The sequence below is a fragment of the Triticum urartu genome, chromosome 7A (assembly GCF_056163025.1).
Source record: "Triticum urartu cultivar PI428250 chromosome 7A, HENAU_Tu73, whole genome shotgun sequence".
NCBI classification, from domain to species: Eukaryota; Viridiplantae; Streptophyta; class Magnoliopsida; order Poales; family Poaceae; genus Triticum; species Triticum urartu.
Genome location: NC_141879.1, coordinates 66,980,777 through 67,052,865, shown reverse-complemented (window position 1 = coordinate 67,052,865; position 72,089 = coordinate 66,980,777). Strand labels below are relative to the sequence as shown.

At 46.3% G+C, this 72,089-nt stretch overlaps 1 protein-coding gene and 2 pseudogenes across 1 annotated transcript; all 3 read right to left on the bottom strand.

Annotated features, from left to right (window-relative positions):
• Positions 1–33,339: 33,339 nt before the first annotated feature.
• Positions 33,340–34,791, bottom strand: LOC125527981 (anthocyanidin 5,3-O-glucosyltransferase pseudogene; annotated as a pseudogene).
• Positions 34,792–44,587: 9,796 nt separating this feature from the next.
• On the bottom strand, positions 44,588–45,438 carry LOC147957869 (E3 ubiquitin-protein ligase Os06g0535400-like). Its single transcript, XM_087537592.1, has one exon. It carries the CDS (start codon positions 45,365–45,367, stop codon positions 44,924–44,926), a length of 444 nt encoding a protein of 147 aa, XP_087393718.1. The 5' UTR covers positions 45,368–45,438; the 3' UTR covers positions 44,588–44,923.
• Positions 45,439–62,148: 16,710 nt separating this feature from the next.
• On the bottom strand, positions 62,149–63,600 carry LOC147957868 (anthocyanidin 5,3-O-glucosyltransferase pseudogene; annotated as a pseudogene).
• Between the last annotated feature and the right edge of the window lie 8,489 nt (positions 63,601–72,089).

The window sequence follows — 72,089 nt, the reverse complement described above, 5'->3', positions numbered from 1 at the left end:
GCCCTTCCAGTCCCTGGACGGTTTCTCTTCTCCATAAGTAAGACCACCGGACGAGCATTCCCTTGTACGTTCGTCTACAGCGCAGCAACCTCCAGCACCGCGGTGAGCTTCTTCTACCTAGTTGCTCACCGTGAGGGAGAAGTACCCTGGAAGGGACCGCATCCACACTGCCGACGGATCAGGTTTGCACATAGCTCATCGTGGTCATGCTCTCCTTCCTACTCCCTCTGCCAACCGGAGACGCGTCCCGCCTCTTCGGACATGCCACCACACCACCCCGCATGTATGAGGGCCCGGTGCGATGCTTCGGTGGCATTGCTACCCCCCAAGTGCCCCCGTCCCGCCTAACCCTGTAGCGTTTGACCATGCGATCTAGCCCTTTGACTTTGCACGGACGGGCTTTGACCAGTGGACCTCCCCACCCGGTTGTGTTAGGTCAGCCCATAGGAACACTCTGGAGCAACATCCGGGCCAGACCCACGGCAAGATCCCCTCCGTGTAGACCCGACGCGTTCGTTTCCCCCCTCCAGGTGCCGGCGGCGGCGCCGTCCGTGCGGGAGGGCACACCCCGGAGACGCGTGCTGCCTATTCGGACATGCCACCACACCACCCCGCATGTATGAGGGCCCGGTGCGACGCTCCGGTGGCATTACTACCCCCCACGGCCCCCGTCCTGCCGTGTAGACCTCACGGGCGTGGCTGCCGCCGTGTCCCGGAGGGGGGAAACGGCCACGTCGGGCCGACACGGAGGGTATCTTTGGGTGGTTTGGGCCGGAATGGTGTTGGGGGGTGCAGCACATGCCGTAACAAAAAAAATAAAAAATAAAAAAAATGCCGTAACAAAAAAATAAAAAAAATGCAAAGTATATATGCCGACAGCTAAGCCGTCGGCATAGCAGCGCACATGTCCACGGATTGATGACGTGGCAAAGGGGCGGGCCTATGCCAACGGCCAGGCCGTCGGCATATGCCTCTTATCCACTCGCCGGCTCTGTCCCTGGCAGGTGGGACCAAACCTATGCCGTCGGCATAGCCGTCGGCACAGGGTGCCACATGGCACGGCAATCTATGCCGACAGCTATGCCGTCGGCATAGGATGGCCTTATCCGTTGCGGTTAGTCCCCACCACTCATTCCCCGTCTCCCCTCTGCCCCATCCTAGACCCGCGCCGCCGCCCGATCCACTGCTCCGCCCGCCGCCGCCCTTCCCTTCCCTTGCTCCGGTCGCCGCCGCCGCCCTTCCCTCGCCCTGCGCTGCCGCCGCCCCACCCGCGCTCTGGGCTGCCGCCGCCCTTCGCTCGCCACTCCCTGTAGCCGCCCCACTTGCGCTCCGTCTCAGCCTCGTCGTCTCGGCCCGCGCCGCCGCCGCCCTTCCGTTGCCGAAGTGGGACACGTCGACTCCTCCCCGACCACCCCTCGGCCGCGCCCTCGTCGAGCTCGGTCCGACCGGACCTCCCCGAGCCCACTCCGCCCTCATCGTCGCTGGACCGTCGCTCTGGCCGGCGGCTAGGCTCCACCGGCCCTCCTCTGCCGCTGCTCCGGCCGGCCTAGCCCGAGCCCGAGCTCCCCTCCGTCTCCCCCTCCGTGCCTGCCCTCCCCCGAGCCGGCCCTTCCCCATGGTGAGCTCCTTCCCTCCCTCTCTGAAGCAATTTTTTTGTTAATTTAGTTAGATGATAGATGGATGGATGCATTATGTATGATGATAGATGGTTAGATGGATGGATGAATTATGTAGGATGATAGTTAGATGATAGATGATTTGATGATAGTTAGAAATGTGAGAAATGCAAGAAATGCAAAAAAATTGGATGATAAATCATGATGTTGATGACGATAGATTATGATGTTGATGATGATAGATGATGATGCTTTTTTATGCCTTGTTAATTTTTAGATGATGTCCATTTTTTTGCGGAAGAGATGATAGATGATGATGATTTTTTTATGCTTCGATGATTGTTACATGATGATAGATGATGATGATAATGATGATATTGTGATGTTCTTAATTTTTGTCACGGTGCAGGTTCTATGGTGTTCCATCTCGGTGGAGTGATCATCGTAAGAGGTGTTGGTCCCCGATTGTCCCTCTGTTATTCGACTACTTCCTCTACAGCCGAGGGTGAGCTACGAATCATGTGACTAGATTTCATTCTCAAGTCAACTGACGTAACCTAGGCGTCTCCCGTCCGAAAGGGTTGCATGGATAAATATGCATTCAATTGCATATTTATCACCGCAACTCTTTCGGATTGTCCAGTGTTTTCCACGGACTGTCCGAGGATGTGTAGATTGGGTATGTTCTCCATGTTCTACCCCGTTTCGAGACAGAATTTTAGCGGCGCCTCCCCATTGTTCTCCGGAGCACATTGTCTCGGCTATTTGCCGAGACGTGTATCTGGAGAACAGCGGGGAGGTGCTGCCGAAATTTTGTCTCGGAACGGGGTAGAATGGAGAACGTACTCAATCTACACATCCTCGAGTGGGATTAGGACCCATCTTTACCTATTAGAGATGTAGGTGGATTAAACGCGGTAGAAACTAAAAATTTGATGCCATTAATTTAAGTGAATCCTTAATTATGTTGTGCGGGTTGCAAAAAAGCAGAGGATGGCAGATAATCAGTGGATGTACAGTGGTTTTATCCGTCGGAATCGAGTAACATCAGAGTGGATCGCGAAAACCGATGTGTATTTGAAGGAGATATTCCGTCGTCCAATGAGAATTATCCCACCATGCCCCTGTGCGAGATGTGCCAGACGTCACCGTAGAAATCAGACGGACATGAGTGAGCACCTTCGCACGCACGGATATATGCCAAACTTTGACATGCCGGCGATAAACATAGCCGAGCAGGACCGTGGTAGAGAGGAGGTGATGCGACAACGCATCGATGGATATGAGGACGACGGGGTCAGGGACATGCTAGATGATGTCATTGTTGCAGAAACGGCAAATGCGACACCTTCAGAGAATGAACCGGAGGAGCCGGAGGCAACCGCAAAGGCCTTCTTGGAGGTCTTGGCCTCGTCGAAGAAACCTCTTTATGCGGGTGCGAAAATATCTCAGCTGGATGCCATCTCGCAACTGATTGCAGTGAAGGCTGAGTACGGCTGTAGCCAGAAATGCTTCGAAGCATTCCTGGGAGTATGGGCTAACAGCCTCCCTGAGGTTCATGAACTGCCGAAAAGCATGTACGATACAAAGAAAATCATGAAGGCACTCTCTATGGATTATGAGAAAATAGATGTTTGCCCGAAGAATTGCCTTTTGTTTAGGCACGAGTATGCGGATGACAAGTATTGTAGGAAGTGCGGTTCGTCTCGGTACATTGAGGTGGTCGGTGAGGATGGTGAGAAAAAGCAGCTAACCATCCCCGTTAAGGTTCTTCGGTATCTTGATTTTATAAAAAGACTGCAGCGCCTTTTCATCACGAAGGAGTCTGCCAAAATGATGAAGTGGCACAAGGAAGGTATAAGGTACAATCCAAAAAAAATTATACATCCATCGGGAGGGGAAGCATGAAAGTCATTCGATGAAGAATACACGAGGAAGCAGCCGAGGCTGGGAATGTCAGAATAGCCATATCAGGTGATGGGTTGAATCCATATGGTATGTCGTCCAATCCATACAGCTGCTGGCCTGTGTTTGTAATTCCGCTCAATCTTCCTCCCGGTGCCCTAATGCAACGGAAGACCATGTTCTTGTCGCTCATCATTCCGGGGCCTGACTACCCGGGGAAGCAATTGGGTGTGTTTATGCAGCCGCTTGTGGATGCTTTGCACCATTCTTGGTACTTTCCGAGGTTGACATACGACCGGGATCTGTAGAGAAATTTCTTGATGAAAGTTTGGTTGCACTATTGCATGCATGACTTTCCCGGCTATGCTCTATTCTGCGGATGGTGTACAAGTGGTAAGATGCCATGCCCAGTGTGCATGCAGACTCTGCGAATGATTTGGCTGAGTAAGGGTGGCAAGTATGTAGCCTTTGACCTGCATCGACAGTTCCTCCCTCCAGACCATCCAGACAGGGAAGACAAGAAGAACTTCACGAAAGGCCGGGTTGTTCATGAAGTAACCGAGATTCCAACATTTTCGGGGGCAGATGTTCTTGCTCAGCTAAAAGCTCTCAAGCCTAAAGTCAAAGGCAAAGGCAAAGCCAAAGCCAAAGGCTTCGAGGGATATGGTGAGACGCACAACTGGGCGCACATTGCCCCCTTCTCGCAGCTTCCCTATTTCAAGGACCTCAAACTTCCTTACAATATTGATGTGATGCACACCGAAAAGAATGTGGCAGAGTCCCTTTTCCACACGATCCTCAACATTCCTGATAAGACGAAGGATAACGTAAAAGCTAGAGCCGATCAACAGAGAATTTGTGATAGACCACGCTTGAACATGAAGCCTCCCACAGGCGGTCAAAAAAACTGGTTCAAGCCAGATGCTGACTTTGTCCTTAAACCGCCAGAAAAAAAGAAGTACTTATCTGGCTGAAACAAATTTTGAAGTTCGCCGATGGTTATGCATCGAATATAAGTAAGGGAGTCAATCTTTCAACGGGCAAAGTGACTGGCCTGAAGAGTCATGACTACCATGTATGGATTGAGCGGATAATGCCGGTGATGGTTCGAGGCTATGTCCCCGAGCATGTCTGGCGAGTGCTTGCCGAGCTTAGCCATTTCTTTCGCACGCTCTGTGCTAAAGAAGTAAGTAAAGAGGTGATTGAAAAATTGCATAACAAGGCACCGGAGTTGATAGTCAAGCTAGAGAAGATCTTTCCGCCAGGCTTCTTTACTCCGATGACACATCTCATTCTGCACCTCGCGAACGAGGTATTGTTGGGGGGCCCTGTGCAAAATCGCTGGCAGGACGGCCCTGAGAGGCAGAACAAGCTTCTCCGACGGAAATGTGCAAACAAAGCTAAGATTGAAGCTTCCATAGCTGAGGCAGTTATCCTAGAGGAGGTGTCAGACCTCAGGACATCATACTATCCAGACCACGTTCCCCATCTGCATAACAAGGTGCCTCGATACAATATAGAAGAGCCCAAGTATCAACCCAGACTCGATCTATTCAACGCGCAAGGTGGAAGGGCTGGGGCCTCGAAATCTTATAACATGCCACGACAAGAGTGGGAGGACCTCATGTTCTATATCTTGCACAACATCAAGGAAGTTGAGGAAGTGTGGATGAGGTAATACCACTACACCATTCCTTTATGTCTTCCACATCATCATGTTTCATGTTCACTTAGTCCCGGTCTAACACCGCTTATCCTTTTTTAGTGATTTCGTTCAAGAGGAATGGACGGGAGTGAATCCTCCTACTGAGGCGGAGGCACTTACTCTTCTCCGTCATGGAAACCCTGGACGTAAAAATTTTGTTGCTTGGTTCATGGACAAAGTAATTTTCCACACTCCCCTATTAAATACCTACTTCAACATTTATTAGTTAACCGAACTAATGCATGCAACAATTTCCATTATACTTGTAGGGAAAAGATACGAACATATCTATGGATGATGAATTGAGATGGGTTTCCATGGGTTTTGACCCTGCCGTCATGACATGTAAAAAGTATGATGTGAATGGGTATCACTTCCATACAGAGGAGCACCAAAACAGCCGCCCCGATCCCAAAACTATAAATACTGGAGTGTACACCCCCGGTCAAAATTCAGTAGACTACTACGGAAGGGTACAAAATATATACGAGGTTAAATTCCGCCAGGGGCGTGAGACCCTAAGTCTGCCTGTGTTCAAATGCCGATGGTTCGATCCGCGGGAGGGGGTAAAACATACGTCTTCCATTGGTTTGGTCGAAGTTAAACCATCAACTGTCTATGCCGGAGCCGATCTCTTCATTGCGGCTACCCAAGCTACACAAGTATATTATCTGCCTTACCCATGCCAGAAAGTGTATCTAAAGGGTTGGGAAGTTGTTGTCAAGGTGTCGCCACATGGTAAGCTACTAGACCCGAATGAAGACGATTACTGCAACATTAACCCCATGACATACGAGGGAGTGTTCTATCAAGAGCAACCTGATGATGATGATGATGATGATGTGGTTAGAAACGATGACGCTAGACCATTGGGTGATGATGATGTGGACCCAAACGTCGACGATGCACGGAATGATGGTGAGACCATTGTCAATGAAAATGACATACTTATGCTAGAAAAGTTAAACGAAGACGCTGACGACGAGGAAGAGCCTCCACCTCCGTCGGACAACGAAGATGATATGATTGATAGTGATGATGAGACGGACCGAGAAAGAGGTTACAACAGTGATGATTCATATGGGTTCTAGCAGATGTACGTTTCAAGTATTTTTTTCTATAGTTTAGGAATATGCCTTTTTATGCATTTTTATTAATGTGTTTATTATCATGCCTTTTCCTTCTTTTCATTAATTTACTAATTGCTTTTTCTCTTTTCAATGCAGGTTCGTGGAACATGGGCAAGGGGAAGGCCGACGGCGTGGGTTTCCTATGCAAGGTCGTCGGCCTGCCTAGTCGGAGTGGTCGAGCACGTAATCCTCCCCCTCGGCTACTTGACGATGACTCCTCATAGGGAGGTCGAGGGAGAGGTGCCCGTAGAGGAGGAGGGGGCGGGGGGAGAGCCTCTAGAGGACGAGGTGCTGGGGGGAGAGCCACTATAGGGGGTCGCGGCCAGAAACAGCGCACCCTCACCGACTTAGGGGTATTGTCTTCGAGGCCCTCCTCTAGTGAGGTACCCTCCTCTAGTGAGGTACACTCTAGGGAGGAGGAGGAGGAGGAGGTGGAGGAGGAGGCAGGCAAGGAGGAGGAGGTTGGGGAGGAGGTTGGGGAGGGGGAGGCAGGCGAGGAGGAGGGTGGTGGTGGGAAGGGGGTTGACACGAAGCGGTGGCTGCGTGGCAACGCAAAGCTACCAAAGCAGGTTCCTGCTACTGAGGAGAAGAAGTGGCTCATTGAGCCCACGGGAAAAGAGTAAGTGGTTCATTATGTTGCTTGTCACATGCTTATTCCGGTTGTTATTTATTTTTCTTGTCACATGCTAATAGTTCATTCTTTTGCAGAAACTGGATATATTCTAAAGGGGTCCGTATTCCCAATGGCCTCATCACCGTCTTGCTGAAGTTATATTGGCCGGGGTTGTACTGTCCTGATCCAGTCAGGCAGCCGGACCGTCGGGTTTTGGCCACGAGCTGGGACCACTGGGAAGCGGCCCGCCACGCGGACCATGAGACCCATGCCAAGGCCGTGATCACTACTTTCTGGGTGAGTTCTCTTCAGAAGCACAAGTCCATTCTAGTTTCATGAATGATTTAACTCATGGCTTCTCCCATTCTTGTTTCATGCATGATTGTAGAAATTCTATCGAGTTCTTCCGGAGCACAGGGCTAGAGCGGACCAGATCGTGCTGCGCCAATGCAAGAAGAAGGCCCGCCAGATGCAGTACGAGGTGCGCTATGTGGCCATCTCCACATACTACCACGACTATCTTGGTGTGAAGATGACCAAGGAAGAAGCGCGGAGGATGGGCATTACCTTGGAGAGGCCCGAGTTCTTGGCGGTAAGTATAAAAGATTTTTCATTATGCTTTCATTACCTTGTGGTACATTATGCTTTATGCTTCCATAACACCAATTTGGACACACCTACATGCCATTATGCTTTTATTATGTAGGTGTGTCCAAATTGGTGTTATGGAAAAGACGAGTCCTGGGCGGCATTGGTGGATCTTTGGTGTGATGAGGCTGGAGCCTGGGCGGCTATGAGAACCCAAAATAAGGCTAACCGAGGGACGGAGGGAGTACATGCTCAGGGAAACCGAAACCACTATCTCCACAAGGCAGTTAATGTATGACTAACCCCATTAAACATTCTTCTTCTTCTATTTACCATCACTTTCTTATGTATGACTAACCTCTGTTTGGTGGTGCAGGAGGAGAAACTGAAGCGGCCGCTCTCACACATGCAGGCGTGGGAGATCGCCCATACGCGGAAGGACCCCAAGCATGGCGAGCCCAAGTACTACGGCAAGAAAACCGCAGGGAGGAAGAAGGCCTACTCCGAAGCATATCTGGAGTTACATCCTGACACACCTGACCCCATTGCGGCGCCTCTGGACGACATGGCGGTGGTGAGGATGGGGCCCAAGGAGCACGGTCGGGACGCGGTTCTCGATGCTGTGATCACTCCTAGTATCTCCTACACACAGCTTCGTCGGATCGACCCGAGCCTGAGCTAGCGCACGAGCCAGCCAGTGACTAGTACACAGTCCCTCTTTCAGGAGCAACAATCTGTAAGTATTTTCCCTCTTATCTTCATTTCTCACTTCATTTTCCGCATTTAGTAGTTTTATGAGTTCCATCATGTCATACCGTAGGCCTACATGGAGTACACACGCCAGGAGACCATGGCGTGGCATCAGAGGCTTTATGAACACCAAGTGCAGAGGGATAGCCAGATGCAGCAGGCTTTTCAGGATATGGCGGCCGGGAGGTGTCCTCAGTTCCCTACAGCACAATGCCCTCTAGCACAACCAGTGCTGATGAGCTTTGAGGAGTTTGTGGCACAGAACGCTGGCCCCTCGCCGGTTAGTTCATCCCCAATCTATTCACCCAAAGCATGTCATGCCTTTCAACACAGTCATAGATCCCGTGCATATGTCTTTTCAACATGCAGGGAACAGGTGGATCTACCATTGGCGGTGGTCTTCGCAGCACTCCGGAGACACGGAGCCCGACCACTCCGATCCACGGAGGCGGAGGAGGAGGTGGAGGCGGAGGCGGTAGCGCTGCCGCTAGCACTGACGACCTGGACTTTGGCCGTCTTGGCGGTGACGACCTCCGCGGTGCTCGATGATCCTTGTGTGGTGATGATGCTTGAGATGACTTGTGTGTGGTGATGATCATTTAGATGACTTGTGTGCTTCTTTATATGCTTATGCTTATGTTGGTTGTGATGATGTTCATTTAGAGACTTGTGTGTGATGATGCTTATGCATATATTGTTGTGATGGTGCCGGATGATATCCCGTTGTTTTCTATATGTCTATCCCATCATATATATCTGCTGATATGTGCTGCTATTTGAATTGAATTGATCTGAAAACAAACAAAAAAAAGAAAAAAAGCAAAAGCAAACTATGCCGACGCGTGAGCTCCCAGTTGCTGACACGTGGGCACCTATGCCGACGGCCTGGCCGTCGGCTTAGTTTAAAACTGTGCCGACGGCCAGGCCGTCGGCATAGGTGCCCACGTGTCAGCAACTGGGATCTCTGTTTGAAGGACTATGCCGATGGACTGGCCGTCGGCTTAATTTCAAACTATGCGGACGGCTGGGCCGTCGGCATAGCCCTGGCCCACGAGCAGCGGCTGGTCGGCACGTGGCACATCTATGCCGACGGTCTAGCCGTCGGCACAGTTTTCGACTAAGCCGACGGCTAGGCCGTCGGCATAGGCGTGCCACGTGGAGACAAGTCGTTGGGCAGACTTGACGGCGGCTGCCGTTAGGCGATAACGTTGCCGACGGCCGTGGCCGTCGGTATAGATGTACGGACACCGTCGGGATAGGTCTTATGCCGACGGCCTTTCTATGCCGACGACGTTCCTGGCTACGCCGACGGATATTTTGCCGACGGCCCTATGCCGACGGGGGCCGTCGGCATAGGCTTGTCCCGACGGCCATTCAGGGCTATGCCGACGGCCCTGGCCGTCGGCATAGGGTGCGATTCCGGTAGTGCGGGGAGGCAATGGGAATAAGCGAGCGTACGTGCGACAGTTTACTTATAGTGCTTCGGGCTTGGATGGTAGGAGAGGAGATCGATCGGGAAACACGTTCTCGTGCCGGAGTAGGACAGGATTACCACGACTACGTACGCCCGACTTCATTTCTATATCGATGTCGATCCGGCAGGAAGGGAAGCAATGAGTTCGTCTCTGATCGGCATGTTGGGCAGTTGGAGTCCGTTATGGCGGGATTTTCCAACGAAATTTCTACTGAACTTCGGATTTCATATTACCACGGGTACGCCCGACTTCATTTCTACTGAACTTCGATTTCGGATTTTCCAACGAAATTGACCGTGCAACTCTGTTTTTTAGAAACACCATACACAGCCAGACGCTCATCCACCCATCCCTATGAATGCACATCTTACCTCTATGAGCGCCTCCGAGTGACCGAACCTGGCACATCATTTTGATATTGACGAACTCGCCATAGATGCCTTTGTAGTCGACAGGAACATCTCTTTCCACTGAACGCACAGTGCTAAAAGGCCTGAAATAAAAAGAAAAAAATGTGAGCACCAGCGTTAAGTCTAGGACTTGAATCATAGTGGGCTGGAGATACCACTGTTATTCTAACCATCTAACCACTGGTTGGTTTGCAACTCTGGTATAAGACTAGTGACACGTCTGATCATATTTTGCAACATAGCGTATGTAGATACTATTTTCGTTCACTTAAAACCTAGCTAAGCGCCATCCCCCAACCTCGCCACCATTGCTGCCGGCTGGTGTGGCGGCGCCTGGACCCATGTCCCTCTTGTTATGGTGGCGCTGCTTATCCGCGTTTGCAACGGCCTCTTAGGACATCTCTCACTGATCCCAATAACCAGTTAAAGGAGGATAAAGTCATTTTTTTCTTCTCTAACCAAGAACTAACATAACCCAAAAAACGTTGGGCCGGGGGGAGGGGGGGATTTACACCACCTCGACCGCGACTCACAAATATACTCGGCCGACCGCACACGGAGTGAAAAATTCTCCACCCACTTCGCCTTACCTCCCACCGTACCCGCCTCCCAATCCCCGCCGGCGCGTCACCGCCCTCATCCACATCCACTTTGACGCCGGCCCGCAGCCGATAATGGCCGGATCCAGCTGCCACCCATCCCCAGCGTAGATCCACCGCCACAAATGGCCCCGAGCTCGTGGCCATGGCGGTGCATCTTCCTCCCACGCCGGCGTACTTCCTACCGCGTCGTCGTTGCTATTTCCGCCTGCCAATGGTGGTTCTTCCTCTCGCATCGGCGGCTTGCCCAACCTCCTACCGCCACCACCACTACCGAGGCAATACATTGGCGTGCAGTAGAGCCGGCGGGGAACATAGGCGGCGGAGATAACTGATCGCTACATGCAGCAGAAGATATGGATAGGGTCAAAAGCCAGTCCTTTGCATGATCCACCATAGTTAGGTCTTTGGGGCTGAGCATCCCCTTCTTCCTCGTGCTCCCTTGTAGTCTTACCTCTTTGTATGTGACTAGCTACATGCAATTTGCGTATTCACGAAAAAATCATTCTATGTGACTATGTCACATCTTTTCACTCTAGTATGTCTCATTCACCCACTGCCTCAGGCAACCCTGCCGCGCAGCGCAGTGCGTCTAGATTGGGCCACCATGACAACCACCCAAGAGAGGTTTAACCACGTGAGGTTGGCAATTTTAGGGTGTTTTTTGCAATATATTACTACTCGACAATGCTTAGTTACAATACTATAGCAAATGAAGCATGATGGAACACTTGCATTGCATCCTCATTTCAGCACTCATCACACACCAAAAGGCGCCCCATGAAGGCAACACATCTTGATCACCCACTAGTAGAAAACAGGGCTTTCGTTCGGGCCAGATAAGCCCATTAGTCCCGGTTCAGTCTTGAACGGGGACTAATGTGAGCATTGGTCCCGATTCGTGCTTCTAAAGGCATTAGTCCCGGTTCAAATGAGCCTTTTAGTCCCGGTTTGAGACACGAATCGGGACTAAAGGGCATTGCACCCTTTAGTCCCGGTTCGTATCTCAAACCGGGACTAAAGGGTGCCCTTTAATCCCAGCTCGTGTCTCAAACCGGGACTAAAGGTCCCATTTTCAAACTCTACCCCCTGGATTGCCTTTTCAGTTTTGTAAAAAGCAAAAGAAAATGATAAAAACTTCAAAAAATAAAATTCTTCAAGATGTAGTGGCCTGTTTGCAAATTTTTAGAATCCTCAAATTTTAAAAGGAAAAAAACTTATGCTCAAATTTCAGTTTTTTTTGAATTTTGGTTAAATCAGGTCAAACTTTGGCCAAACTACTTATTCAAGAAGTATCAGTGTTACTAAATAATTATTCAGGAATATTAGTGTTACTAAATAATTATTACAGTTTTTTGAATTTTGGTCAAATCTGGTCAAACTGTGGTCAAACTATGGTCAAACTACTTATTTAAGAAATATTAGTGTTACTACATAATTATTCAAGAATATTAGTGTTACTCAATAATTATTTAAATTTTTTGAATTTTGGTCAAATCTGGTCAAATTGTGGTCAAACTATGGTCAAACTACTTATTTAAGAAATATTAGTGTTACTAAATAATTATTGTTTTGGAATTGACATCTTACTATTGTCAAATTATGGTCAAATTACTTCATGCTCAAGCTAAACTCCTGAAGGTTAATAGGATTGACATCTTACTATTGTCAGGAAAACAACAAGTGCAGACTTGGAAATGAGGGGGAATAGAACCCAGAAGTTAAGCATGCTCAGGCTGGAGTAGTGAGAGGATGGGTGACCGGCTGGTAAGTTAGATGATTTAAATGATGAGAGGTGATTAGAGATTAGAGGTTAAATAGAGCAGTGATGAGGGTGATTAGAGATGAAATTGGAAAATAATTCAGAAATTTGAATATCGATTTTTTTAAAAAAATCAATTTTTTTTACGGAAAAATACCTTTAGTCCCGGTTGGTGTTACCAACCGGGACTAAAGGTGGAGCTCCAGACAGCGGCCACGTGGACGGCCTTTAGTCCCGGTTCGTGTAAGAACCGGGACTAAAGGGGGAGGCTTTAGTAACGACCCTTTAGTATCGGTTCCAGAACCGGGACGAAAGGCCCTCTAGAACCGGGACTAAAGGCCCTTTTTCTACTAGTGACCTCGATCGGAGCCTACTACCGATAATTACATTACATACTGTCACAGCCCGAAAAGGAGCAGAGCTGCATAAAAGAAAGAAAAAAACAATGCACCTAATTAATACATAGATTACACAATACCAGGTATGCATAGAAAACGACAAACGCGCATCCTCAAACACACCAGCTAGCTCATCGGCCTCATCGGCATCGATCGATTATTTCTTACATCGGTTGTGCTGCTTCGCCGGTCCAATGAACTTATTGTTGGGGAACGTAGTAATTTCAAAAAATTTCCTACGCACACGCAAGATCATGGTGATGAATAGCAACGAGAGGGGAGAGAGTTGTCCACGTACCCTCGTACACCGAAAGCGGAAGCGTTAGCACAACGCGGTTGATGTAGTCGTACGTCTTCACGATCTGACCGATCCAAGTACAGAATGCACGACATCTCCGAGTTCAGCACACGTTCAGCTCGATGACGTCCCGCGAACTCCGATCCAGCAGAGCTTCACGGGAGAGTTCCGTCAGCACGATGGCGTGGTGACGGTGATGATGTTGCTACCAACGCAGGGCTTCGCCTAAGCACCGCTACGATATGACCGAGGTGGAATATGGTGAAAGGGGGCACCGCACACGGCTGGGAGAGATCAACTGATCAACTTCTGTGTCTAGAGGTGCCCCCCTGCCCCTGTATATAAAGGAGCAAGGGGGGAGGCCGGCCGGCCCTCTATGGGCGCGCCAGGAGGAGGAGTCCTCCTCCTAGTAGGAGTAGGACTCCCCTTTCCTACTCCTACTAGGAGGAGGAAAGGAAGCAGGAGAAGGAGAAGGAAGGAGAAGGAGGAAAAGGAGGAAAGGCGGGCCGGCCCCCTAGTCCAATTCGGTTTGGTCTAGGGGGGCCACGCGCCCTGCCTCCTCTCTTCCACCACTTGGCCCATGAGGCCCATTACTTCTTCCTCGTATTCCCGTAACTCCCCGGTACCCCTGAAAATACCCGAATCACTCGGAACCTTTCCGATGTCCGAATATAGTCGTCCAATATATCGATCTTTACGTCTCGACCATTTCAAGACTCCTCGTCCTGTCCCCGATCTCATCCGGGACTCTGAACTACCTTCGGTACATCAAATCACATAAACCCATAATACAATCGTCACCGAAACTTTAAGCGTGCAGACCATACGGGTTCGAGAACTATGTAGACATGACCGAGACATGTCCACAGTCAATAACCAATAGCGGAACCTGGATGCTCATATTGGCTCCCACATATTCTACGAAGATCTTTATCGATCAGACCGCATAACAACATACGTTGTTCCCTTTGTCATCGGTATGTTACTTGCCCGAGATTCGATCATCGGTATCTCAATACCTAGTTCAATCTCGTTACCGGCAAGTCTCTTTACTCGTTCCGTAATACATCATCCCGCAACTAACTTATTAGTTGCAATGCTTGCAAGGCTTAAGTGATGTGCATTACCGAGAGGGCCCAGAGATACCTCTTCGACAATCGGAGTGCGAAATATGCCAACCCAACAAGTACCTTAGGAGACACCTGTAGAGCACCTTTATAATCGCCCAGTTACGTTGTGACATTTGGTAGCACACAAAGTGTTCCTCTGGTAAACGGGAGTTGCATAATCTCATAGTCATAGGAACATGTATAAGTTATGAAGAAAACAATAGTAACAAACTAAACGATCAAGTGCTAATCTAATGGAATGGGTCAAGTCAATCACATCATTCTCCTTTGATGTGATCCCGTTAATCAAATGACAACTCATGTCTATGGTTAGGAAACATAACCATCTTTGATCAACGAGCTAGTCAAGTAGAAGCATACTAGTGACACTCTGTTTGTCTATGTATTCACACATGTATTATGTTTCCAGTTAATACAATTCTAGCATGAATAATAAACATTTATCATGATATAAGGAAATAAATAATAACTTTATCATTGCCTCTAGGGCATATTTCCTTCAATCTCCCACTTGCACTAGAGTCAATAATCTAGTTCACATCACCATGTGATTTAATACCAATAGTTCACATTACCATGTGATTAACACCCATAGTTCACATCGACATGTGACCAACACCCAAAGGGTTTACTAGAGTCAATAATCTAGTTCACATCGCTATGTGATTAACACCCAAAGAGTACTAAGTGTGATCACGTTTTGCTTGTGAGAGAAGCTTAGTCAACGGGTCTGCCATATTCAGATCCGTACGTATTTTGCAAATTTCTATGTCAACAATGCTCTGCACGGAGCTACTCTAGCTAATTGCTCCCACTTTCAATATGTATCCAGATTGAGACTTAGAGTCATCTGGATAAGTGTTAAAACTTGCATCGACATAACCCTTTACGACGAACCTTTTGTCACCTCCATAATCGAGAAACATATCCTTATTCCACTAAGGATAATTTTGACCAATGTCTAGTGATCTACTCCTAGATCACTATTGTACTCCCTTGCCAAACTCAGGGCAGGGTATACAATAGGTCTGGTACACAGCATGACATACTTTATAGAACCTATGGCTGAGGCATAGGGAATGACTTTCATTCTCTCTCTATCTTCTGCCATGGTCGGGCTTTGAGTCTTACTCAATTTCACACCTTGTAACACAGGCAAGAACTCTTTATTTGACTGTTCCATTTTGAACTACTTCAAAAACTTGTCAAGGTATGTACTCATTGAAAACTTATCAAGCGTCTTGATTTATCTCTATAGATCTTGATGCTCAATATGTAAGCAGCTTCACCAAGGTCTTTCTTTGAAAAACTCCTTTCAAACACTCCTTTATGCTTTGCAGAATAATTCTACATTATTTCCGATCAACAATATGCCATACACATATACTTATCAGAAATGCTGTAGTGCTCCCACTCACTTTCTTGTAAATACATGCTTCACCGCAAGTCTGTATAAAACTATATGCTTTAATTAACTTATCAAAGCATATATTCCAACTCCGAGATGCTTGCACCAGTCCATAGATGGATCGCTGGAGCTTGCATATTTTGTTAGTACCTTTAGGATTGACAAAACCTTCTGGTTGCATCATATACAACTCTTCTTTAATAAATCCATTAAGGAATGCAGTTTTGTTTATCCATTTGCCAGATTTCATAAAATGCGGCAATTGCTAACATGATTCGGATAGACTTAAGCATAGATAAGAGTGAGAAACTCTCATCATAGTCAACACCTTGAACTTGTTGAAAACCTTTTGCGACAATTCTAGCTTTGTAGATAGTAACACTACTATCAGCGTCCATCTTCCTCTTGAAGATCCATTTAATCTTAATGACTCGCCGATCATTGGGCAAGTCAATCAAAGTCCATACTTTGTTCTCATACATGGATCTCATCTCAGATTTCATGGCCTCAAACCATTTCGCGGAATCTGGGCTCATCATCGCTTCCTCATAGTTCGCAAGTTCGTCATGGTCAAGTAACATGACCTCCAGAACAGGATTACCGTACCACTCTGGATCGGATCTCACTCTGGTTGATCTACGAAGTTCTGTAGTAACTTGATCTGAAGTTTCATGATCATCATCATTAACTTCCTCTCTTGTTGGTGTAGACATCACTGGAACTGATTTCTGTGATGAACTATTTTCCAATTCGGAGAAGGTACAATTACCTTATCAAGTTCCATTTTCCTCCCACTCACTTCTTTCGAGAGAAACTCCTTCTCTAGAAAGGATCCATTCTCAACAACAAATAACTTGCCTTCGGATCTGTGATAGAAGGTGTACCCAACAATTTCTTTTGGGTATCCTATGAAGATTTACTTCTCTGATTTGGGTTCGAGCTTATCATGTTGAAAACTTTTTCACATAAGCATCGTAGTCCCAAACTTTAAGAAACGACAGCTGAGGTTTCTCGCCAAACCACAATTCATATGGTGTAATCTCCACGGATTTAGATGGTGCCCTATTTAATGTGAATGTAGCCGTCTCTAATGCATAACCCCAAAACGATAGTGGTAGATCAGTAAGAGACATCATAGATCGCACTATATCTAATAAAGTACGGTTATGACGTTCGGACACACCATTACACTGTGGTGTTCCAGGTGGCGTGAGTAGTGAAACTATTTCACATTGTTTTAACTGAAGGCCAAACTCGTAACTCAAATATTTTACTTCTGTGATCATATCGTAGAAACTTTTATTTTTGTTATGATGATTCTCCACTTCACTCTGAAATTCTTTAAACTTTTCAAATGTTTTAGACTTGTGTTTCATCAAGTAGATATACTCATATCTGCTCAAATCATCCGTGAAGATCAGAAAATAATGATACCTGCCGTGAGCCTCAATATTCATCAGACCACATACATCAGTACGTATGATTTCCAACAAATCTGTTGCTCGCTCCAATGTTCCGGAGAAGGGAGTCTTAGTCATCTTGCCCATGAGGCATGGTTCGCAAGCATCAACTGATTCATAATCAAGTGATTCCAAAAGCCCATCAGCATGGATTTTCTTCATGCGCTTTACACCGATATGACCTAAATGGCAGTGCCACAAATAAGTTGCACTATCATTATTAACTTTGCATCTTTTGGCTTCAATATTATGACAATGTGTATTACCACGATCGAGATCCAGCAAACCATTTTTATTGGGTGTATGACCATAGAAGGTTTTATTCATGTAAACAGAACAACAATTATTCTCTAACTTACATGAATAACCGTATTGCAATAAACATGATCCAATCATATTCATGCTCAACGCAAACACTAAATAACATTTATTTTAGGTTTAACACTAATCCCGAAAGTATAGGGAGTGTGCGATGATGATCATATCAATCTTGGAACCCTTTCCAATACACATCGTCACTTCACCCTTAACTAGTCTATGTTCATTCTGCAACTCCCGTTTCGAGTTACTATTCTTAGCAACTGAACTAGTATCAAATACTGAGGGGTTGCTATAAACACTAGTAAAGTACACATCAATAACACGTATATCAAATATACCTATGTTCACTTTGCCATCCTTCTTATCCGCCAATTACTTGGGGTAGTTCCGCTTCCAATGACCAGTCCCTTTGCAGTAGAAGCACTCAGTTTCAGGCTTAGGTCCAGACTTGTTTTTTTTACTTGAGCAGCAACTTGTTTGCCGTTCTTCTTGAAGTTTCCCTTTCTTCCCTTTGCCCCTTTACTTGAAACTAGTGGTTTTGTTTACCATCAACACTTGATGCTTTTCTTGATTTCTACCTTCGTCGATTTCAGCATCATGAAGAGCTTGGGAATTGTTTCCGTTATCCCTTGCATATTATAGTTCATCACGAAGTTCTACTAACTTGGTGATGGTGACTAGAGAATTCTGTCAATCACTATTTTATCTGGAAGATTAACTCCCACTTGATTCAAGCGATTGTAGTACCCAGACAATCTGAGCACATGCTCACTGATTGAGCTATTCTCCTCCATCTTTTAGCTATAGAACTTGTTGGAGACTTCATATCTCTCAACTCGGGTTTTTTCTTGAAATATTAACTTCAACTCCTGGAACATCTCATATGGTCCATGACGTTCAAAACGTCTTTGAAGTCCCGATTCTAAGCCGTTTAAGCATGGTGCACTAAACTATCAAGTAGTCATCATATTGAGCTAGCCAAATGTTCATAACATCTGCATCTGCTCCTGCAATAGGTTTGTCACCTAGCGGTGCATCAAGGACATAATTCTTCTGTGCAGCAATGAGGATAAACCTCAGATCACGGATCCAATCCGCATCATTGCTACTAACATCTTTCAACTTAGTTTTCCCTAGGAACATATCAAAAATAAAACAGGGGAGCTAAACGCGAGCTATTGGTCTACAACATAGATATGCTAATACTACCAGGACTAAGTTCATGATAAATTTAAGTTCAATTAATCATATTACTTAAGAACTCCCACTTAGAAAGACATCCCTCTAATCTTCTAAGTGATCACGTGATCCAAATCAACTAAACCATAACCGATTATCACGTGAAATGGAGTAGCTTTCAATGGTGAACATCAATATGTTGATCATATCTACTATATGATTCACGCTCGACCTTTCGGTCTCAGTGTTCTGAGGCCATATCTACATATGCTAGGCTCGTCAAGTTTAACCTGAGTATTCTGCGTGTCCAAAACTGGCTTGCACCCGTTGTAGATGGACGTAGAGCTTATCACACCCGATCATCACGTGGTGTCTGGGCACGACGAACTTTGGCAATGGTGCATACTCAGGGAGAACACTTTTATCTTGAAATTTAGTGAGAGATCATCTTATAATGCTACCGTCAATCAAAGCAAGATAAGATGCATAAAAGATAAACATCACATGCAATCAATATAAGTGATATGATATGGCCATCATCATCTTGTGCTTGTGATCTCCATCTCCGACGCACCGTCATGATCACCATCGTCACCGGCGCGACACCTTGATCACCATCGTAGCATCGTTGTTGTCTCGCCAATCTTATGCTTCCACGACTATCGCTACCGCTTAGTGATAAAGTAAAACATTACAGCGCAATTGCATTGCATACAATAAAGCGACGGCCATATGGCTCCTGCCAGTTGCCGATAATTCGGTTACAAAAGATGATCATCTCATACAATAAAATTTAGCATCATGTCTTGACCATATCACATCACAACATGCCCTGCAAAAACAAGTTAGACGTCCTCTACTTTGTTGTTGCAAGTTTTACGTGGCTGCTATGAGCTTAGCAAGAACCGTTCTTACCTACGCATCAAAACCACAACGATAGTTTGTCAAGTTGGTGCTGTTTTAACCTTCACAAGGACCGGGCGTAGCCACACTTGGTTCAACTAAAGTTGGAGAAACTGACACCCGCCAGCCACCTGTGTGCAAAGCACGTCCGTAGAACCAGTCTCGCGTAAGCGTACGCGTAATGTCGGTCCGGGCCGCTTCATCCAACAATACCGCCGAACCAAAGTATGACATGTTGGTAAGCAGTATGACTTATATCGCCCACAACACACTTGTGTTCTACTCGTGCACAACATCAACGCATAAAACCTAGGCTCTGATGCCACTGTTGGGGAACGTAGTAATTTCAAAAAATTTCCTACGCACACGCAAGATCATGGTGATGCACAGCAACGAGAGGGGAGAGTGTTGTCCACGTACCCTCGTAGACCGAAAGCGGAAGCATTAGCACAACACGGTTGATGTAGTTGTACGTCTTCACGATCCGACCGATCCAAGTACCGAACGCACGGCACCTCTGAGTTCAGCACACGTTCAGCTCGATGACGTCCCGCGAACTCCGATCCAGCAGAGCTTCAAGGGAGAGTTCCGTCAGCACGACGGCATGGTGACGGTGATGATGTTGCTACCGATGCAGGGCTTCGCCTAAGCACCGCTATGATATGACCGAGGTGGAATATGGTGGAAGGGGGGCACCGCACACGGCTGGGAGCGATCAACTGATCAACTTCTGTGTCTAGAGGTGCCCCTGCCCCTGTATATAAAGGAGCAAGGGGGGAGGCCGGCCGGCCATCTATGGGCGCGCCAGGAGGAGGAGTCCTCCTCCTAGTAGGTGTAGGACTCCCCTTTCCTATTCCTACTAGGAGGAGGAAAGCAAGGAGGAGAAGAAGGAAGGAGAAGGAGGAAAAGGAGGAAAGGGGGCCCGCCCCCCTAGTCCTATTCGGTTTGGGCTAGGGGGGCCGCGCGCCCTGCCTCCTCTCTTGCACCACTTGGCCCATGAGGCCCATTACTTCTTCCTCGTATTCCCGTAACTCCCCGGTACCCCAGAAAATACCCGAATCACTCGGAACCTTTCTGATGTCCGAATATAGTCGTCCAATATATCGATCTTTATGTCTCGACCATTTCGAGGCTCCTCGTCATGTCCCCGATCTCATCCGGGACTCTGAACTACCTTCGGTACATCAAATCACATAAACTCATAATACAATCGTCACCGAAACTTTAAGCGTGCGGACCATACGGGTTCGAGAACTATGTAGACATGACCGAGACATGTCTCCGGTCAATAACCAATAGCGGAACCTCGATGCTCATATTGGCTCCCACATATTCTACGAAGATCTTTATCGGTCAGACTGCATAACAACATACGTTGTTCCCTTTGTCATCGGTATGTTACTTGCCCGAGATTCGATCGTCGGTATCTCAATACCTAGTTCAATCTCGTTACTGACAAGTCTCTTTACTAGTTCCGTAATACATCATCCCGCAACTAACTTATTAGTTGCAATGCTTGCAAGGCTTAAGTGATGTGCATTATCGAGAGGGCCCAGAGATACCTCTCCGACAATCGGAGTGACAAATCCTAATCTCGAAATACGCCAACCCAACAAGTACCTTCGGAGACACCTGTAGAGCACCTTTATAATCACCCAGTTACTTGTGACGTTTGGTAGCACACAAAGTGTTCCTCCGGTAAACGGGAGTTGCATAATCTCATAGTCATAGGAACATGTATAAGTTATGAAGAAAGCAATAGCAACAAACTAAACGATCAAGTGCTAAGCTAATGGAATGGGTCAAGTCAATCACATCATTCTCCTAATGATGTGATCCCGTTAATCAAATGACAACTCATGTCTATGGTTAGGAAACATAACCATCTTTGATCAACGAGCTAGTCAAGTAGAGGCATACTAGTGACACTCTGTTTGTCTATGTATTCACACATGTATTATGTTTCCAGTTAATACAATTCTAGCATGAATAATAAACATTTATCATGATATAAGGAAATAAATAATAACTTTATCATTGCCTCTAGGGCATATTTCCTTCACTTATCGCCACCCTCCAAGCATGTCGATCCAGAGTTAGAATAGACCACCTACAACGGTAACCTTCTGCAATTTGTTCTTATCCATATTTTCTCCAAAGAATGATTGGTCCGACGTATCCGGTAATTTTTTGTTGTTGAAATTGACGTAGTATCCAGTAGGTAGTATTTGTATATGGATCATCATCCTAAAACAAGAAACCAAGCATACCACAAGCACTCCCAGAGCTTAGGGCTTCTCGGTCGTCCTATCATTTCCTTGATGTGTTTTGGGCCGTTGGATCCCCCTCCCGAACACGCTCGATCGTCGGATAAAAACTGAGAGCTCCAGCAATGAATATTGTCGGAACTGGGATGCGACCGCCTGTAATTTCGGTAACCCGTCGAGGGCATTTTTGGTTTTTCACATCTTAGGTCAACATGTCTTGCGAGGGAGAGCGACTGCCCTGCTCCCATTTGTCCGTCTCAGCTCTCTCTCTCTCCCTCTCCAAAACATAGCCGCCCGCAGCCCACACACCCCCTGTCGTCGCGCCGCCGCTCGGCCCGGCCCCCATCCCCGACCTCGCGCCGTCCAGCTCATGGGTCGCCTCCCCCGCCTACTCCCTCCCGCACTCGCGCCTTCCCTGCGCCCAGCTCCTCCTACCCCACCTCTCTCTCTCCCTCCCGCCCCGCCTCTCTCTCCCTCCAAACCCTAACCCATGCCCGCCTCCCTACCCGCCACCGGCCGCCGTTGCCACCACCGCCGCTGGCCCAGGCAACCATCCACGACCTCACGCTGCCCCCTCCCGTAATCCGACCGCTAGGCACCAGGGAAGGGAAGAGAAGAGGGAGAGCGAGAAGGTCAAGCGGCGGCCAAGACTTCCGCAGATCCTCCGGCGCTGTTGTCCAACCTTGGCCTCCGAGTGCTTCTTCTCGGCGGCATGATGGTACGGGCTGCCTACTCCACGCCCACGCCATGGCATACTCAGGATGCCACCTTCCCCTGCTCCAACCCTAACCCTGGAGTTGCTGCTGCCGGTCAAGGTATGTCAATTTTGATTTGCTATTGGCCCCTCCCCTCCCCTCACGATGTTGCTTTGTTCACGCAGGTGATGCATACTGTTGGGTGAGCTTCAATCTACCTTGGTGAGCTTCTCCACACTACTGGGTGAGCTTCTTCTCCTCTAATCTTGTTTGCTGCAATCTACCTTGAGGAGAGGGATCAGGGATTTTTTTCTTCTTGTGGAGGAGATTCTTAGTTTAGCTAGGTTCCAAAGAAGAGATTTTTCTTTGCCTCTCTCTCTTTTTGTTTGTACCTTGCTGCCAAGGAGAGCTTTGGATATAGCTAATTATTTACAAAGGGGAAAACTTTGTTTTTGCCACTCTAGTTTTTGCACACTTTGCTTATGCCACTCTGGAATTTGACATTTCACTTTTGCCACTCTTAGCTTTTGACAATATATCACTTTTGCCATTCTGTGGCAAAAGCAGAAGTTTTAGAGTGGCAATTGCAATACATTGTCAAAAGCTAAGAGTGGCAAAAGTGAAATGAAAAGTTATCATTTTTGCCATGGAATGGCATTTGCGATGTATTGTCAAAAGCAAAGAGTGGCAAAAGTGAGATGTCAAATTCTAGAGTGGCATAAGAAAAATTGGTAAAAGCTAGAGTGGCAAAAACAAAGTTTTCCCTTTACAAAGTACATGTGTTGTTGCCTTGCTTGGTTTGTTGGCCATATTCTGACCTATCTCCATGTATGCATAGAGGTTCTAGGTAGGATATATCTATATGTATGTGTGTGTGTGTGTTCTGTTTGCTTTTGTGTGAAGATATACTGATTTTGCCCCAAAAGAAGCCATGGATATTGCAATTTGTTTGATTCCCACTCGTGTTACTCTTAACCATGGCTTGTTTTTCTGATTTTTCCCCACTTGTGTTACTGTTAAGCATGATTTCTTTTCTAATTTTGCCCCAAGAAGAGCTCTAGGGCATCTCGATAAGATATATTGCTGAATCCTCAAATAGGTCGTGGAGAACGTTACTTTTTACTCAAGTATGGATGTTTTTGACATGGGAGTACTTGGGTGGCATCAATTTGGTGCTTCCCATGTCCATGTGCAGAGAAAAAGAGAGGAAGGGGATAGATGAGCAGGGAGCAGAAGGACCAGAAGAAGAAGGACAAGCGAGGTGGGGCGATATGCATGTCCATGGAGGTATGTCACTCTCTCCTCCTCTCTTCTGTTTACTTGTACTGCAATCCTTAATCCCATTTGATTCGATTTGTTAAGTTGTGTTACTTGCTATCTCCAAAGAAAAACTAGAAACACGAAGAAACTTGTATTGAAAGTAGTTGAACTTCCAGATTGTACACGTTTTTTTGTAGATTAGGTACTAAAATTTAACAAATATTGGCCATACATGTACGTAGTTGAAAGTAGTACTTGAGTTGGATAGGTTTCTTAGTTACACGGTTCCCATTAAGTACAGCAAAATGGATCCTGAATTTTAGTGTTGATACATGAACATTGTTTTCCTGCTATTCTACTATGGAACTATGTGTCAGTTTTTTCCAATCTTTTTCTTATTGAATTTTATATTGCAATTCTTTCCTATTGTTATTTCTGTGACACATATAGAGCATCGTGCTACATTTATAATTTTCATCTGGGATATTATCATGTGAGAACCTTTGATGCATGTTGAAACCACAGTGAAAAGTCAAGCTGCATTGTTTAATAAATGATTGACTGATATATTAAGTTCAGTTGGTCAAATTTACATTTAACTATAGATTCAAGAATGCCTTTGCGAACTAAAAATAGAACAACTATGTTGATTAAAAAATTATCCAAAAAACATGTCCGAGGATCCCACAGCCGCCTACTAATAACCCAGGTTAATTAGTTGACCTACATGTCTGCTTCATTTGTTAATTCTCTTGATCATCAAGTGATATGATTTTCTGTTGTCTCGTTCAGCTACGCTTCAGTTGCAATTTTTTGTTAGCAACATGTACCAGATTTGAGTTATTTTCATTTCAATATTGTATTTGTTTTCAGACATTCTGGATCATATTAAGACACTTGGTAGAGATGCCCTAGATTTATTCATTTGAGTTCCACTGATTTCTTTCTATGCTTTCAAATTCACCAGTGTGTTTGTTAGTGTCATCTCCGGTTACCATTGGTGCCTATGATTTGGATTATTAACCGTTTGATTCCTTTAGGTGATGGGGCAGCCGCCATCTTGGGCCTGCTGAAGAATGGTGGGGCGGTGCAAGGCACAATTCCAACGCGGTTCCTTGCTCGTTGGACGGCGTTCAAGCGCAACCCCGGTGCCCACTGAGTACCACCTCAGCTACAATCTCCCGACACATCAGCACGACACCCCGACCCCGACCCCCAACCCCCGACACCCGATCGACACCCCGACACCTCGGCACGACACCCCGACCCCCGACACCCTGACACCACACCCAGACCCTGACCCCCGACCAACCGACACCCTGACACCACACCCCGACCCCAACCCCGACCCCGACACCCTCACATCCCGACCCCGACACGACACCCCGGCACGACACCCCGACCCCGACACCCTGACACCACACCCCGACTCCGACCACCGACACCTCGACACCTGACACCCCGACCACCGACACTCCGACACCTGACACCCCGACCACCGACACCCCGACACCTGACACCCTGACACCTGACACCCCGACCACCGACACCCTCACACCCCAACCACCGACCCCTGACACCCTGACACCACACCCCGACCCTGACACCCTGACACCCCGACCCCGACACCACGACACCCTGACACCACACCCCGACCCCATATATATTTGTGTTGATCGGGTGTATTTTTATTATGGTCAGGATTATGATAACTTAAATTATATACATATTACTATGTTCATGTTAGGTATCCAAATCTTTTTATGTTGTACTAATTTCATTTACTTTTTGTCATTGCAGGTGTTGACAAGATGGTGGGCAAGGGTCCAGAGCGCCCCGATCCTCCTGCGAGCGCTACTGGGAGGGGTGGTGCCATTATTCCAGCCCAGCCCCTCCGGAGAGTGCTGCTAGACAGTATGCAGACAACTGCGGCGGGCGCTTCTTCTTCGGCTGGGAGAGGTAGGGGGAGGACGAAGAAACCTGCTAGAGGTGGACGTGGCAGCGGTAGAGGTAGCAAGGCTATTACACCTTCCTCGCCGCTACCCTCAGCTGATTCACCCGACCACAGGAGTGCTCCGTCTGAGGTGGACCCGTCTCGGACTCCGGTCCATGAGCCTCTGGTCGCTGATCCTTTCCCCCACCAGACTCGGGTCGCCGATCCTTCGCCCCACGTGAGTCCGGTCCCAGAGTCTTTGTCTCAGAAGACTCCGGTCACGGGGTCTTCGTCCCAGAAGACTTCGGTCGCGGGGTCTTCGGGCCACGAGACTCCGGAGGCTAGTGGCCCGGAGGATGGTAGCGAGGACACCTTTTCAGATGATAGCTACAGCGACGACGAGCTGTTTGAGAAGGGCAAGAAGGTCTACAAGCGTGGCTGTACAAAGCTCCTGCCCGTGCCGACGACCCCCGACCAGAGGTGGTTGATTGCGCCTAAAGGGTTGAAGTAAGTGCATTTACTATTTTTTAACCTTTTGCCTTCATGTTCCTTCAAATTAATATCTAATGCGTTGGCCTTGTCATACTACAGGGGTTGGGTATGCCCCCGTGGTGCCCGTAGGCCCAACCAGGTCCTTGGTGTGCTTTGCCGGCAACACTTCCCTGGGTGGGTCACGTTGCCCGGTGAGGGTCAGGTTCCACAGCTAGCACTGACCTGGGAGCTGTACTCGGTTGCCCCGGCCCTGCCGGAGGAGAGGGTCGATGGTGTCTTGTGCGAGATGGTGGCCGACATTGTGTTCCGTCAGTTTTGGGTAATTTCTCCTTTACGAAATTAAAAATCAACACTACCTAGTGATTGTACTAATCAATGTTGTCTTGTTTGATTACAGACCTTCTACAGGGTTTCAGAGGGTGAGCAGGAGGCCACGTGTATGGTTGTCGAAAATGATTGCAAGCGCCTACTTCAGAACTTAAGGCACGAGGCTCGGGTGCAGGCCGTTCGAGACTACTACGCCTCGAAGGGTATTACGAGGGGCAAGCAGAAGTGTCGCTGCAAGTTTCTGAGTAAGGAGAAGTACATGCAGGTAATTACCTATTCTTAAGGCCTTGAACTTAGTTTTCTTGATTTGATTCGTAGGCGTAGCGCTGAAATTTCTCTTGACTCACTTAGGTACCCCCGAGATGGTGTGTGGATAAGATGGACTGTTGGGAGGCGTTGGTGGATGCGTGGTGCTCTCCCCAAATGGAAAGTCGAACACCAAAGGGCCAAGGATAAGCGCGACCAAATGGAAGGTGTGCCACACCATCAAGGCAGCTCCAACCTGTTTGAGTACGGGGATAACTGGGTATGTGGTTTGCTACATGATTCATGCAATTCATTCTTCATGCTAGCATTTATCCCTTCCAAAATGACTTAATATGCTATAGTTAGCTCTAAAATGACATAATAACCTTGGATAGCTCAATAATGACATAATTAGCATACTTTGGTAAAAAAAAATGGCATAATAATCTTGGTTACCTCGGAAATGACCTAAAATTAGCTTATTTTCCTCAAAATGACATAATAACCTTTCTTAGCTCCAAAGTGACCTATTTACATAGCAATATCATTCTTCATGCTAGCTTGAGCCCTTAACTAATATTTTGTTCCTCTCTCTCAGGCGCACCACCATAAGAAGCCTGTGCCAGGTCTGTTCGGCCTCTATGGCATGGCCCATATGGCCCCGTACAAGAAGGCCAAGCCATTCACAGAGGCTGACCTAGATGATCCAGAGAGCTTCACCAACAAGACCTCCCACCACAAGCTTGTGAAGTACATACACGAGGGGAAGGCGAGGAAAGGGGAGGACTTTAACCCGAGCCATGATCCTTTTGATATAGAGCTGGTGATGATATTTGGTGGCGGGAGGTCCCATGGCTCTCTAGACATTGGTGATGGACTAATACGTTCTCCTAAGACTCTCCCGCAGATCAAGAAGCGCCTGAGTGGCTCTGACCCTGAGATAACGCCTCGTGCACGGCCTGCGGAGATCGCCATGGCGGTTAGTTATACAGACTCCCTCACCTTTCCTCCATTACATTGTGTGTGCGTCCGTCGATGATTACAATGCTAACGAGGAGTGGTGTGTTGCAGGCTATTGTTGAGAAAGAGAGATTGAAGACGAAGGAGCTTGCGGCGGAGGCAAAAAGCGAGGCACAAAGGGAGGCGGCGGAGAGGGAGAGGGAGATGGAGGAGAGGACGGATAAGCTGTTGGAGGAGGAGAGGAACCGGAACGACAGCGCTAACCGGGCCCTATACGAGCTCATTGTGGTACGTTTCTCGTTCATATTAGCCCAATCATGCACGTAATGTTCGCATTACTATCTAATATGACTGGCTCGTGAGAGCCAAATGTGCAGACCATGTGCGAGAAAAACGGCCAGGCCCCTCCGCCGATGCCCCAGATTGCTCCGGCGACCACGGTGAGTTTGATTTGAATGGTCGTTGCTTACTACTATTCACATTTCAGTTTGCGAACTTGCTAATGAGACATTATTGGAAATGATCTTTGGTGCAGCATGGCTCCCGACAAGCATCGACCACTCCTTCTGCCAATGCCGGAACCCCGAACGGTCCTTGACCTCCGCCTGGCACTGGCGCAGCCCCGACCATTCCTACAGCTCCGTGATAACGGTATTTTTCTTCTTATTTATCGTGTTTAGTCCATTTATGACATAATTTAGCCTATTTAGTCCACAAATGACATAATAAGATGAAGAAAATTAGGGAAGAGGAAGGAAAGAAGGAATAGTCTCCTTCTTCTTCTTCTTCTTCTTCTTCTCCAAAATGAAGTTAGCTCTAAGTTATATCAAAAATGGCATAATATGCTTAGTTAGGTCAAAAATGGCATAATTAGCTAGGTAAGCTCGAAAATGGCATTTTCTTCTTATTTATCCTATTTAGTCCATTTATGACATAATTTAGCCTATTTAGTCCACAAATGACATAATAAGATGAAGAAAATCAAGGAAGAGGGAGAAAAGAAGGAATAGGAAGAAAAGAAGAAGAAGAAGAAGAAGAAGAAGAACTTCTTCTTCTCCTTCTCCAAAATGAAGTAAGCTCTAAGTTATATCTCATAATATGCTTAGTTATCAAAAATGGCATAATATGCTTAGTTCACTCAAAAATGGCACAATTAGCTAGGTTACCTCCATTTTACCTAAGTATGCTTACTTCTTCATTTTCTTCTTCTTCTTATGATTCTAGTCTTCTTCTTCTAACTTTCTTGATTCTAGGCTTCGTCGGTCGTCCGGAGCCTGGGGACTTCAAGCAGTTCTTCTTCTTGTCCCGTGAACTTGGTGTCCTCACCGTCTTGTCCGTTGAATGTAGTTGGTCCGTGACCTTCCTCCAAGCACCTGACCACACATAGGGTTTCGTCTTGAGGTAGTAGCCAATTCTCATGCATGGTAAGTGGTAGTTCGGAGAGGAGTGAGTTCACCTTAGTTTCGAGAGCTCTTGCATGTGCTCGTGTCATTGGTCCGCTAGTCACATGGTGAGACGATGGTAGGTCCATGGGGATGACCTTGGGATGCTCCGCATCACTAAAGATATTGCTTGATGCTCTGTTGGTTTATGAGAATATCTTGTGTGAGATTGGGCACGATGGAAACGTGGGTGATTATGGTTTTTGCTGGGTTTGTGAGAGTCTGGTGTGAGATTAGGGCTGATGGTATTCCGAGTTATTACATTTTGGCAACCTGAGTTGGTTGTCCGATTCGTGATGCAATCAAATGAAGAATAATGGAAATTGATATAGTGGTGAGCTCCCTAATTTTGTTGTAGGTGAAGCAAGTCTTATTGGTTGATTGCCTGGTATAAGCAAGTCTGCATCTATCGATTAGAATGAATGACGTTTACTTGAGTCCATAACATGTGAAAATATTTGCAGTTGTCACCAAAGCTAAATCCAACTTGTTTCTGTTGATGCATGAGGATATACGATGGAAAAAACAAAGTAAACAATATCAGGGAAAAATACGGTGTGATCTGATCAAGCTAATATGAAGAAAGCATGTATAGATAGAAATATGAAGAAATCAGGTATAGATAGAAAAGCATGGGAGTATCCAAATAATCTCTCAAGAGAGGGTGCATTGCAAGAGAAATCTTCCCTCTTTGAATCATTAACATTGTCATCAAAGATGTCTTCTAACAGTCCATCTTAAAAAGCATTTGTCTAGCTGGCTGTGTTGTCATATGTGTCAGATTCATCACTTCAGTTGATTCGTCCATGCATGATATTGTTTTTGCACGAGAAATTTTGATTCAGCTAAGCAGATTTATTTAGTAATCTGTATGAACATGTTTCAGTTTTCTCTCATTTCTAGACAAGTGTACATATATTATGACGTTGAATAACGTTTTAGCTGATATAATCTAAGCCCATAATTGTCATCCTTGTGGCACCTCTGGTTTTCTTTTGTAAGCAACATTGTGGACGTATTTTTTTGCTTGCACTTGCCTTGATATGTGAAACTCACAGATGTTCCTTAATTTATTTCTGATTTCATACTTAAAATACTCTAATTTATTTTTTGTTTCATATACTGATTCATATTGAATGTCCCATGTAAATGGAACCAAACATGGGGCGCAAAACCTTCATTTTTCACCTGATTATTTTTCCGTTATTTTCCATTATATTGGTTAGTTATGCGGATTTAGTCAAAATTGACAGAACTTCAATTATTCTGTCAGAAAAATAGAGGAGTGCGGCAACGCGCATCATCATGATCTAGTAATGTCGTTATTACTTGGGCACCTCTTATTACTAGAACTAAATTCTTTTACGAAGTAAATTACAAACTTAGGACTATATTTTATATACCGTTTTACTAGATTTTGTATATAGCGTTACTAGGGGTGTAGAATAAGCTATTCTACACTCAAGCTATCCGCAGAGGCTGAGTTCGCGCAGAGACGAAGAATGTCCTGCCTCAGTACCTTGAGGAGGCGGTCCGGGGTGTTCTGGAGATGGAGTTTTCTGACCAGCGCTAGTACAACATCATCCCCCTAGTGGGACGACGCCATCCTCGTCCAATTCTGGTTCACAAACTTAGTGAACAAGGTCCACGGTCACGTGTGGGGGTGTAGTGGCGACTCCTTCTACTCCGTCCCATTCGACGTCGCGGATAACATGCATCTGGCATCGAAGAGATGGACTGTCTTCTCGGTGTAGTTCGGTTGAGAAGTCTGGTATGTGTGCGACTCTGGAATAGCCAGTGCTCCCCAAGTGGCAGTAGCTGCGTCCGGAGGCCCTGCATTTTATTCATGCACAAATTATTCGACAAACATTTTTTATCATGGTATTGACATGACCCAGGAACCATTAACAACTAAATAATTTATACTGAACACGAAGCTTTGGCAGACGACAAGTTATTTTTTCAAGCTACATGGCAAGTTCTTGTGTTTTACAGATGACAGCTTCACTCATGCATAAACGCACCTTCAAGATTTCCAACCACAGTTAGACCATCATGGATTTTTCAGTACGCAATTCCTCTTTCATTTTAAAGATAGACCATACTCTGCCATGTTCTACCATGTGTTCAAACTCCACAATCGCATACTACAACTGCCACCTCAACGGCAATACGGATGATAACTTATTTTTGCGAGTGCAATATGACAACTATTGTGCTTTTCTTTGTAATACTACACACACTTTGCATTTTTTCTTTTGACCTCCCCTGTTTTTGCTTTCTTCATTGGCCATTTTTCCATTTTTATTGATCTAAATGCATACGTACTTTGTAGAAACATATGGTATTTACGGTTTTACACTTACTGGCATTCGATGTACTTGCGGTTGCACCTAGTGTTAGCTGGTTGACTAATCCCGATCCTGTAAATGAGCCCTGTATGTGCAGCTGTTTCCTTGGGTGTGATAGTTTGCTAGGCTCTCCCTGATCATTCGTCCATCCATATCTGGCATGTGTGCTCCCACCCAATGCCCCTGATTTTTACATTTATCCATATTAAGCACTTTTCATTTTTTTACAATCATGTTGCCCTTATTTTCTCATATTTTCTCTATTCACAAAGAACATTGTACCTGCGTCCAAGTACTGCCGTAGTAGTGGCAACAAAGGGCCAGTTGAGTTTAGCTCGTCATAACCATGCACATCCCATGACGGCGCTTGTAAAGAACTGTAGAACCATGGATTCCCACCATTTCTCGAATCCATTCCTTGTCCTTCTTTTTCGATCTGCACAACCAGAGCAAGTACAATCAAACTTGAACGTACTTGACTCTAACACGTATTAACTGTACCGTGCACTCACGTGCCAACAAACCATACAATGCACATGACAACAAACTACAGCATGCAGATGGCAACAACTATGTCATGTAGATGGCAAAAACCATACCATTCACATGGCAACAATTATGCAATGCTGATGGGCAACACCTACATCATGCACACAGTGCGATCAACTACATCGTACACATAATGGCAACAATTAGAGCATGCACATGGCAACACCCACATGATGCACATGGCAAAAACCATATCATGCACATGGCAACAATTGGGGTGACCACCTACATCGCAACACTATCATAACCTCAGGGATGGCAACTGTTTTTGCTCTCCCAACCACATCCTAGTCTTAGTTCTACTGCCACTACCTACATGTGGCAAGATCAGTAGCACACACGGTAACATCTAGTTATTCCCAGATCTTGCCATGGAAATCCCTCCCCTACACATCAGTGGTTCATGGGAAGGGTAGGAGATGGGGGGGGGGGGGAGGGAGAGGGGGATGAAGGGGACAAGGGATTCATCTGGCCGGCGGCTCAATTTGGGCTACATGTCGCCCGATCTTGCCATGGAAATTTCATGGATATGAATGTCCGGCGACGGAGAGGGGGATGAAGGGGACCAGAGGGGGTGGAGGAGGAATTCACCTAGTCGGCGGCTCAATTTAGCCTACAGATCGCCAGATCTTGCCATGGCAACTTCAGGGAGAGCCACGCCGGCGACGGAGAGAGGAAGGAACTGTGAGGGGATCGGGAGGGATGGAGGAGGGTGATGACTTCAGGTGGCGACGCGCCGTGGTCAGGGTCGCACGCTGACCAGGTGGCACGCTGATTGGGTCGTTTGGGGGATAAGCGATCCTGTCCGAATTGTTTTGTTCGGCTCGATCCACTACCAGTCCGAATGGGTCGTTCGGCGCGGACACCCTAAATCCCGAACGAACACGCATTATCGGCGTCCTAGTCATAATATTTGCACCAAAATTTCCAAGGCTACTTGTCATAGCATGACGCACATCCATAGAAAAAGAAACCAACTTCCTTCACAAACTTTTGATATGAAAAAATGTGAATATTGCCATCAGAAGAACTGAATGCATGGGTCATGATTCCAAACAGCTACCCTGCTGCCTATATCTAATCTCAGGTGTCCTGTTCTTGCATGCCGTGAGCTTTCAAGATTTGCACCTGCCCTGTTCTTGCAAGGACATTAATTTACCTGGTGATCTATCTCCCTTGTGAAGGTGAAGCCATCCAGCTCTCCACCAGTTGTGTCAAGGTCACGACCGACTCCCCACCCAGGAGCAGCGCCTCCTTGCCCAGCCGCATGGCCGCCAAGGTCCGCTCTCGGAGCACTCTGCCGGCACTCTGCCGCCCTTAGACTCCATCATCCACCTCACCTTGGACTCCACTTCGTCGGTCTGGACCACCTCCTTGTCATACCCTTCCACCGCCACGGCCAAACCCAACTCTTTCTCCAGGAACACTCTGTTAACCCGTTGCTCCGCGTAGAGCGGCCAGGCCAGCATGGGCACGCCGGCCATGAGTGTCTCTAGCACGGAGTTCCACCCGCAGTGCGTCACGAAGGCACCCACCGCGTCGTGTGCCAGCACGTCACGCTGCGGCGCCCACGACTTGACGACGAGACCCGTGCCCTTGGTCCGCTCCAAGAAGCCCTCTGGGAGGAGAGCGTCGAGGTCCGGGTCCAGCAGCTTGTCCAGCTTCTTCGCCGGGCCGTCGATGTCCCTGGGCGGGCTCCGCACAACCCACAAGAACCTTTTTCCACTCGCTTCCAGGCCTATGGCCAGCTCTCTGGTCTGATTTGCGCTGAACAGGCTGCGGCTGCCGAAGCAGAGGAACACCACGCTGGCCTTGGGCTGTGTGTCTAGCCATGTCAGGCACTCTTGGTCGTGCTTCACGCCCACCTCCTCCGACTTGATCAGCGGCCTGATGCAGTAGACATGAGGCGTCGGGAGGCCGGGAGGTGTGCAGAGCCCGACACTGATGGCGTCGACGGCGCGCGACTCAAGCGAGCGGAAGGTGTTGACGATAATGCCCTGGGAGCGGCAGAGGTAGGGGGACACCCCCAGGAAAGCTCTGTATGCCGCGTCGTCACGATCCATGAGCGGCTTTGAAGCAGTGCGTTGCCGGGAACGAGGGGATTCCCGGCACATGCACGAGCTCCTCGCCCATGTCTCGAAAGCTGGCGGCGCTCCGCGCGTGCAGCACCGGAAGGTACAAGAAAATGGCCAGAGTCTCGGCACATCATGTGAAGAAGCAGTAGGCAGGGATGCCGAGCTCCGTGGCGACATCCACGGCGACACTGCAGAAGAAGTCCACCACCAGGATGGCCGGGGAGGCGCCGTCCAGGAAGTCACGGAGCTGCGAACTGGAGGCGCGGGCGGCCTCGAAGGTCACCGCCTCAGGGTGGACGGAGTCTACGGGCGTGAGCTCGACCCGCGGGAGGCAGTGGAAGGAGATGGAGGGGTTGACCGCGGTGACGTCGACCAAGAAAGGCCCGGTAGCGCCCGTGTCGTACGACGGCTTGATGACGACAGATGGTGACGGCGAGGCCGTGAGCGGCCAAGATTTTGCCGAGCTCGGCCATGGAGACGAGGTGGCCCAGGCCGGGCGCCGGGATAGTACCACCTGCTTCCGGGTGGTTGCGGCGGCGTCCATCGATCACGTACGACGACGAGAGGCTTGTTCAGTCCCGGCCGGAGCAGTGTGGTGTCGGGTTTGCTTTGGTGTGTGGCGCGGATGGAGATGGCGAACGAGAGCCCCGACAATTTATAGATAAGCAAGAGCAACGCAACACAACCTATCGAAGTATCGATGGCCACTTGTTTCCCACTATCCCTAGGCTAGCCAGTACACCGGCCGGGCCACACCACGATGGGCAAGCTCACCAGCAAAGAAAGCGACGACACCATCTTTGGTAACAGAGAGCCTGATAATGACCGGTGTACTTGTACTAGGCATGCTATCGCCACTCCTTCGGTCAATACTTTTTTTTTTCACGAATACGCAAAGCTTGCGTATCATTTCATTGATAGAAGAAAAGCAGAAAAGTACATAGGCGTGGACATGGGACCCGGAGCAAAATGACACAGGACAGAAGAAAAGACCGCAGCTAAACCACCAAGCCAGACCCAAGTAGAGGGGCAAGCCGAACCGACCAAACATCAAACATCTCTAGATCCAACACCGGGGATGCCGCGAGCAGGCAAGATGGCACCTTCAAGAAGGTGAGCGATGTCGTGATGCCGCTGCCATCCGATCCAAAGAACCGGACCAAGGGTTTCCCCCGTTGCTCGAAGAGGGGCATGGATAGAGGTCATGACAGCGCCTCCAGGGAGGGAAACGACACCTGCTGGTGCCACCGCTGCCAGCATCGGCGAGCCGAGCAGGGATTTCGCCCTGGCCTAATTCCGAGCGATCCCATTGCCGCAAATCAGGGTCCGAAGATGAGGAAGTCGCTTGAGAGGGTGGGTGGAGTTGCACCTTCGGTCAATACTAAGGGTTAGTTCTTTTGGCAGCTTAGAAAATAAGCCGTTGCTATAATCCAGGGTATAGGTACATGAGCAGCGTGACCAGCAAGTTTTGCCATGCTGTAAGACCAGTGGCGGAGACAGGGGGACCAACAGGGGTCCTGGCCCCCCTAATGTCACTGGTTTAAGACTAATACTAGTGTAAACACATAATTTTTTGCTGTTAAAACCGAGTATTTTAATAGACTGGCCCTCCTCAACTAGGTTTAGCAACGTTTGGCCCTCCTCATTGGATTTTCCTGGCTCCGCCACTGTGTAAGACGTAGACCTCACCAAGCTGCAAGATTGAAGCTTGGCTTGCCCTGGCATCTAACTTGTACTAGCACATTCCTGTGGCAAGGAACCGTTAACCAAGCCGGCGACTGGTTGTGTGACCGGCGCAAGATCCAAGCCCTCGAGATATGTGATAGTAGTATTGCCCATCAAGTAAGTACTTCCTGGTTTTTAAAGGTCCTTTTTGTTTCCTTCATTGGTTGTCACATTACAATTTAGAGCTGCCTTGTGTTCTTAGTGTTTGTTCAGTTGAATGCGCAGCTTGAATGCATCTTGAGTTAACATCCATGTCTTGTTTGTATGGAGAATGTCGCTCTCCTGCATAGTCCGCCCTTTAATGTTCAAGTGGGATGAAAAATATGGGCCCTGGTGTGTTTGTTGATTGGAGTTATCTGATATCATTTTATTTTTGTATCTGCGTTGAAATAGGAACTGTTGTTCACTTCAAACATGCATGTACGTGTAACTACAATCAAACAAACTTCTCTAAGTCTAGCACTTGGATATTATCTCAAACCTAAACCTTCATTTGACAAATGCAAGTTTCTAATTAAATGCTGCACTATGAAATGTTTTATCGAAATACTGAATTTATATATTTGTAATGAATAATACTTCTCCACTATATATCAGGATACTTTCTGATTGTTTTGTGACAATCCTAGCCTAACAAGTCTGCCTTCGCTTAGAGGACCATCTAGGACCCGTTCTGGTGGCCTTTGGTTTATATATTTTGTCCCAGTTGGGAACAATGTCATTTCTATTCTGGCGTGTTAATACTGCGAGACTCGCAAATTAACATGAAATCTTTTTGTTTCTCTGATGCACTAACAATAGGGAGTCAAATTATATTATCTTAAATTATCATGGGAAAATTGCATCACATTCCATGTTAGCTATGCATTCTAATTATAGAAATACCGAGATACCTATTATAGCCCCCACTCCCACGAACGTGAGTCCGCCCCTGTATATGAACACATAACAAGTCCCGCATCAATGCGCGAGGTATCATCTAGTAGTTTTAAAGTATGTGAACACGTTTAAATTTGTGAAGCTTTTTCTAAACTCATAACATTTTTAAACCCACAAATATTTTAAAATTTGTGCAAAAATTAAATTTAAGAATTTGCAATATTTTTTAAATCCATGAACACTTGCGAATATTTTCAAATTAAAAAAAGGTATCCGCTTTTTTTTAAGCTAGTAGTGGAGCGATCTAGAAAATAGTAAGGGAGCGAGCAAAGCACGTAGCTGAGCTAAGTCAGCAAGAGCTTCGTGTTGACCCATGTGAGCATCATAGTAGCAACTAGACAATACCCCGCACGTTGCTGTGGGAATTTACAGTGATAAAGTTATCAAGAATAAAATTAGAATACATGCGAGCAATAGATCTCCACAGTCTCATCGTATAGGAATGGTAGCGGATCCAACATACAAACAATATTGTATAGTACCTAAGATTTACAATTTTACTCATGTTTCTATTTGCCTTTATGTATATTGTTCTATACATGTGAATCATACATAGGTACTCCAAAGTTTTGAAAAAAAAAATGATGTACATTTGTACAACCAAGTCCCTACGTAGCTTAGCCCATAAATGCATACCCAAGTCTAAATGTAGCTTCACCATGTGGCGGATCTAGTAGTAAATGGAGAGTGGCTGGATGGTATAGTGCCTGTGTCCTTCTAATTTCGGTATTATTTTTTTGCTTAAAAAGATAATAAATAAGCACAATATAAACTATTCGAAAGAGATATTTCTATTCATGCAGATATTTGCATTGGATCATCATGAATTGAGATATTGTTCTTCTTGACTACAGTTTTTGATCAGCCTACTGATAAATAATGAATGATTTTAGCAACAGTGCACCTAATTATAGGAAGAAGTTAGAGTAGTTCATGATATTCTTTGCATGTGTTGTTAACATTGTCCTATGTGTGGCAAAAAAATATCTAGATGTGCCCTAAGTATTGCACATTCAAGTCCTATGGTATTGATTCTATGTGGAGATTCGTGCACTTTCTTTTTCCTTTTTATGTTTGATTGAATCACTTAGATGTGCATGTGCCCTAGACAGACCCAAACAACATTATCGCAGAGGTTAAACTTGTACAGTTAGCCTAGTGAGAAACAAAACCTGAGACTAAAGGACTAAAAGGATGGCTCCAAAAAAAAATTCAGATTTATCCATCTTTGCGAATCATACAAAGGTTGACTTACATGAAGCAGTGATTGTTGTTTTAGTTTATATCTAACTTTTTTTAAGGAAATACATTGCATGCAAGAATGCATGGGAGCAACTTATTATGCTATCTACTCCAAGCATAAGTTTCATGCTTATCCAATTTAGCAACTTCAAATTCAGAGATGGGAGTTTCATGCGAATAACTAAATTAACATAACAGAAGACTAAAAGATGCATTTTCTCATTCAGTGTAAAATAAGAAAATTAAGGGATGAGTGCAAATAGCAAGATACCTAAGAAACAAAGCAGTGGTGTGGCCCTTGCTGACAAAACCTCGAGCACCTTGCAAGGTAGAGCGAAAACTAACAAATTTAAAGCCATAAGCCTGGGGATAAGAGGAAGAATGGGAGGATGAAAACTAGGAGCGGACAGCTATTCCAGAGTGCACGCTGGTGCCAGAGACAACGACTCGAGCAGGCGGGCGCATCGGATCAATGTTTGTACTATATACATGTTTCTAACTACTAATTGATGGCCGGGGGCAATATACACGCCTCCCTAACCTTGGTAGCTGGTTCCTCCTTCTCGTGGCTCAATTTAAAGAGACGATTGAACCTGAAGCTAAAACTATGGACCTGTGGAGCAGTTTCAGCAGAGTGATTTAATAGTGGTGGAGTATTGTTTGAGATCAAGGTAGGAGGGAGACGAAGCGAAAACACATGTAACCTGTTAATAATTGCTGTTACTATTTACTTGGAAGCTAAGTGGGGGAGGTGAGAAACTGGTGTAGCACGCACTGCCGGTAGGATCCTTTTGGCTCTATCAGTCGGGACTCGGGTTACGGCTGGAAGAAAGGCACAAGAGGGCTGATTTCGATCGGCTGTGTACGCTGAATGTGACATTTTTTCGTTAGAATGAAATACTGAAGACAGAAAAAATCTCGAAGAACAGAGTACAGAACCTGTCGATGTACTGGGAAGTTCGCCGCCGTTGGCGCGAGCCCATGATGAACACACAGGAGCAGGACATCCTACTCATATGCAGGTGCAGCCTTGCACGTTGCTCATCGTCCCCAGATACATCACCTCTACCTGTTCGACCAAACAAAAAAAATCAACCGGTCATCACCGAACCAATGAACTAACCTACGATCTCTGTGGCACCGAAGAAGGGCGACGTACCAACAAATTATGATGCACCTGCATGCTGTTGTTCTCGAGGCCGAGGTACTTTAGGACGACCTGCTGCATGCGGGGCGAGGCCCGGGCGGAGGCCGCCGTCAATGCAGTCCCTGTGGATGGGGCTGAAGCCGAAGCCGACCTCATCGAGGAACTTGGAGGTGGATTTGTGACGGACTTGAGGTCGTACAGGGTGAAGGAGTCCATGCTCGTCATCGCCAGCGTCCGTGACAGATCCTCGAAGGAGAGCGACCGCAGGTTCTTCACCGTGTGCCGCCGCCGCGCCGGCCCCTGCTATGCCGCACCTCCTGCTCCGTCGCCGCCGCCGGGCATGAACCACGCGAGCTGGTGCCTACAAGTTTCGTTGTCAACCGAGATACTTCCCGGCATCGCGTCCACTCCTAGGCTGGGGATTCTAGTGAACCGATCAGGGAGCTGGATCCACCACTCGCGTCCAGCCCACGGTTGAGGCCGCCGTTGCCAACAACTCCAGACCATGGCACCAGACCATGGCGGGACTACTAACCCGCTCGAAATAACCATGGCCTAGCGATCTTACGGAACGGGCTGACACCTATCCCGATGTATATGTACAACTCAGATAAGCGGCCGGGGTGCATATGCTCGATTTTATATTTTCGCCATGGCACCACAGATTTGGACGGGCAACTGAGGAGGACCATGAAACCAAGGACCCGGGCACCGGCGTGGCCGGACCTGGCTTGGTGCTCGCCTGGTACTGAGAAGGGGAACATAGCTTGAGGATCCGGCGAGAATCGCAGAGGGGAGCCGAGCGGGTGGTCCTGCCGCCTGGGGGGTGAGATGGGATCTCGGCGCCACACCGGACTCGGGGGTGAATAGAGAAAAAGGGGATAGATGGGCTCGGTTGAATCGAGGGAGAGGAGAGATGACTGATGGGCTTCTCTTTAATAGGTTTTACACCGACTCATCGGTAATGGAAGACGGAGGAGGCCTGGTTCGATTAATAAGCAGAGTTTAATATCTCAAAAAATTACCATAGTTGAATCACACCATTGGTTGAAAAATGCTGAGGTGGCAAGGTTGATGAGGTGGATAGGCTGCATGTTAAGAGAATTAGGATAGTGAGAATCAACTATTTAGGTATTATAAATTCCACGGTTTGGGCGCGGCATAGGAGCTCTCAAGAGGCTGACACAACAATCACCGGCTGATACCGAGTCTAAAACATAGAAGGACACCATAACCACACACCAAAAAATTCCACTCTGCTCCGAGAACAACTACCGCCTCCAACATTAACTCAACATGATATATGAATGAATAAAAACACCACCATAGCAGAATTAACACAGATAAAATAGGAACGAAGCAATCAATTGTAATTATATACTAGACAAAATTGTTAATCCCACGAGTAAAGAACGGCGTGCCGAAGCGTGCATTAGCCTCTAGTTTATTAGATGTGGCTTCGGTAGCAAACATAATGTAGACTCTAGAAAACAAAATTTTAAAATGTTCATAAATTTCATGACTTCTAATATATATCAGAATATGAAAGATACACTAAATTTACAAATATGTTTATGAACTAAAAAATTAAAACTGAAAAAGGGATAGTTTTTATTTAAAGAGCAAAAAACTGGACGAATTAGCTGCGAAAAACCTGAAGAAATGGAAAGGAAACATAAAATAAAAATGGAACAAAGATCAACGAAAAACATTGAAAATCTGTATATTAAAAAAAATGACCAACACATGAGAGACCAGTAAAGATAATGCATCCTGAAGAAAATTACAAAAAAAATCAAAAAAAAAAACCGTTCGATGCGGAGCGGATGAAAGATAATCGGCCCAACGACCAGACGATGCCAGAGTGTGCGGTTTTTATGAAAAGAGAACTCTTCTTCTCTGTAAGCAATGAATATGAAATACCAATTGTGCAATGTTCGTCGGAAAATGCTATTTTTTATGCACCGTCACTAAATGTAGGGAGATCGCACATCCCTTGCTTTCTAATGCGCCAGCTCGTTTCTCATGTTTTCTTTCTTTCCCTCGCCCATCACTTTTTACTCGGATTGTCTTTATGGTTTTCCATCTTGAGTTGGTTTCTATACGAGGTTTCTTGGTTTTTTTGGTTGGATTTTTCAAGACATGAGTTTCTTTTTTATTTCTTCCACTAGTAGTAGAAAAAGGCCCATTTGTCCCGGTTTCAAAGGGTTTTTAGTCCTGTTTCTAGAACCGGGACTAAAGGGTTGGTACTAAATCCCCCCCCCCCTTTTAGTTCCGGTTCTGTTACGAACCGGGTCTAAAGGCCCTCCACGTGGCCTCTGTTTGGGGCTCCACCTAACACCAACCGGGACTAAAGGAAATTTTACGACTTTTTTTGATTTTTTTTTCTGATTTTCAAATTTCTGAATTATTTTACTATTTAATCTCTAATCACCCCTCATCACTGCTCAATTTAACCTCTAATCTGTAATCACCCCTCATCATTCTAAATCATCTAACTTCCCGGCCGGTCACCCATCCTCTCACTACTCCAGCCTGAGCATGCTTAACTTCCGAGTTCTATTCCCCTCGTTTCCAAGTCTGCACTTGTTGTTTTCCTGACAATAGTAAGATGTCAATCCTATTAACCCTCAGGAGTTTAGCTTGAGCATGAAGTCACATGTTTCACTGTTTGAGTTTGAAACTATTATTCTAAAAAGCAATAATTATTTAGTAGCACCAATATTTCTTGAATAAGTAGTTTGACCATTGTTTGACCAGATTTGACCAAATTCAAAAAACTGAAATAATTATTTAGTAACACTAATATTCTTGAATAATTATTTAGTAATATTAATACTTTTTGAATAAGTAGTTTGACCATAGTTTGACCAGATTTAATCAAAATTTAAAAAAACTGAAATTTGAGCATAACTTTTTTTTCCTTTTAGAATTTGAGGATTCTAAAAATTTGCAAAACGACCTACGCGGTCAAAATCAGATGTGGTTTTCGTGCTGAACATTTTGATATATTATACGTTTTTTTCTGACATCGTATGCAAAAGTTTTAATTTTTCATAACAGTTTTTTTGCAAAACATGTCCAAATTTAAGTTTTTTAATTTTCTTAACTAGTAGATGTAGTAATATAACTACATCTCGAAGGATTTTATTTTTTGATTTTTTTTATGTTCTTTTGTTTTTTTCAAAACTGAAATGGCGATACACGGGGGGAGGGTGGGGGGGGGGGGGAGTTTGATACACGAACCCCTTTAGTCCCGGTTTGAGACATGAACCGGGACTAAAGGGCATCAAACCGGGACTACAGGTATAATCATTAGTCCCGATTTGAGATACGAACTGGGACTCAAGGGTGCAATGCCCTTTAGTTCCGGTTCATGTCTCAAACCAGGACTAAAGGTCCCATTTGAACCGGGACTAATGCCTTTAGCCGCTCGAATTGGGACTAATGCTCACATTAGTCCCGGTTCGTAATGCAGCCGGGACTAATGTGTATATTGAGCTGTGACCAAAGCCCTGTTTTCTACTAGTGTTCTAGTTTTTTTAATTTCTTTTTCATTTTTTTCTTTCCTTAAAAGATGTTCACCAAATTGAAAAAGCTTTCACGGTTTCCAAGAATATTCATGACACTTGAAAAAAATGCTCATGATTTAAAATAATAATTGAATCTTCCAAAACTTGTTAACATTTCTTAAAATACTCACAGTTTTCAAAATTGTTTACTCTAAAAAATGTTCTTGTATTAAGAAATACTAGTTGTTTTTTCATTACGATGGAACGCCCATGTTATTTTTCTCTTTTTAAGCACTTTTGTCTGGTCAAGGAAATATGCAAAATACATTTTCACTTTTGAACAACCATATACTTTTTATCCTCTTTTTTGGAAAATAGAAATAAAAAGATGCATAATATTTTGGACGGAGAAAGAATAGTTGGTGTGGTGGATCATGAGATCAAGTAGTCGAGGGTGTATTCTACAAAATATTAGAGCGCTTCAGGAATATATGTATGGAACTGAAAGGAAGCTGTGTAAATTTCTAGCACGTGTCTTGATGAAATAAATTGTGAACATAATACGTTGTCGCCCAAATATGAGTGGAATGGCCTTTACAAAGACGTGAGATGCAAGTCGGGGTGGACACGGTCCGGGCCGGTCCGGGCCCTGACCGAGACGCCTTCTGGACCGGCCACCGGCGGACCAGACCGGACCGGACCGGACCGAGCAGTGCCGTGGTCCGCTTTTCAAGGACCGGACCGGCGGTGGTAAAGCTCGGGCCGGACCGCGAGGACCGCCCGTGGCGTCGTCCGGCGACGGCGAGCGGCGGCGCATGGGACTGTGAGCTCCTGCAGAGATTACGGGGCATGGGGAGGAGAGGAAGGGGAGAGACACAGCCGCGTGCCCATCATGAGCACGTTTAAGAGGCCAGATACATGACGACGGCGATGAAAGGAGGTGTTACCGTGGAGGTGGCGGCGTTGCAGGAGGCGAGGAGGTCACCTCGACGCCTCGACCTGGTGCTGGAGTTCTTCATCTGGGAGGCCCCCGAGCGAATGATTTCCAAGGGCGGGCCTGTTCCTGGCGACACGCAATTAATCTCGTTGCCTCGTTGTTTTCAGTTTTCATTTTTCCTAAGGGTGTTTCCTATTTTCCGTCACGTTAATACTGTTTATTTTTTTAAAGTATCATGTTAAATCTGTTGAGTCCATAGGAGTCCACATAGTAGGCTCGTTGCATGTGGCACAACTATCCTTTTTACAATTTGCATGTTGCAAATAAATAGGGCCTGTAACGTGTATGCCCACCTACAAATGTACATTCAGTCGTACAAATTCTGATCTGGCACAGGTTAATGGGATCGTGGGGACGTGTAGATGGAAGGAACACATCGGATCGAGCCCACCTTTCATGTTCTTTCTGTTTCTGCTCCGTTGAATAAAAGGAAAACTCCAACGTTTTAGGCAATAGAATTCCTATTTCTACGAAGTAAATCGTGGAGATAATGTCTATCCAATATCGTGGAGTGAATCGTGGAGATAACTGTCTCTCAAATAACGGAGTAAATCGTGGAGATAACTCTCTTCTACCTCGAGCCAAAGAACCGATCGTGTAGTTCATTCGTGCGTAAGAAACAACCGAGCTCGTTTGGTCCAGTCGAGTTAACCGAGCTAAGACCGGACCGGACCGGTCGACTTTCGGGCCGAAATTCCCAGCTCGGACCGGCCTATATTCCCAGCGGGCCAGGACTGATCAGTCCGGTCCAGGTCGGTCCACGAGCGGGCCAAAAAGCCCGCTCGGTACGTCCAGCCTGAGATGCAAGTATGTGAGAGAATACCGTAGAACAATTTACACATAGACGGCTAGAAGATCATGCATGTTTATGCAAGGATGCACGGATTACACACACAGTTTACATCTGATCTTTTACACAAAAGGAAGGCCAAAGCATGTCCCTTCGATTCGGACCGACATGTCCAATGTACTAGGTGATGCATCTCTCACTACGTACAGTTTCCACGGTAGGTCTCCTGGCCCCGAGCTTCACGCATGCATGCATGGGGACTTATCTCGATCAAAAAGCAACTCAGCTTCGAGCCTGGTGCCCGACGTCGACCGGAAGCTCTCCCTAAGCATCATCATCATCATCAGTTTCCATGTCGTCCACAGGAACATCGCCAAACACATGCAACCCCAAGGCAGCTATCCACAAGAAATGTAGGTGTGCAGCAGTACAATCTGCGGTGGCGGCGGGCGCCGTGACGACCTCGCGACGGCACATGGGACAGCTCTCTTTCTCCTGCAGCCACCTCTCTACGCACCGCCCGTGGAACCGGTGCCCGCACGGTGTCTCCTTCCACGCCGCGGCGTCGTCCTCCTCCAAGCAGATCGGGCAGCTGAGCTCGTCGTCGTCGTCGTCGGACGGCGCGTCCACCGTCTTCAGCGCCCCGGCCACCAACGCGGCCAACTCCGAGTCGTCTGGATCTCCCACGACGCCGAGGAACGCGGAGTCCTCGTGGCCTCCTTCTTCTTGTGGCAGGTCCATGGCAAGCGATGGCATCAAGCTAGCCATCGCGCGTGATGGTGAAGTGAAACCGGATCTGATCGTAGGAGATCGATGTTCGGGGAGGCAATGGGAATAAGCGAGCGTACGTGCGGCAGTTTACTTATAGTGCTTCGGGCTTGGATGGTAGGAGAGGAGATCGATCGGGAAACACGTTCTCGTGCCGGAGTAGGACAGGATTACCACGGCTACGTACGCCCGACTTCATTTCTATATCGATGTCGATCCGGCAGGAAGGGAAGCAACGAGTTCGTCTCTGATCGGCATGTTGGGCAGTTGGAGTCCGTTATGGCGGGATTTTCCAACGAAATTTCTACTGAACTTCGGATTTCATATTACCACGGGTACGCCCGACTTCATTTCTACTGAACTTCGATTTCGGATTTTCCAACGAAATTGACCGTGCAACTCTGTTTTTTAGAAACACCATACACAGCCAGACGCTCATCCACCCATCTCTATGAACGCACATCTTACCTCTATGAGCGCCTCCGAGTGACCGAACTGGCACATTATCTTGATATTGACGAACTCGCCATATATGCTTTTGTAGTCGACAGGAACATCTCTTTCCACTGAACGCACAGTGCTAAAAGGCCTGAAATAAAATGAAAAAAATGCGAGCACGAGCGTTAAGTCTAGGACTTGAATCCTAGTGGGCTGAAGATATCACTGTCATTCTAACCATCTAACCACTGGTTGGTTTGCAACTTTGTTATAAGACTAGTGACACGTCTGATCATATTTTGCAACATAGCGTATGTAGATATTATTTTCGTTCACTTAAAACCTAGCTAAGCGCCATCCCCCAACCTCACCACCATTGCTGCCGGCTGGTGTGGCGGCGCCTGGACCCATGTCCCTCTTGTTATGGTGGCGCTGCTTATCCGCGTTTGCAACGGCCTCTTAGGACATCTCTGACTGATCCCAATAACCAGTTAAAGGAGGATAAATTCGTTTTTTCTTCTCTAACCAAGAACTAACATAACCCAAAAAACCGTTGGGCCGGGGGGGGGGGGGGGGGGGGGAGAGATTTACACCGACTCGATCGCGACTCATAAATATACTCGGCTGACCGCTCACGGAGTGAAAATTCTCCACCCACTTCGCCTTACCTCCCACCGTACCCGCCTCCCAATCCCCGCCGGCGCGTCACCGCCCTCATCCACATCCACTTTGACGCTGTCCCGCAGCCGATAATGGCCGGATCTAGCTGCCACCCATCCCCGGCACAGATCCGCCGCCACAAATGGCCCCGAGCTCGTGGCCATGGCGGTGCATCTTCCTCCCACGCCGGCGTACTTCCTACCGCGTCGTCGCTGCTATTTCTTCCTGCCAATGGTGCTTCTTCCTCTCGCATCGGCGGCTTGCCCAACCTCCCACCGCCGCCACCGCTACCGAGGCAATACATTGGCGTGCAGTAGAGCCGGCGGGGAACATAGGCGGCGGAGTTAACTGATCGTTACATACAGCAGAAGATATGGATAGGGTCAAAAGCCAGTCCTTTGCATGATCCACCATAGTTAGGTCTTTGGGGCTGAGCATCCCCTTCTTCCTCGTGCTCCCTTGTAGTCTTACCTCTTTGTATGTGACTAGCTACATGCAATTTGCGTATTCACGAAAAAAAATCACTCTATGTGACTATGTCACATCTTTTCACTCTCCTATGTCTCATTCACCCACTGCCTCAGGCAACCCTGCCGCGCAGCACAGTGCATCTAGATTGGGCCACCATGACAACCACCCAAGAGAGGTTTAACCGCGTGAGGTTGGCAATTTTAGGGTGTTTTTTTTTGCAATATATTACTACTCGACAATGCTTAGTTACAATACTATAGCAAATGAAGCATGATGGAACACTTGCATTGCATCCTCATTTCATCGCTCATCACACACCAAAAGGCGCCCCATGAAGGCAACACATCTTGATCACCCACTAGTAGAAAACAGGGCTTTCGTTCTGGCCAAATAAGCCCATTAGTCCCGGTTCAGTCACGAACAGGGACTAATGTGAGCATTGGTCCCGATTCGTATTTCTAAAGACATTAGTCCCGGTTCAAATGAGCCTTTTAGTCCCGGGTTTGAGACACGAACTGGGACTAAAGGGCATTGCACCCTTTAGTCCCGGTTTGTATCTCAAACCGGGACTAAAGATTACACTACATGCAGCACAAGATATGGATAGGGTCAAAAGCCAGTCCTTTGCATGATCCACCATAGTTAGGTCTTTGGGGCTGAGCATCCCCTTCTTCCTCGTGCTCCCTTGTAGTCTTACCTCTTTGTATGTGACTAGCTACATGCAATTTGCGTATTCACGAAAAAAAATCACTCTATGTGACTATGTCACATATTTTCACTCTCCTATGTCTCATTCACCCACTGCCTCAGGCAACCCTGCCGCGCAGCGCAGTGCGTCTAGATTGGGCCACCATGACAACCACCCAAGAGAGGTTTAACCGTGTGAGGTTGGCAATTTTAGGGTGTTTTTTTGCAATATATTACTACTCGACAATGCTCAGTTACAATACTATAGCAAATGAAGCATGATGGAACACTTGCATTGAATCCTCATTTCAGCGCTCATCACACTCCAAAAGGCGCCCCATGAAGGCAACACATCTTGATCACCCACTAGTAGAAAACAGGGCTTTCGTTTGGGCCAGATAAGCCCATTAGTTCCGGTTCAGTCACGAACAGGGATTAATGTGAGCATTGGTCCCGATTCGTGCTTCTAAAGACATTAGTCCCGGTTCAAATGAGCCTTTTAGTCCCGGTTTGAGACACGAACCGGGACTAAAGGCATTGCACCCTTTAGTCCCGGTTTGTATCTCAAACCGGGACTAAAGATTACACCTTTAGAAACTTCAAAAAATAAAATTCTTCGAGATGTAGTGGCCTGTTTGCAAATTTTTAGAATCCTCAAATTCTAAAAGGAAAAAAAGTTATGCTCAAATTTCAGTTTTTTTTCAATTTTGGTTAAATCAGGTCAAACTTTGGTCAAACTACTTATTCAAGAAGTATTAGTGTTACTAAATAATTATTCACGAATATTAGTGTTACTAAATAATTATTACAGTTTTTTGAATTTTGGTCAAATCTGGTCAAACTGTGGTCAAACTACTTATTTAAGAAATAGTAGTGTTACTACATAATTATTCAAGAATATTAGTGTTACTAAATAATTATTTCATTTTTTGAATTTTGGTAAAATCTAGTCAAACTGTGGTCAAACTATGGTCAAACTACTTATTTAAGAAATATTAGTGTTACTAAATAATTATTGTTTTGGAATGACATCTTACTATTGTCAAATTATGGTCAGATTACTTCATGCTCAAGCTAAACTTCTGAGGGTTAATAGGATTGATATCTTACTATTGTCAGGAAAACAACAAGTGCAGACTTGGAAACGAGGGGGACTGGCCGGGAAGTTAGATGATTTGGAATGATGAGAGGTGATTAGAGATTAGAGCTTAAATAGAGCAGTGATGAGGGTGATTAGGGATGAAATTGGAAAATAATTCAGAAATTTGAATATCGATTTTTTTTAAAAAGAATTCAATATTTTTTTATGGAAAAATACCTTTAGTCCCGGGACTAAAGGTGGAGCTCCAGACAGCGGCCACGTGGACGGCCTTTAGTCCCGGTTCGTGTAAGAACCGGGATTAAAGGGGGAGGCTTTAGTAACGACTCTTTAGTGGTTGTTTGGATACAGGGAATTAGAAGTAGGATTTTAGAAAACGAGTGTTTAGAGGATTTTTAGGAAAACCAGTTTTGGTTAGTTATTCTGTTAAGGTAAGCACATACAATACTTTGTTTGGATGAGAAAAATAAGAAAGCATGGATACAGAGCTCCATCACACAACGACTTAGTCAAAATTCCAATACGTTCCTTCGGTTGATCTATTGAGCTGCTGGCGCTTAGCGGGAGCGTCTCCGGCGAGCGCTCCTGTCAGCCTCGCTGCGGCCACTTCCCCAAATACGGCGACAGAGACAAGGGCGCTGTCGGTGGCGACGGTGATGACAACGAACCAGGCTGCCGGCCATGCAGCAGTATCCTCTGTGCGCCGCTGGGATTACTAGGCAGGGGGCAGTGCTTACGATGTGATGCTGTTCGCCGTTCGCGTACGCTGGGGAGATCAGGTTGTAGCAACCGTCGGTAAGACGAACACATCGGCTATGGCACTCTGTATTCCGCGGCAGCTCCCGGCTCCCGCCTCGCCAAGTCACCATGCCATACGGCGACGGGCACGTTCAAGCCACGAACGGCAAGCTCGCCGAGCCTCACCGACTTCCAGCGTAAACTCGCTGATGCCTATAGAGCACGTCGCGACCCTTGTGCTTCGTCGCCCTGTCACACGACGAAGGCCACGTCCGGGCCAGAGCGGCGAGAGATCGCTGAGCCGCACTGACTTCCAGCGTCGCCTCGCTTGTGCCTGCAGAGGACGTGGCGGCGCTATGATGCGTCGTCGTGCGACACGACCACGACCACGTCTGGGCCCCGAGCGGCGAGCTCACCCACTCGTCGGCGCCTTGCTCATGCCCGAAGAGGATTGCGGACGTCATCGTCGGCAGAAGGAGGAGCACATCGGCCATGGCACCATGCGCTCCGTATGTGGCCACCGTATTCATAAAACTGATTTATATAAAAACGCCAAATAGTCGTTTTTCTATAAGCTGGGTTTTTGAGGTTTTGTAGAACTCAGTTTTCTTTATCCATGATTCAGTTAGGCGATCCAAACAAGATTTTTGGTTGTTACAACAGAAATTGCATTTAACTAGAGCTAGTTCTCTATAATCTTGCTATCCAAACAACCCCTTAGTCCCAGTTCCAGAACCGGGACTAAAGGCCCTCTAGAACTGGGACTAAAGGCCATTTTTCTACTAGTGACCTCGATCGGAGCCTACTACTAATAACTACATTACATACTTTCGCAGCCCGAAAAGGAGCAGAGCTGCATAAAAGAAACAAAAAAACAATGCACCTAATTAATACATAGATTACACAATACCAGGTATGCATAGAAAACGACAAACGCGCAGCCTCAAACACACCAGCTAGCTCATCGGCCTCATCGGCATCGATCGATTATTTCTTACTTCGGTTGTGCTGCTTCGCCGGTCCAATGAACTTATCGCCACCCTCCAAGCACGTCGATCCAGAGTTAGAACAGACCACCTACAACGGTAACCTTTCTGCAATTTGTTCTTATCCATATTTTCTCCAAAGAATGATTGGTCTGACGTATGCAGTAATTTTTTGTTGTTGAAATTGACGTAGTATCCAGTAGGTAGTATTTGTATATGGATCAACATCCTAAAACAAGAAACCAAGCATACCACAAGCACTCCCAGAGCTTAGCGCTTCTCGGCCGTCGTATCATTTCCTTGATGTGTTTTGGGCCGTCGAATCCCCCTCCCAAACACGCTCGATCGTCGAATAAAAACTGAGAGCTCCAGCAATGAATAGTGTCGGAACTGGGATGCGACCGCCTGTAATTTCGGTAACCCGTCGAGGGCATTTTTGGTTTTTCACGTCTTAGGTCAACACGTCTTGCGAGGGAGAGCGATTGCCCTACTCCCATTTGTCCGTCTCAGCTCTCTCTCTCTCTCTCTCTCTCTCTCTCTCTCTCCAAAACATAGCCGCCCGCAGCCCACAGACCCCCTGTCGTCGCGCCGCCGCCCGGCCCGGCCCCCATCCCCGACCTTGCGCCACCCAGCTCGTGGGTCGCCTCCCCCGCCTCCTCCCTCCCACACTCACGCCTCCCCCGCGCCCAGCTCCTCTTGCCCCACCTCTCTCTCTCCCTCCCGCCCCACCTCTCTCTCCCTCCAAACCCTAACCCGTGCCCGCCTCCCTACCTGCCACCGGCCGTCGCTGCCACCATCGCCGCTCGCCCAGGCAACCATCCACGACCTCACGCTGCCCCCTCCCGTCATCCGACCGCTAGGCACCAGGGAAGGGAAGAGAAGAGAAGAGGGAGAGCGAGCAGGTCAGGCGGCGGCGAAGGCGCTCGCAGATCCTCCGGCGCCGTCGTCCGACCTTGGCCTCCGAGAGCTTCTTCTCGGCGGCATGATGGTACGGGCTGCCTGCTCCATGCCCACGCCATGGCATACTCGGGACGCCGCCTTCCCCTGCTCCAACCCTAACCCTGGAGTTGTGCTGCTGGTCAAGGTACGTCAATTTTGATTTGCTATTGGCCCCTCCCCTCCCCTCACGCTGTTGCTTTGTTCACGCAGGTGATGCATACTGTTGGGTGAGCTTCAATCTACCTTGGTGAGCTTCTCCACACTACTGGGTGAGCTTCTTCTCCTCTAATCTTGTTTGCTGCAATCTACCTTGAGGAGAGGGATTAGGGATTTTTGTTTTCTTCTTGTGGAGGAGATTCTTCGTTTAGCTAGGTTCCAAAGAAGAGATTTTTCTTTGCCTCTCTCTCTTTTTGTTTGTACCTTGCTGCCAAGGAGAGCTTTGGATATAGCTAATTATTTACAAAGGGGAAAACTTTGTTTTTGCCACTCTATTTTTGCACACTTTGCTTATGCCACTCTAGAATTTGACATTTCACTTTTGCCACTCTTAGCTTTTGACAATATATCACTTTTGCCATTCCGTGGCAAAAGCAAAAGTTTTAGAGTGGCAATTGCAATACATTGTCAAAAGCTAAGAGTGGCAAAAGTGAAATGAAAAGTTATCATGTTTGCCATGGAATGTCATTTGCAATGTATTGTCAAAAGCAAAGAGTGGCAAATGTGAGATGTCAAATTCTAGAGTGGCATAAGAAAAATTGGTAAAAGCTAGAGTGGCAAAAACAAAGTTTTCCCTTTACAAAGTACATGTGTTGTTGCCTTGCTTGGTTTGTTGGCCATATTCTGACCTATTTCCATGTATGCATAGAGGTTCTAGGTAGGATATATCTGTATGTATGTGTGTGTGTGTGTGTTATGTTTGCTTTTGTTTGAAGGTATACTGATTTTGCCCCAAAATAAGCCATGGATATTGCAATTTGTTTGATTCCCACTCGTGTTACTCTTAACCATGGCTTTTTTTTCTGATTTTGCCCCACTTGTGTTACTGTTAAGCATGGTTTCTTTTCTGATTTTGCCCCAAGAAGAGCTCTAGGGCATGTTGATAAGATATATTGCTGAATCCTCAAATAGGTCGTGGAGAACGTTACTTTTTACTCAAATATGGATGTTGTTGACATGGGAGTACTTGGGTGGCATCAATTTGGTGCTTCCCATGTCCATGTGCAGAGAAAAAGAGAGGAAGGGGATAGATGAGCAGGGAGCAGAAGGACCAGAAGAAGAAGGACAAGCGAGGTGGGGCGATATGCATGTCCATGGAGGTATGTCACCCTCTCCTCCTCTCTTCTGTTTACTTGTACTGCAATCCTTAATCCCATTTGATTCGATTTGTTAAGTTGTGTTACTTGCTATCTCCAAAGAAAAACTAGAAACACGAAGAAACTTGTATTGAAAGTAGTTGAACTTCCAGATTGTACACGTTTTTTTGTAGATTAGGTACTAAAATTTAACAAATATTGGCCATACATGTACGTAGTTGAAAGTAGTACTTGAGTTGGATAGGTTTCTTAGTTACACGGTTCCCATTAAGTACAGCAAAATGGATCCTGAATTTTAGTGTTGATACATGAACATTGTTTTCCTGCTATTCTACTATGGAACTATGTGTCAGTTTTTTCCAATCTTTTTCTTATTGAATTTTATATTGCAATTCTTTCCTATTGTTATTTCTGTGACACATATAGAGCATCGTGCTACATTTATAATTTTCATCTGGGATATTATCATGTGAGAACCTTTGATGCATGTTGAAACCACAGTGAAAAGTCAAGCTGCATTGTTTAATAAATGATTGACCGATATATTAAGTTCAGTTGGTCAAATTTACATTTAACTATAGATTCAAGAATGTCTTTGCGAACTAAAAACAGAACAACTATGTTGATTAAAAAATTATCCAAAAACATGTCCGAAGATCCCACAACCGCCTACTAATAACCCAGGTTAATTAGTTGATCTACATGTCTGCTTCATTTGTTAATTCTCTTGATCATCAAGTGATATGATTTTCCGTTGTCTCGTTCAGCTACGCTTCAGTTGCAATTTTTTGTTAGCAACATGTACCAGATTTGAGTTATTTTCATTTCAATATTGTTTTTGTTTTCAGACATTCTGGATCATATTAAGACACTTGGTAGAGATGCTCTAGATTTATTCATTTGAGTTCCACTGATTTCTCTCTATGCTTTCAAATTCACCAGTGTGTTTGTTAGTGTCATCTCCAGTTACCATTGGTGCCTATGATTTGGATTATTAACTGTTTGATTCCTTTAGGTGATGGGGCAGCCGCCAACTTGGGCCTGCTGAAGAATGGTGGGGCGGTGCAAGGCGCAATTCCAACGCGGTTCCTTGCTCGTTGGACGGCGTTCAAGCGCAACCCGGGTGCCCGCTGAGTACCGCCTCAGCTACAATCTCCCGACACATCAGCACGACACCCCGACCCCGACCCCCAACCCCCGACACCCGATCGACACCCCGACACCTCGGCACGACACCCCGACCCCCGACCCCCGACACCCTGACACCACACCCAGACCCTGACCCCCGACCAACCGACACCCTGACACCACACCCCGACCCCAACCCCGACCCCGACACCCTCACATCCCGACCCCGACACGACACCCCGGCACGACACCCCGACCCCGACACCCTGACACCACACCCCGACTCCGACCACCGACACCTCGACACCTGACACCCCGACCACCGACACTCCGACACCTGACACCCCGACCACCGACACCCCGACACCTGACACCCTGACACCTGACACCCCGACCACCGACACCCTCACACCCCAACCACCGACCCCTGACACCCTGACACCACACCCCGACCCTGACACCCTGACACCCCGACCCCGACACCACGACACCCTGACACCACACCCCGACCCCATATATATTTGTGTTGATCGGGTGTATTTTTATTATGGTCAGGATTATGATAACTTAAATTATATACATATTACTATGTTCATGTTAGGTATCCAAATCTTTTTATGTTGTACTAATTTCATTTACTTTTTGTCATTGCAGGTGTTGACAAGATGGTGGGCAAGGGTCCAGAGCGCCCCGATCCTCCTGCGAGCGCTACTGGGAGGGGTGGTGCCATTATTCCAGCCCAGCCCCTCCGGAGAGTGCTGCTAGACAGTATGCAGACAACTGCGGCGGGCGCTTCTTCTTCGGCTGGGAGAGGTAGGGGGAGGACGAAGAAACCTGCTAGAGGTGGACGTGGCAGCGGTAGAGGTAGCAAGGCTATTACACCTTCCTCGCCGCTACCCTCAGCTGATTCACCCGACCACAGGAGTGCTCCGTCTGAGGTGGACCCGTCTCGGACTCCGGTCCATGAGCCTCTGGTCCCTGATCCTTTCCCCCACCAGACTCGGGTCGCCGATCCTTCGCCCCACGTGAGTCCGGTCCCAGAGTCTTTGTCTCAGAAGACTCCGGTCACGGGGTCTTTGTCCCAGAAGACTTCGGTCGCGGGGTCTTCGGGCCACGAGACTCCGGAGGCTAGTGGCCCGGAGGATGGTAGCGAGGACACCTTTTCAGATGATAGCTACAGCGACGACGAGCTGTTTGAGAAGGGCAAGAAGGTCTACAAGCGTGGCTGTACAAAGCTCCTGCCCGTGCCGACGACCCCCGACCAGAGGTGGTTGATTGCGCCTAAAGGGTTGAAGTAAGTGCATTTACTATTTTTTAACCTTTTGCCTTCATGTTCCTTCAAATTAATATCTAATGCGTTGGCCTTGTCATACTACAGGGGTTGGGTATGCCCCCGTGGTGCCCGTAGGCCCAACCAGGTCCTTGGTGTGCTTTGCCGGCAACACTTCCCTGGGTGGGTCACGTTGCCCGGTGAGGGTCAGGTTCCACAGCTAGCACTGACCTGGGAGCTGTACTCGGTTGCCCCGGCCCTGCCGGAGGAGAGGGTCGATGGTGTCTTGTGCGAGATGGTGGCCGACATTGTGTTCCGTCAGTTTTGGGTAATTTCTCCTTTACGAAATTAAAAATCAACACTACCTAGTGATTGTACTAATCAATGTTGTCTTGTTTGATTACAGACCTTCTACAGGGTTTCAGAGGGTGAGCAGGAGGCCACGTGTATGGTTGTCGAAAATGATTGCAAGCGCCTACTTCAGAACTTAAGGCACGAGGCTCGGGTGCAGGCCGTTCGAGACTACTACGCCTCGAAGGGTATTACGAGGGGCAAGCAGAAGTGTCGCTGCAAGTTTCTGAGTAAGGAGAAGTACATGCAGGTAATTACCTATTCTTAAGGCCTTGAACTTAGTTTTCTTGATTTGATTCGTAGGCGTAGCGCTGAAATTTCTCTTGACTCACTTAGGTACCCCCGAGATGGTGTGTGGATAAGATGGACTGTTGGGAGGCGTTGGTGGATGCGTGGTGCTCTCCCCAAATGGAAAGTCGAACACCAAAGGGCCAAGGATAAGCGCGACCAAATGGAAGGTGTGCCACACCATCAAGGCAGCTCCAACCTGTTTGAGTACGGGGATAACTGGGTATGTGGTTTGCTACATGATTCATGCAATTCATTCTTCATGCTAGCATTTATCCCTTCCAAAATGACTTAATATGCTATAGTTAGCTCTAAAATGACATAATAACCTTGGATAGCTCAATAATGACATAATTAGCATACTTTGGTAAAAAAAAATGGCATAATAATCTTGGTTACCTCGGAAATGACCTAAAATTAGCTTATTTTCCTCAAAATGACATAATAACCTTTCTTAGCTCCAAAGTGACCTATTTACATAGCAATATCATTCTTCATGCTAGCTTGAGCCCTTAACTAATATTTTGTTCCTCTCTCTCAGGCGCACCACCATAAGAAGCCTGTGCCAGGTCTGTTCGGCCTCTATGGCATGGCCCATATGGCCCCGTACAAGAAGGCCAAGCCATTCACAGAGGCTGACCTAGATGATCCAGAGAGCTTCACCAACAAGACCTCCCACCACAAGCTTGTGAAGTACATACACGAGGGGAAGGCGAGGAAAGGGGAGGACTTTAACCCGAGCCATGATCCTTTTGATATAGAGCTGGTGATGATATTTGGTGGCGGGAGGTCCCATGGCTCTCTAGACATTGGTGATGGACTAATACGTTCTCCTAAGACTCTCCCGCAGATCAAGAAGCGCCTGAGTGGCTCTGACCCTGAGATAACGCCTCGTGCACGGCCTGCGGAGATCGCCATGGCGGTTAGTTATACAGACTCCCTCACCTTTCCTCCATTACATTGTGTGTGCGTCCGTCGATGATTACAATGCTAACGAGGAGTGGTGTGTTGCAGGCTATTGTTGAGAAAGAGAGATTGAAGACGAAGGAGCTTGCGGCGGAGGCAAAAAGCGAGGCACAAAGGGAGGCGGCGGAGAGGGAGAGGGAGATGGAGGAGAGGACGGATAAGCTGTTGGAGGAGGAGAGGAACCGGAACGACAGCGCTAACCGGGCCCTATACGAGCTCATTGTGGTACGTTTCTCGTTCATATTAGCCCAATCATGCACGTAATGTTCGCATTACTATCTAATATGACTGGCTCGTGAGAGCCAAATGTGCAGACCATGTGCGAGAAAAACGGCCAGGCCCCTCCGCCGATGCCCCAGATTGCTCCGGCGACCACGGTGAGTTTGATTTGAATGGTCGTTGCTTACTACTATTCACATTTCAGTTTGCGAACTTGCTAATGAGACATTATTGGAAATGATCTTTGGTGCAGCATGGCTCCCGACAAGCATCGACCACTCCTTCTGCCAATGCCGGAACCCCGAACGGTCCTTGACCTCCGCCTGGCACTGGCGCAGCCCCGACCATTCCTACAGCTCCGTGATAACGGTATTTTTCTTCTTATTTATCGTGTTTAGTCCATTTATGACATAATTTAGCCTATTTAGTCCACAAATGACATAATAAGATGAAGAAAATTAGGGAAGAGGAAGGAAAGAAGGAATAGTCTCCTTCTTCTTCTTCTTCTTCTTCTTCTTCTCCAAAATGAAGTTAGCTCTAAGTTATATCAAAAATGGCATAATATGCTTAGTTAGGTCAAAAATGGCATAATTAGCTAGGTAAGCTCGAAAATGGCATTTTCTTCTTATTTATCCTATTTAGTCCATTTATGACATAATTTAGCCTATTTAGTCCACAAATGACATAATAAGATGAAGAAAATCAAGGAAGAGGGAGAAAAGAAGGAATAGGAAGAAAAGAAGAAGAAGAAGAAGAAGAAGAAGAACTTCTTCTTCTCCTTCTCCAAAATGAAGTAAGCTCTAAGTTATATCTCATAATATGCTTAGTTATCAAAAATGGCATAATATGCTTAGTTCACTCAAAAATGGCACAATTAGCTAGGTTACCTCCATTTTACCTAAGTATGCTTACTTCTTCATTTTCTTCTTCTTCTTATGATTCTAGTCTTCTTCTTCTAACTTTCTTGATTCTAGGCTTCGTCGGTCGTCCGGAGCCTGGGGACTTCAAGCAGTTCTTCTTCTTGTCCCGTGAACTTGGTGTCCTCACCGTCTTGTCCGTTGAATGTAGTTGGTCCGTGACCTTCCTCCAAGCACCTGACCACACATAGGGTTTCGTCTTGAGGTAGTAGCCAATTCTCATGCATGGTAAGTGGTAGTTCGGAGAGGAGTGAGTTCACCTTAGTTTCGAGAGCTCTTGCATGTGCTCGTGTCATTGGTCCGCTAGTCACATGGTGAGACGATGGTAGGTCCATGGGGATGACCTTGGGATGCTCCGCATCACTAAAGATATTGCTTGATGCTCTGTTGGTTTATGAGAATATCTTGTGTGAGATTGGGCACGATGGAAACGTGGGTGATTATGGTTTTTGCTGGGTTTGTGAGAGTCTGGTGTGAGATTAGGGCTGATGGTATTCCGAGTTATTACATTTTGGCAACCTGAGTTGGTTGTCCGATTCGTGATGCAATCAAATGAAGAATAATGGAAATTGATATAGTGGTGAGCTCCCTAATTTTGTTGTAGGTGAAGCAAGTCTTATTGGTTGATTGCCTGGTATAAGCAAGTCTGCATCTATCGATTAGAATGAATGACGTTTACTTGAGTCCATAACATGTGAAAATATTTGCAGTTGTCACCAAAGCTAAATCCAACTTGTTTCTGTTGATGCATGAGGATATACGATGGAAAAAACAAAGTAAACAATATCAGGGAAAAATACGGTGTGATCTGATCAAGCTAATATGAAGAAAGCATGTATAGATAGAAATATGAAGAAATCAGGTATAGATAGAAAAGCATGGGAGTATCCAAATAATCTCTCAAGAGAGGGTGCATTGCAAGAGAAATCTTCCCTCTTTGAATCATTAACATTGTCATCAAAGATGTCTTCTAACAGTCCATCTTAAAAAGCATTTGTCTAGCTGGCTGTGTTGTCATATGTGTCAGATTCATCACTTCAGTTGATTCGTCCATGCATGATATTGTTTTTGCACGAGAAATTTTGATTCAGCTAAGCAGATTTATTTAGTAATCTGTATGAACATGTTTCAGTTTTCTCTCATTTCTAGACAAGTGTACATATATTATGACGTTGAATAACGTTTTAGCTGATATAATCTAAGCCCATAATTGTCATCCTTGTGGCACCTCTGGTTTTCTTTTGTAAGCAACATTGTGGACGTATTTTTTTGCTTGCACTTGCCTTGATATGTGAAACTCACAGATGTTCCTTAATTTATTTCTGATTTCATACTTAAAATACTCTAATTTATTTTTTGTTTCATATACTGATTCATATTGAATGTCCCATGTAAATGGAACCAAACATGGGGCGCAAAACCTTCATTTTTCACCTGATTATTTTTCCGTTATTTTCCATTATATTGGTTAGTTATGCGGATTTAGTCAAAATTGACAGAACTTCAATTATTCTGTCAGAAAAATAGAGGAGTGCGGCAACGCGCATCATCATGATCTAGTAATGTCGTTATTACTTGGGCACCTCTTATTACTAGAACTAAATTCTTTTACGAAGTAAATTACAAACTTAGGACTATATTTTATATACCGTTTTACTAGATTTTGTATATAGCGTTACTAGGGGTGTAGAATAAGCTATTCTACACTCAAGCTATCCGCAGAGGCTGAGTTCGCGCAGAGACGAAGAATGTCCTGCCTCAGTACCTTGAGGAGGCGGTCCGGGGTGTTCTGGAGATGGAGTTTTCTGACCAGCGCTAGTACAACATCATCCCCCTAGTGGGACGACGCCATCCTCGTCCAATTCTGGTTCACAAACTTAGTGAACAAGGTCCACGGTCACGTGTGGGGGTGTAGTGGCGACTCCTTCTACTCCGTCCCATTCGACGTCGCGGATAACATGCATCTGGCATCGAAGAGATGGACTGTCTTCTCGGTGTAGTTCGGTTGAGAAGTCTGGTATGTGTGCGACTCTGGAATAGCCAGTGCTCCCCAAGTGGCAGTAGCTGCGTCCGGAGGCCCTGCATTTTATTCATGCACAAATTATTCGACAAACATTTTTTATCATGGTATTGACATGACCCAGGAACCATTAACAACTAAATAATTTATACTGAACACGAAGCTTTGGCAGACGACAAGTTATTTTTTCAAGCTACATGGCAAGTTCTTGTGTTTTACAGATGACAGCTTCACTCATGCATAAACGCACCTTCAAGATTTCCAACCACAGTTAGACCATCATGGATTTTTCAGTACGCAATTCCTCTTTCATTTTAAAGATAGACCATACTCTGCCATGTTCTACCATGTGTTCAAACTCCACAATCGCATACTACAACTGCCACCTCAACGGCAATACGGATGATAACTTATTTTTGCGAGTGCAATATGACAACTATTGTGCTTTTCTTTGTAATACTACACACACTTTGCATTTTTTCTTTTGACCTCCCCTGTTTTTGCTTTCTTCATTGGCCATTTTTCCATTTTTATTGATCTAAATGCATACGTACTTTGTAGAAACATATGGTATTTACGGTTTTACACTTACTGGCATTCGATGTACTTGCGGTTGCACCTAGTGTTAGCTGGTTGACTAATCCCGATCCTGTAAATGAGCCCTGTATGTGCAGCTGTTTCCTTGGGTGTGATAGTTTGCTAGGCTCTCCCTGATCATTCGTCCATCCATATCTGGCATGTGTGCTCCCACCCAATGCCCCTGATTTTTACATTTATCCATATTAAGCACTTTTCATTTTTTTACAATCATGTTGCCCTTATTTTCTCATATTTTCTCTATTCACAAAGAACATTGTACCTGCGTCCAAGTACTGCCGTAGTAGTGGCAACAAAGGGCCAGTTGAGTTTAGCTCGTCATAACCATGCACATCCCATGACGGCGCTTGTAAAGAACTGTAGAACCATGGATTCCCACCATTTCTCGAATCCATTCCTTGTCCTTCTTTTTCGATCTGCACAACCAGAGCAAGTACAATCAAACTTGAACGTACTTGACTCTAACACGTATTAACTGTACCGTGCACTCACGTGCCAACAAACCATACAATGCACATGACAACAAACTACAGCATGCAGATGGCAACAACTATGTCATGTAGATGGCAAAAACCATACCATTCACATGGCAACAATTATGCAATGCTGATGGGCAACACCTACATCATGCACACAGTGCGATCAACTACATCGTACACATAATGGCAACAATTAGAGCATGCACATGGCAACACCCACATGATGCACATGGCAAAAACCATATCATGCACATGGCAACAATTGGGGTGACCACCTACATCGCAACACTATCATAACCTCAGGGATGGCAACTGTTTTTGCTCTCCCAACCACATCCTAGTCTTAGTTCTACTGCCACTACCTACATGTGGCAAGATCAGTAGCACACACGGTAACATCTAGTTATTCCCAGATCTTGCCATGGAAATCCCTCCCCTACACATCAGTGGTTCATGGGAAGGGTAGGAGATGGGGGGGGGGGAGGGAGAGGGGGATGAAGGGGACAAGGGATTCATCTGGCCGGCGGCTCAATTTGGGCTACATGTCGCCCGATCTTGCCATGGAAATTTCATGGATATGAATGTCCGGCGACGGAGAGGGGGATGAAGGGGACCAGAGGGGGTGGAGGAGGAATTCACCTAGTCGGCGGCTCAATTTAGCCTACAGATCGCCAGATCTTGCCATGGCAACTTCAGGGAGAGCCACGCCGGCGACGGAGAGAGGAAGGAACTGTGAGGGGATCGGGAGGGATGGAGGAGGGTGATGACTTCAGGTGGCGACGCGCCGTGGTCAGGGTCGCACGCTGACCAGGTGGCACGCTGATTGGGTCGTTTGGGGGATAAGCGATCCTGTCCGAATTGTTTTGTTCGGCTCGATCCACTACCAGTCCTAATGGGTCGTTCGGCGCGGACACCCTAAATCCCGAACGAACACGCATTATCGGCGTCCTAGTCATAATATTTGCACCAAAATTTCCAAGGCTACTTGTCATAGCATGACGCACATCCATAGAAAAAGAAACCAACTTCCTTCACAAACTTTTGATATGAAAAAATGTGAATATTGCCATCAGAAGAACTGAATGCATGGGTCATGATTCCAAACAGCTACCCTGCTGCCTATATCTAATCTCAGGTGTCCTGTTCTTGCATGCCGTGAGCTTTCAAGATTTGCACCTGCCCTGTTCTTGCAAGGACATTAATTTACCTGGTGATCTATCTCCCTTGTGAAGGTGAAGCCATCCAGCTCTCCACCAGTTGTGTCAAGGTCACGACCGACTCCCCACCCAGGAGCAGCGCCTCCTTGCCCAGCCGCATGGCCGCCAAGGTCCGCTCTCGGAGCACTCTGCCGGCACTCTGCCGCCCTTAGACTCCATCATCCACCTCACCTTGGACTCCACTTCGTCGGTCTGGACCACCTCCTTGTCATACCCTTCCACCGCCACGGCCAAACCCAACTCTTTCTCCAGGAACACTCTGTTAACCCGTTGCTCCGCGTAGAGCGGCCAGGCCAGCATGGGCACGCCGGCCATGAGTGTCTCTAGCACGGAGTTCCACCCGCAGTGCGTCACGAAGGCACCCACCGCGTCGTGTGCCAGCACGTCACGCTGCGGCGCCCACGACTTGACGACGAGACCCGTGCCCTTGGTCCGCTCCAAGAAGCCCTCTGGGAGGAGAGCGTCGAGGTCCGGGTCCAGCAGCTTGTCCAGCTTCTTCGCCGGGCCGTCGATGTCCCTGGGCGGGCTCCGCACAACCCACAAGAACCTTTTTCCACTCGCTTCCAGGCCTATGGCCAGCTCTCTGGTCTGATTTGCGCTGAACAGGCTGCGGCTGCCGAAGCAGAGGAACTCCACGCTGGCCTTGGGCTGTGTGTCTAGCCATGTCAGGCACTCTTGGTCGTGCTTCACGCCCACCTCCTCCGACTTGATCAGCGGCCTGATGCAGTAGACATGAGGCGTCGGGAGGCCGGGAGGTGTGCAGAGCCCGACACTGATGGCGTCGACGGCGCGCGACTCAAGCGAGCGGAAGGTGTTGACGATAATGCCCTGGGAGCGGCAGAGGTAGGGGGACACCCCCAGGAAAGCTCTGTATGCCGCGTCGTCACGATCCATGAGCGGCTTTGAAGCAGTGCGTTGCCGGGAACGAGGGGATTCCCGGCACATGCACGAGCTCCTCGCCCATGTCTCGAAAGCTGGCGGCGCTCCGCGCGTGCAGCACCGGAAGGTACAAGAAAATGGCCAGAGTCTCGGCACATCATGTGAAGAAGCAGTAGGCAGGGATGCCGAGCTCCGTGGCGACATCCACGGCGACACTGCAGAAGAAGTCCACCACCAGGATGGCCGGGGAGGCGCCGTCCAGGAAGTCACGGAGCTGCGAACTGGAGGCGCGGGCGGCCTCGAAGGTCACCGCCTCAGGGTGGACGGAGTCTACGGGCGTGAGCTCGACCCGCGGGAGGCAGTGGAAGGAGATGGAGGGGTTGACCGCGGTGACGTCGACCAAGAAAGGCCCGGTAGCGCCCGTGTCGTACGACGGCTTGATGACGACAGATGGTGACGGCGAGGCCGTGAGCGGCCAAGATTTTGCCGAGCTCGGCCATGGAGACGAGGTGGCCCAGGCCGGGCGCCGGGATAGTACCACCTGCTTCCGGGTGGTTGCGGCGGCGTCCATCGATCACGTACGACGACGAGAGGCTTGTTCAGTCCCGGCCGGAGCAGTGTGGTGTCGGGTTTGCTTTGGTGTGTGGCGCGGATGGAGATGGCGAACGAGAGCCCCGACAATTTATAGATAAGCAAGAGCAACGCAACACAACCTATCGAAGTATCGATGGCCACTTGTTTCCCACTATCCCTAGGCTAGCCAGTACACCGGCCGGGCCACACCACGATGGGCAAGCTCACCAGCAAAGAAAGCGACGACACCATCTTTGGTAACAGAGAGCCTGATAATGACCGGTGTACTTGTACTAGGCATGCTATCGCCACTCCTTCGGTCAATACTTTTTTTTTTCACGAATACGCAAAGCTTGCGTATCATTTCATTGATAGAAGAAAAGCAGAAAAGTACATAGGCGTGGACATGGGACCCGGAGCAAAATGACACAGGACAGAAGAAAAGACCGCAGCTAAACCACCAAGCCAGACCCAAGTAGAGGGGCAAGCCGAACCGACCAAACATCAAACATCTCTAGATCCAACACCGGGGATGCCGCGAGCAGGCAAGATGGCACCTTCAAGAAGGTGAGCGATGTCGTGATGCCGCTGCCATCCGATCCAAAGAACCGGACCAAGGGTTTCCCCCGTTGCTCGAAGAGGGGCATGGATAGAGGTCATGACAGCGCCTCCAGGGAGGGAAACGACACCTGCTGGTGCCACCGCTGCCAGCATCGGCGAGCCGAGCAGGGATTTCGCCCTGGCCTAATTCCGAGCGATCCCATTGCCGCAAATCAGGGTCCGAAGATGAGGAAGTCGCTTGAGAGGGTGGGTGGAGTTGCACCTTCGGTCAATACTAAGGGTTAGTTCTTTTGGCAGCTTAGAAAATAAGCCGTTGCTATAATCCAGGGTATAGGTACATGAGCAGCGTGACCAGCAAGTTTTGCCATGCTGTAAGACCAGTGGCGGAGACAGGGGGACCAACAGGGGTCCTGGCCCCCCTAATGTCACTGGTTTAAGACTAATACTAGTGTAAACACATAATTTTTTGCTGTTAAAACCGAGTATTTTAATAGACTGGCCCTCCTCAACTAGGTTTAGCAACGTTTGGCCCTCCTCATTGGATTTTCCTGGCTCCGCCACTGTGTAAGACGTAGACCTCACCAAGCTGCAAGATTGAAGCTTGGCTTGCCCTGGCATCTAACTTGTACTAGCACATTCCTGTGGCAAGGAACCGTTAACCAAGCCGGCGACTGGTTGTGTGACCGGCGCAAGATCCAAGCCCTCGAGATATGTGATAGTAGTATTGCCCATCAAGTAAGTACTTCCTGGTTTTTAAAGGTCCTTTTTGTTTCCTTCATTGGTTGTCACATTACAATTTAGAGCTGCCTTGTGTTCTTAGTGTTTGTTCAGTTGAATGCGCAGCTTGAATGCATCTTGAGTTAACATCCATGTCTTGTTTGTATGGAGAATGTCGCTCTCCTGCATAGTCCGCCCTTTAATGTTCAAGTGGGATGAAAAATATGGGCCCTGGTGTGTTTGTTGATTGGAGTTATCTGATATCATTTTATTTTTGTATCTGCGTTGAAATAGGAACTGTTGTTCACTTCAAACATGCATGTACGTGTAACTACAATCAAACAAACTTCTCTAAGTCTAGCACTTGGATATTATCTCAAACCTAAACCTTCATTTGACAAATGCAAGTTTCTAATTAAATGCTGCACTATGAAATGTTTTATCGAAATACTGAATTTATATATTTGTAATGAATAATACTTCTCCACTATATATCAGGATACTTTCTGATTGTTTTGTGACAATCCTAGCCTAACAAGTCTGCCTTCGCTTAGAGGACCATCTAGGACCCGTTCTGGTGGCCTTTGGTTTATATATTTTGTCCCAGTTGGGAACAATGTCATTTCTATTCTGGCGTGTTAATACTGCGAGACTCGCAAATTAACATGAAATCTTTTTGTTTCTCTGATGCACTAACAATAGGGAGTCAAATTATATTATCTTAAATTATCATGGGAAAATTGCATCACATTCCATGTTAGCTATGCATTCTAATTATAGAAATACCGAGATACCTATTATAGCCCCCACTCCCACGAACGTGAGTCCGCCCCTGTATATGAACACATAACAAGTCCCGCATCAATGCGCGAGGTATCATCTAGTAGTTTTAAAGTATGTGAACACGTTTAAATTTGTGAAGCTTTTTCTAAACTCATAACATTTTTAAACCCACAAATATTTTAAAATTTGTGCAAAAATTAAATTTAAGAATTTGCAATATTTTTTAAATCCATGAACACTTGCGAATATTTTCAAATTAAAAAAAGGTATCCGCTTTTTTTTAAGCTAGTAGTGGAGCGATCTAGAAAATAGTAAGGGAGCGAGCAAAGCACGTAGCTGAGCTAAGTCAGCAAGAGCTTCGTGTTGACCCATGTGAGCATCATAGTAGCAACTAGACAATACCCCGCACGTTGCTGTGGGAATTTACAGTGATAAAGTTATCAAGAATAAAATTAGAATACATGCGAGCAATAGATCTCCACAGTCTCATCGTATAGGAATGGTAGCGGATCCAACATACAAACAATATTGTATAGTACCTAAGATTTACAATTTTACTCATGTTTCTATTTGCCTTTATGTATATTGTTCTATACATGTGAATCATACATAGGTACTCCAAAGTTTTGAAAAAAAAATGATGTACATTTGTACAACCAAGTCCCTACGTAGCTTAGCCCATAAATGCATACCCAAGTCTAAATGTAGCTTCACCATGTGGCGGATCTAGTAGTAAATGGAGAGTGGCTGGATGGTATAGTGCCTGTGTCCTTCTAATTTCGGTATTATTTTTTTGCTTAAAAAGATAATAAATAAGCACAATATAAACTATTCGAAAGAGATATTTCTATTCATGCAGATATTTGCATTGGATCATCATGAATTGAGATATTGTTCTTCTTGACTACAGTTTTTGATCAGCCTACTGATAAATAATGAATGATTTTAGCAACAGTGCACCTAATTATAGGAAGAAGTTAGAGTAGTTCATGATATTCTTTGCATGTGTTGTTAACATTGTCCTATGTGTGGCAAAAAAATATCTAGATGTGCCCTAAGTATTGCACATTCAAGTCCTATGGTATTGATTCTATGTGGAGATTCGTGCACTTTCTTTTTCCTTTTTATGTTTGATTGAATCACTTAGATGTGCATGTGCCCTAGACAGACCCAAACAACATTATCGCAGAGGTTAAACTTGTACAGTTAGCCTAGTGAGAAACAAAACCTGAGACTAAAGGACTAAAAGGATGGCTCCAAAAAAAAATTCAGATTTATCCATCTTTGCGAATCATACAAAGGTTGACTTACATGAAGCAGTGATTGTTGTTTTAGTTTATATCTAACTTTTTTTAAGGAAATACATTGCATGCAAGAATGCATGGGAGCAACTTATTATGCTATCTACTCCAAGCATAAGTTTCATGCTTATCCAATTTAGCAACTTCAAATTCAGAGATGGGAGTTTCATGCGAATAACTAAATTAACATAACAGAAGACTAAAAGATGCATTTTCTCATTCAGTGTAAAATAAGAAAATTAAGGGATGAGTGCAAATAGCAAGATACCTAAGAAACAAAGCAGTGGTGTGGCCCTTGCTGACAAAACCTCGAGCACCTTGCAAGGTAGAGCGAAAACTAACAAATTTAAAGCCATAAGCCTGGGGATAAGAGGAAGAATGGGAGGATGAAAACTAGGAGCGGACAGCTATTCCAGAGTGCACGCTGGTGCCAGAGACAACGACTCGAGCAGGCGGGCGCATCGGATCAATGTTTGTACTATATACATGTTTCTAACTACTAATTGATGGCCGGGGGCAATATACACGCCTCCCTAACCTTGGTAGCTGGTTCCTCCTTCTCGTGGCTCAATTTAAAGAGACGATTGAACCTGAAGCTAAAACTATGGACCTGTGGAGCAGTTTCAGCAGAGTGATTTAATAGTGGTGGAGTATTGTTTGAGATCAAGGTAGGAGGGAGACGAAGCGAAAACACATGTAACCTGTTAATAATTGCTGTTACTATTTACTTGGAAGCTAAGTGGGGGAGGTGAGAAACTGGTGTAGCACGCACTGCCGGTAGGATCCTTTTGGCTCTATCAGTCGGGACTCGGGTTACGGCTGGAAGAAAGGCACAAGAGGGCTGATTTCGATCGGCTGTGTACGCTGAATGTGACATTTTTTCGTTAGAATGAAATACTGAAGACAGAAAAAATCTCGAAGAACAGAGTACAGAACCTGTCGATGTACTGGGAAGTTCGCCGCCGTTGGCGCGAGCCCATGATGAACACACAGGAGCAGGACATCCTACTCATATGCAGGTGCAGCCTTGCACGTTGCTCATCGTCCCCAGATACATCACCTCTACCTGTTCGACCAAACAAAAAAAATCAACCGGTCATCACCGAACCAATGAACTAACCTACGATCTCTGTGGCACCGAAGAAGGGCGACGTACCAACAAATTATGATGCACCTGCATGCTGTTGTTCTCGAGGCCGAGGTACTTTAGGACGACCTGCTGCATGCGGGGCGAGGCCCGGGCGGAGGCCGCCGTCAATGCAGTCCCTGTGGATGGGGCTGAAGCCGAAGCCGACCTCATCGAGGAACTTGGAGGTGGATTTGTGACGGACTTGAGGTCGTACAGGGTGAAGGAGTCCATGCTCGTCATCGCCAGCGTCCGTGACAGATCCTCGAAGGAGAGCGACCGCAGGTTCTTCACCGTGTGCCGCCGCCGCGCCGGCCCCTGCTATGCCGCACCTCCTGCTCCGTCGCCGCCGCCGGGCATGAACCACGCGAGCTGGTGCCTACAAGTTTCGTTGTCAACCGAGATACTTCCCGGCATCGCGTCCACTCCTAGGCTGGGGATTCTAGTGAACCGATCAGGGAGCTGGATCCACCACTCGCGTCCAGCCCACGGTTGAGGCCGCCGTTGCCAACAACTCCAGACCATGGCACCAGACCATGGCGGGACTACTAACCCGCTCGAAATAACCATGGCCTAGCGATCTTACGGAACGGGCTGACACCTATCCCGATGTATATGTACAACTCAGATAAGCGGCCGGGGTGCATATGCTCGATTTTATATTTTCGCCATGGCACCACAGATTTGGACGGGCAACTGAGGAGGACCATGAAACCAAGGACCCGGGCACCGGCGTGGCCGGACCTGGCTTGGTGCTCGCCTGGTACTGAGAAGGGGAACATAGCTTGAGGATCCGGCGAGAATCGCAGAGGGGAGCCGAGCGGGTGGTCCTGCCGCCTGGGGGGTGAGATGGGATCTCGGCGCCACACCGGACTCGGGGGTGAATAGAGAAAAAGGGGATAGATGGGCTCGGTTGAATCGAGGGAGAGGAGAGATGACTGATGGGCTTCTCTTTAATAGGTTTTACACCGACTCATCGGTAATGGAAGACGGAGGAGGCCTGGTTCGATTAATAAGCAGAGTTTAATATCTCAAAAAATTACCATAGTTGAATCACACCATTGGTTGAAAAATGCTGAGGTGGCAAGGTTGATGAGGTGGATAGGCTGCATGTTAAGAGAATTAGGATAGTGAGAATCAACTATTTAGGTATTATAAATTCCACGGTTTGGGCGCGGCATAGGAGCTCTCAAGAGGCTGACACAACAATCACCGGCTGATACCGAGTCTAAAACATAGAAGGACACCATAACCACACACCAAAAAATTCCACTCTGCTCCGAGAACAACTACCGCCTCCAACATTAACTCAACATGATATATGAATGAATAAAAACACCACCATAGCAGAATTAACACAGATAAAATAGGAACGAAGCAATCAATTGTAATTATATACTAGACAAAATTGTTAATCCCACGAGTAAAGAACGGCGTGCCGAAGCGTGCATTAGCCTCTAGTTTATTAGATGTGGCTTCGGTAGCAAACATAATGTAGACTCTAGAAAACAAAATTTTAAAATGTTCATAAATTTCATGACTTCTAATATATATCAGAATATGAAAGATACACTAAATTTACAAATATGTTTATGAACTAAAAAATTAAAACTGAAAAAGGGATAGTTTTTATTTAAAGAGCAAAAAACTGGACGAATTAGCTGCGAAAAACCTGAAGAAATGGAAAGGAAACATAAAATAAAAATGGAACAAAGATCAACGAAAAACATTGAAAATCTGTATATTAAAAAAAATGACCAACACATGAGAGACCAGTAAAGATAATGCATCCTGAAGAAAATTACAAAAAAAATCAAAAAAAAAAAACCGTTCGATGCGGAGCGGATGAAAGATAATCGGCCCAACGACCAGACGATGCCAGAGTGTGCGGTTTTTATGAAAAGAGAACTCTTCTTCTCTGTAAGCAATGAATATGAAATACCAATTGTGCAATGTTCGTCGGAAAATGCTATTTTTTATGCACCGTCACTAAATGTAGGGAGATCGCACATCCCTTGCTTTCTAATGCGCCAGCTCGTTTCTCATGTTTTCTTTCTTTCCCTCGCCCATCACTTTTTACTCGGATTGTCTTTATGGTTTTCCATCTTGAGTTGGTTTCTATACGAGGTTTCTTGGTTTTTTTGGTTGGATTTTTCAAGACATGAGTTTCTTTTTTATTTCTTCCACTAGTAGTAGAAAAAGGCCCATTTGTCCCGGTTTCAAAGGGTTTTTAGTCCTGTTTCTAGAACCGGGACTAAAGGGTTGGTACTAAATCCCCCCCCCCCTTTTAGTTCCGGTTCTGTTACGAACCGGGTCTAAAGGCCCTCCACGTGGCCTCTGTTTGGGGCTCCACCTAACACCAACCGGGACTAAAGGAAATTTTACGACTTTTTTTGATTTTTTTTTTCTGATTTTCAAATTTCTGAATTATTTTACTATTTAATCTCTAATCACCCCTCATCACTGCTCAATTTAACCTCTAATCTGTAATCACCCCTCATCATTCTAAATCATCTAACTTCCCGGCCGGTCACCCATCCTCTCACTACTCCAGCCTGAGCATGCTTAACTTCCGAGTTCTATTCCCCTCGTTTCCAAGTCTGCACTTGTTGTTTTCCTGACAATAGTAAGATGTCAATCCTATTAACCCTCAGGAGTTTAGCTTGAGCATGAAGTCACATGTTTCACTGTTTGAGTTTGAAACTATTATTCTAAAAAGCAATAATTATTTAGTAGCACCAATATTTCTTGAATAAGTAGTTTGACCATTGTTTGACCAGATTTGACCAAATTCAAAAAACTGAAATAATTATTTAGTAACACTAATATTCTTGAATAATTATTTAGTAATATTAATACTTTTTGAATAAGTAGTTTGACCATAGTTTGACCAGATTTAATCAAAATTTAAAAAAACTGAAATTTGAGCATAACTTTTTTTTCCTTTTAGAATTTGAGGATTCTAAAAATTTGCAAAACGACCTACGCGGTCAAAATCAGATGTGGTTTTCGTGCTGAACATTTTGATATATTATACGTTTTTTTTTCTGACATCGTATGCAAAAGTTTTAATTTTTCATAACAGTTTTTTTGCAAAACATGTCCAAATTTAAGTTTTTTAATTTTCTTAACTAGTAGATGTAGTAATATAACTACATCTCGAAGGATTTTATTTTTTGATTTTTTTTATGTTCTTTTGTTTTTTTCAAAACTGAAATGGCGATACACGGGGGGAGGGTGGGGGGGGGGGGGAGTTTGATACACGAACCCCTTTAGTCCCGGTTTGAGACATGAACCGGGACTAAAGGGCATCAAACCGGGACTACAGGTATAATCATTAGTCCCGATTTGAGATACGAACTGGGACTCAAGGGTGCAATGCCCTTTAGTTCCGGTTCATGTCTCAAACCAGGACTAAAGGTCCCATTTGAACCGGGACTAATGCCTTTAGCCGCTCGAATTGGGACTAATGCTCACATTAGTCCCGGTTCGTAATGCAGCCGGGACTAATGTGTATATTGAGCTGTGACCAAAGCCCTGTTTTCTACTAGTGTTCTAGTTTTTTTAATTTCTTTTTCATTTTTTTCTTTCCTTAAAAGATGTTCACCAAATTGAAAAAGCTTTCACGGTTTCCAAGAATATTCATGACACTTGAAAAAAATGCTCATGATTTAAAATAATAATTGAATCTTCCAAAACTTGTTAACATTTCTTAAAATACTCACAGTTTTCAAAATTGTTTACTCTAAAAAATGTTCTTGTATTAAGAAATACTAGTTGTTTTTTCATTACGATGGAACGCCCATGTTATTTTTCTCTTTTTAAGCACTTTTGTCTGGTCAAGGAAATATGCAAAATACATTTTCACTTTTGAACAACCATATACTTTTTATCCTCTTTTTTGGAAAATAGAAATAAAAAGATGCATAATATTTTGGACGGAGAAAGAATAGTTGGTGTGGTGGATCATGAGATCAAGTAGTCGAGGGTGTATTCTAC

Bases quoted from the DNA above. Each gene is read 5' to 3' on its own strand.
- LOC147957869 (XM_087537592.1), bottom strand. From the start codon at position 45,367: ATGGCTAGCTTGATGCCATCGCTTGCCATGGACCTGCCACAAGAAGAA.